This window comes from Pleuronectes platessa, chromosome 15 (assembly GCF_947347685.1).
Source record: "Pleuronectes platessa chromosome 15, fPlePla1.1, whole genome shotgun sequence".
Classification (NCBI taxonomy): domain Eukaryota; kingdom Metazoa; phylum Chordata; class Actinopteri; order Pleuronectiformes; family Pleuronectidae; genus Pleuronectes; species Pleuronectes platessa.
This window is the reverse complement of record NC_070640.1, coordinates 19,636,940-19,709,028: the sequence shown is the minus strand read 5'-3', so window position 1 is coordinate 19,709,028 and position 72,089 is coordinate 19,636,940. Positions and strand designations below refer to the sequence as shown.

At 41.4% G+C, this 72,089-nt stretch overlaps 1 protein-coding gene and 1 pseudogene across 4 annotated transcripts in view; both read right to left on the bottom strand.

Moving 5' to 3' along the window:
• Positions 1-1,836, bottom strand: part of rps6kb1a (ribosomal protein S6 kinase b, polypeptide 1a) — a 12,813-nt gene extending 10,977 nt beyond the window's left edge. The window contains exons 1-2 of one of the 4 annotated variants that reach the window (XM_053441049.1): positions 1,602-1,836; positions 675-718 (exon numbers count right to left, since the gene is read on the bottom strand). Coding sequence is in view for 2 of the 4 variants with exons in the window: in XM_053441046.1 (XP_053297021.1) it covers positions 675-718; positions 1,602-1,673 (116 nt within the window). In the remaining 2 variants the exon portion in view is untranslated. The remainder of the gene's footprint in view (positions 1-674; positions 719-1,601) is intronic. The other 3 variants (XM_053441047.1, XM_053441046.1, XM_053441050.1) reach the window with 3 other exon arrangements.
• Positions 1,837-17,799: 15,963 nt separating this feature from the next.
• LOC128456645 (vacuole membrane protein 1-like) lies at positions 17,800-70,565 on the bottom strand (annotated as a pseudogene).
• Positions 70,566-72,089: the final 1,524 nt, after the last annotated feature.

Sequence of the window (72,089 nt, the reverse complement as noted above, 5' to 3'; positions counted from 1 at the left end):
ATTATATTATTTACACTCATAATATATGATGTAAAAATATGAATATAAAAAAAACACCAATTCTATCAAATAAGTCTGGAGCAAACTATTATATTCATTATCTGACAAGATTTTGATGTCAGAAAATAGCAAAATAATTAACATCAAAGTCTCAAGTCTTTGAACAGATGATTGTGTAAGAAAAAAGTGACATTTATTGTACATCAATTATGGGGAGCTTCCCCTATCTTTCTCCAAGAGTGTGGTCTTTCAGTTTGAACTTTACTGTTTTCTATTTGAACCCTTTCACTCGGTACCCTGCGCTCGCACTCTTATAGCCCTTAAAATCCAAGAGCAGAAAACGCGAGAGCAGACGTTTCATGCACACACAGAAGCGAAGTGAGCGCGAGGAGAAGAGCTGAAGCTGGAGTGCAGGAACTCTGTCCAAGCAGCTAAATATCTGAGTGCAAGCTCACAGTCTGAGCACAAGCAGAGCAGACAGCCAGCAGTGGCTATTGGAGTGCGAGCACTGGGTTTCAGTGAAGGACGCAACATAATCTAAACATGAAATCCTGCTCTCAAGCTGAAAGACTACACATTGAATTGAGGTAGGAAAAATCAAAGTCAACTACTTGATTAATCGCTTGACATCATTCCCTGAGTTGATACTGTGATATTAACAGTATGATACTCACAATTCAAAGCCAGTGCACTGGTCCATGTATTCACTGAACTGAACCTGAAAACCACAGGAGGAGGAGGAATGTTAGTAACAAGCGAGACATAGTATTTATATTTGTTTAACATGTACACAGCTATTTAAACTTATTTTTTTGTATCTATTTAAGAATATTCCCTTGAGAACATGTTTATAATTAATAGCCAAAGTTGTATGCAAATCACATTCTAGTCTTAATAAGTATCTTGACGTCAAAGCTAATGGGACAGTGTGCTGCTGCTGCTTCCAGTCACTGTCCTGTTAGCGTCGCTCCGGTCACAGCGTGTTGTCGATCTGTTTCACTGTCTCTTCATTTAAAGTCCACTTACTAACAAAGTCTGAAGAGTTGTGAAACCATGTGACGTTCGCGTACTGAGCTGCACATCCCCGCGACAGACGAGTGCCGACGAAGGGCATGAAACCGATAAACATGACTCCATTATCGGACACACAGCAATGGACGCGAATGTATTTATCCTTTGTGTTCAGCGTTTATCATCGCGTTTTCACACGGTATTTCTCCATTATCCACCACCTCAGTGGGGTTTGAGAAGACAAGTAACGTTACCAAGGCCGAGCGGGGTCCATGCTAACTTCGGCAGGTGTAACTCACACATCAACCGGTCTGCCCTCCACACTTTGGACTCCGAGGATGGATTTGTCCGGTGTACCGACATGGCATTTGTGCAACAGGTCGTAGTTTTAAAGCAGTGGAAAAGCAATGATAATTTATTAAAGCTTACAACAGTACCTGTTTAAAAAGGTAGAAACAAATTTCCGCGGGAAAGTGGACGTGTCCGATAATGGATGCGCCACCGGTGAAGCCACAGTGCAGGCCTCAGAGTTTCTCGGCGCTAGCTAGCTAACAGAGGCGGCATTAGCATGAACGTTAGCGCGGACTCACCCCGTCCTCCAGGTCGTCGTCGGAGACGTTCTCGTCCGGTTGATCCAAATCGATGTCGAAAACCCCGGCCATGTCCACGGCGCTTCGGTCGCTGTTTAACCACAAAAGTCAGTCTCGCTCACCGGTCTCATGGAGGAGACATCACAGCTACAGCCGGCTACAGAGAAGCAAGCGTGGACTAGCATCCAGCTAACCACAACAACACGGGAGCAGAGCGGCAGCGAGACAGCGCCTCTAGTGGCCGGCACTGCTACACGCACTTTACAGTAACACATGATCATTGCACGTCCTTTTAAATAAAAAATATATTAACTGATTAGAAAGCAATTTTTTGTAATGTGTGTGTGCAATTAATTATTCAAACAAACAATTAAAACCATCAAGATATGCATTCAGGACATGTCAGACATAGGGAAAATACTTTTCCCCTATTTGTTTTGACTTTTACAGACAGACAATCAATTATCACGCTGATGTTACCAAACAAGTAAATACCTAGATAGATAGATATGTACTTTATTGATCCCAAACTGGGAAATGATTGTTTTACAGTAGTATGTCAAGGGCATTGCACATAGAGCCAAGTAGCAATAAAACAGATACGAAGAATTTAAATAACTAGAAATTGAATCAAATAAACATAAAATATGCTAAAAAAACTGTACATACACTCTCAGTAGATAACACACAATAAAGTACTAGATTACACGGTAAAGAACTAAATATGTAGAGCTGCTGACGTGACTTCAAGGCCTCCCAGAAATAAGTTGTATCTTTTTCAATGTCCTAATTATTGCACTAATGGGCAGCAGGATGTAAAAATGTTCCTCTTTAGTTTCCTCCACCTATGATGTGGATGGTCCTATTAATACACTGCCAAGTCATAATCAGATCATCTAATTGGGAGAATGTGTGGTTATGGGTTTGGTGGTCTCAGTTTATTTTTGTCAGTCCTGATGTTGCGGATCTAGTCATGTAGTTAAAGCCAGGCAGATCAACAGGGAAAGAAAAATGACCACATATACTTAAATATCTGTGTTATCTCATATCTTATCTAGACAAAACAATTCATCAAGAAAATAATAGGTAAATATATTGATCTTTATAGTGTAACCAATGCTAATGATCAAGTCCTTGTAAATAAATACACACATACTTGTCTGATTACTACATGTTTGGGACATTTTGTTGTATAAATGACATGGACTCAAATGGTGATCACTGATATCTAAATAAGAACCACAGCAGCAATCTATTTTAATTATAGGATATGTATCTATGATGTCAATACATTAGGACACATTTATCATATATTTGAATCTATCAACAATGCCAGACAAGTATGGCGATCAGAGGATGAATAAGGTCACAGTGGGAAAAGGTAAAAATGGTGAATAAATGCAATTCACCAGAATTGATCTGCTTCAACTTCATTGTCAGGGTCTTGTTCCTGACTATTCTTGACTCGGTCACATGGTTTACTGCGACAATTTAACACCATCATGTATGTTATCAGGATCATGTGCTTCACATAATACAACAATGCAAATCATCAGCTCTGAGAAAGGCCTTTTCGTGTCTGTACTCTGTAAGAGGTTAAATCTGTGGCCGCAGTGAGTTCCACCCAGTGGCAGGCTCTGTCTACAACAGCCTTCTACCAATAGGTGGCAGTAAGGAAATGGAAATCCTTCTCATGTGTGACACCCATTTTTTTTCATTCATCTTAAAATCTACGTCTAGTTACAGTGAGTCAATGATTTAAGACCAAGATCCAGAAAGAAGGCCAATATTTTATTAACCATAATTGTATTTTAGTTTATGAATTCATTGCTAGTTGCTCTTCCTTTTGCTTCAGAACTTCAGCTGTTTAGTTTCAAGAAAGGTTGATTAGAGTACAATTTAACTGAGATCTGAAAAGAGGCTTTTTCAGTTCATAGGTGACCTCTTTAGTTCTTCTTCAGTTCTGAAGAAGATTGGAACTGAACATTTGAAATGGAAACTCTTCAAGTATATGCACAACCAAGTCCTTGATTCAATCATTTTCTTGGATAACTGTGGGCACTTGGATGACTGAGAATCTTCACAAAGACATAGATGTTCTTGAATTAAAAAAAATCAAAAAAAATCAAATAGCGTAATAAGCAGAAAAGAAAATTACAGCTGTAGCAACTTTTTTTTCTGGTTTAATTTTTGGAGGGCATAAAGTAAAAAAATATGTTTTTTGAAAATGTTTCCCCACCAAACCCCTACCCATAACCAGTGCAAAAAACAAACAAACAAATACATATATGTATGTATGGATGTCTGATGTATGTACGAGGCATCTTTTAACAGTTGGAGAGCAATTTGAGTCTGGTAAAATAAAATCTCTGGCTTGATATGCGGCCAGCAAATGGATACTCCTCTGGTTTAAGGACCATCATCAGAGCTGATGATGAAGGGGGTGAAGGGGAAGATTAAGTATTTGTTCATAAACAGGGAGGTTCTGGTCTCATTGTTTTCTTGTTTTAATGGCCGCCTCCACACTTTATTTTGATCTTTGTGGCACTGGAGCCTGTTGCTGTTTTCCTCTCTCTGTATTTACAAGATGTTCGTGATTCCTCATCCAACCCTCTGCTCCGAATTCTTTTGCGTTGTTGGGAAATATCAAGTTGCATTTTTGAAACATTTGAATATGTCTGAGATCAGGTTGGTTCATGTCCTCATGCCTCTGAGAGTGTTTCAATACACGAAGACGTTTGTGATATTCTTTGTCAGGAAAGAAGGATGTAAACACAGCAGTGAGGGTTTCATTTGGTCCGGTCATTTAGATAATCTTGACATTTCTCTGAGTTTATAACATGTAAAAATGTGAAAGGATTGTAGAGAGCATAAATAATTCGATTTTTACAAAGCCACTTTTGAAATGCATTTCATAACATAATCTATTTGTACAGCTGGGAACAGTTAAGCAGAATCTAAATCTAAACCAAATTTCTTAATATCAAACACTTTTTGTTAGTTTTTCTGTCGAGTCCAAGCAGTATGAAAATGGGTTTAAAATTGAAATTAATAATAAATTAATGAAATAGAAAACAGTTTAGGCTGTTTAATCAATGCAGCAATCCAAAAGTTAAACTGCTGAGCACAAGACATCTCCTTCTTCACTGAAAGCTGTGTGTTTGTGTGTTCAAAGTCTTAAATGTCCACATCACTCGTGTGTAAGTTGCATAATGGCCTCGTGTTTGGCATCAATTCAATTTTATTTGTATATTTGAAAAATCACAACATGCAATATGTCAAGGCACTTTAGGTCAAAACCTGATAATATCATAGAGGAACATAACCGTTCCCACAACGAGCAAACACCACAAGTGTGGAGGGAAAAAAACACAACAGGAAGAAACCTCGTGCAGAACCAAACTCGATGTGGGCGGCCATCTGCCTCGACCGGATGGGGTGAGAGGAGGAAAATGAAAGAAGAGAGGTGGGTGGAAAAGAGGAGAGAGAGAAGAGAGACCAGGAACAGTTGTGTAATCATCATATTCAAGTTCTGTCAGACTGGTTGTTATAATGAAAATAAGTGATATTCATAGTAATGTAATGATGTTATTAATGGTAGTAGCATCAGATACAAAATATATAAATATATTGTAATAATGATCATAATGATAATAATAACAAGCATAGTCATAATACATTTTGGAGTAATGCCAGATCTGGATCCAATAAAAAATCAAACATGTGATCTTTGACAAAACCTAGGAGGCAAATATTAGCTATACAAATAAAATTTGATTGATGACTGACTGACAGACTGATTGATAGTATGGCTGTGGCTCAGGAGATTAAGTGGGCCGTCCACTGACCAGCTGACTGGTTCGATCCTGTCTCCCCCATTCCTCGAGCCAAGTGTCCTTGGGCAAGATCCTGAACCCCAAATGGCCCCTGACGACTGGGCCGATGATTCATGATGGCAATAGTGCTGATAGATAGATGCACTGTATGAAAGTGTGTGAATGGGGGAATGGCAAACTGTATTGTAAAGAGCTTTCAGTGGTTATCAAGAATGGAAAAGTGCTAAATAAGTACATACCATTTAAAAGTGCTTTGATTGATTGATTGATTGATTAATTGATGATTGATTGATTGATTGATTGATTGATTGGTTAATTGATGATTGATTGATAGCCCAAGAATCATGGAAAAAGGCTTCCATTGGATTATTTTGATATGGAGGAAACGGCTTCTTGGATTATTTCAAGGATGTGAGAGTATGATATGATTAATGAACAGAAGGAGATCATATGAAGTGCATATGAAATGAAATAAACTAATTCTACAGCCTTCCCCCGTCACTCCAGCAGACATGAAAGCAAACAGCAGGACGTCACAGCTGCCGCGTGCATATCAAAGATGCTTTATATTTTTATTTTGAAAGCATATATGACCTCCATAATATAAAAGTGGACAAAACTCCCGGTAAGTCCTCTGTCTCGGAGCTGGAGGGTCGGTCTTTACCATGGCTTCGTCTGAAACCTCTGCTCTCTCAGGAGGCTCAGGAGACGGCCCCCTGCTGGGCGGCGTCACTTTGAGCTCAGCCTCGATTCCCTCTGATAGTTTGTTTTACTTTGATTGCCCGGTGATCAGGACCAGCTGCAGTGGGTTGCAAAATATGTTTTCTGTGTGTGTTCCCTGTTTTGTTTAGCTGTGTTTATGTTTACAAAGGAACAGATGAGACGCTGGTAGAAAGTCACAGAGCTCTGTTGTGGGTCTCGGCGCTGACTTGAGGTCGGCACTGTGTTCGGTCAGAATCACTTTGCATCGCGATGGACGGCGCTGTGCTCCCATGATTGGACCCTGGTCAATATGGAGGGTCATTTCTTTAAAGTGGAGGGAGAAAGCTGTCAGCGCCTTTTCGTTTTTTTTGGACTCGCATGCGTGTTTATTGCTATGTGAATGTTTTTATGTGAACAATAAATACCAACAACGTGAGAAAACAGGCCCATATCTGTTTTCATGATGCTCAATCAGCCTGTAAATGCTACCTCACTGTTTAAATGGCAGGTGTTCCTCTTTAACTCTACGGCAGCCTGGCTGAAATTTCCACAATATGAGTAAAGCTATCTGATCAGAGCTGAGTCCCAACAGCAACATCCAGTGCAAGGATGATAACACACAGGAGGAGGTGTGGGAGTTTCTTTTCCAAAAGAGAGAATGGGCCGCACAGTGAGTTTTCAGAGCCAAATATTTAAGCATCTGGTAAAGTAATCCCTGTGACCCCGGCATATTAAGTTTATTTTGTGCAAAGGGGCACTAGTCTCGCGGGTCAGCCATAACATATACGTCAGGTCAGTTCCGCTGGGTTTTGGCTCAGATGGGTATCGGAGCAATTAAACGCTAAACCGTGTTTGAAATGTCTCAAATGAAACGAGCCCTCCTTAAAGTTGTGCTCAGAGAAGGACCATTTATATATCTTGATATAAAATCGACAGGAGTATGGCAGAACAGAATTTGCCCTAAAAAAGGTGGTTTCCGGAAGAATGTTTTAAGTGCTCTCTGATTTTCACAGAACTTTTATGGAAGCCCTTTTTTGCCAGAAAACAAAGACAAGAAGTGACTTGAAACTAAGATGAGATGATGAGATGGCACCAACAGCTATGTGACTATCAGAATCAGAATCAGAATTCTTTTATTTGCCATGTATATTTTCACATACCGGAAATTGTCTTGGTGTGTTTGGTGCACTGTACATAAAACAACAATATGAAAAACAACAATACAGAGCAACAATATATACAGTAAGAGAGTTATATATCAACATGTTATAAACAAAATGTCTATACTTTGTTGACAGTAAAGCATTTTTTCCGAACAATTAAATAAACCAAAATATCCCTCTGCTCCATATTTCACTTTCTGGTGATACTGCTCACTAGCAACACGACCATGAACCCACCTATGTATCAGTGAAGGGAAAAGAACAGGAAGGAAACAAAACTGGTTGATATTTGGACAAACTTACATTTTGTACATTCTGTACATTTTGGAACCTAAGATTAAGATGTAAAATAAAATTGCTTCTAAATACACATAACAAGCGTATATATTATTATCTCGCAACAATGGGATGAAAAAAACAGCAGGTAAAATAACAAAATTGTACGTCAAAATGTTAACAACATGTTAAGTATAGATTTGGACTTTTCTCCATACATGATATTTAATATTATTTTTGATATGTATTTCTTTTACTTGGCAGAGATGGGCCTCCATACATATCTGTTGGAACAGGCAGGGAGGGGAATGAATTTAAAGGTTCAATTTCCCTCTATAAGTTCTGTTTGGATAGACGATAAAGTTAAGCACTGATGTACTTTGATAATTCAGGAATCTCTGCAGGCTTTTAATGAAATCCTGTTAGCATATGGAACTCATATAGAAACCCCTTAACTCTAGGACTCTTTCCCTTTTTGGTATGGAGAGGATGGAGGCTCTGTAGACCGCAGGATGTGGAGGTAAAGCAGAAACGTGATGATTCGGATACATGATGCTCAACAGTTGGTAGCAATCAAAGAACAACAAAAGAAGGCGTATAAACAATTTGGCAGCTCAGGTGAGGCTGTTAAAGAGCAGTAAAAGTCTTTTTGGGGGAACATCACAGCAGAAGAGCCAGTCCAGAGGAGCTGGGAGCGCAGTGTGTTTGCTGTGTGCTCTGGAATGAACGTGTCTGGTTTTGTTTGCTCTCTGTGGTCTTAGGCGGCACGTTGATGGGCACGCTGCATCCAACCACGCTGCATGCGGTAAACAGGCCTCATGCAGAGTATGTGGACAAGAGTAAAATTAGCTCTGATTGCAGTGGCACAAAGGCAGAGAGCTTCAGTCGGTAACGGATACAGTGGTGTCTCTGATAGATTTCTGTCTGCGTGTTGCCCGACATCAAAGCAAAAATGTCCAATCTCAACAGAAGCTTATTTTTCCTCTTTGACTGAGCAGCTCTAAAGTTTGACCAAATTAAACAAAGTTATTATTGTATTTCTCAAAGTTTGCAAATCAAATATCATCCATTCATAAAAGAATTCAAAAAATGTTGCAAAGCGATGCCTGTGTGCCCCTTATCATGTGACACTGTCCAAACTGACTTACGTCTTGACTGAGTCACGTTTGATTTTCATGACAATGTCCACTCAAAATAATTTTAATTTATTTGTCAGAAGTTTATTTTCAAAGGTTGAATATTGTGATTTGCAATTGGACAGATGACAAAATCATATCTCTCCCTAAACAGAAAACTGTAGCCTGTGTTAAATTACCCTAGTGTGGGGGGGGGGGGGGGGGGGGGTGTTGCCTTATTTTCAGGTTAAAGCAATGGCCCCTCAAAATGTACAGGTCCAATATGACTGGTGCTGATTTCAGGAGCACACCAGGCTTCACAGCATTTCATGTTATACAACACATCACACTTCAGGCCTGCAATTCTTTACAAGGTTCCATGGTCCCAGGAGGAAGACTTTCCTCTCATGCTGCCCTGAGCTTGACATGTTCAGGTTGTGGTGAGTTGTTAAGGATGGGAACGAAATGAGGTGAAGATATCCATGGTCCCCAGAGGAATCCCACAGACTGATGATCTCCTGACTTCCTCTCGCTTCACCAGCGGGATGTCATATCCAGTTCTATTGAACAATAGTGACTATTTACATTCAGGGTTTTCAATAAGAGCTTCCTGAAAACTCGAACCTTTGTCTGCAAACGCATTCACTGGGAGGTTTTTCGGGTTCACTCTGGCGTTGCCTAATTTGCTTCGTCGACGGAAAGGGCAGACCACGCATTCCCGGCGCTGGCATGCTTGGTGTGAGACATTCAGGAGTAATATTTCTGAGGTGGCATCATGTCATGACACAGAAACCTGCAGTAACAGGTAAAAGCTGTGGCTTAAGCTGCACTCAGTGATTGGGGATAAAAAAATCTGCGGAGGAGGAGGAGAATCCATAATGTCAGGTTTCAAGCATCCCGCAGGTTGAACCAGTGAAGTCTCCCCACATCAAAGTGGGAGTGTTGTTTTTGACAGTGTTTGAGTGAAGGAGCATTAAGTACACAATTTTAAACAGACCGTGCTGTGAGGAAGGCTGCTGCTTTATTGTGTTTCCAAAAAAAAAATCCTACTCCAGCAGTCACATCTCGTGTGTTTCTATGACACACCTGGATGATGCAGTTTCCTCGGCCGAGCTCCTGGGAAGCAAAAGGCAGGAGAACTAAAGATGTGTGACAAGCCAATATGCAAGTCCACAACGACCCCCCCCCCCCCCCCCCCCCCCCCCCTCTGTGTCTTGTTATGAAGCATAGCCACGTAAAGAGAGGAATACCACCATGAAATCACTCACACACTCCATTTGTGTATTTACTTCAGAACCAAGAAGACATTTATTTTTATTTTCTTGAAAAAAAAGTTAAGAAATCCTCTACTCCCACAAAGTAACAGAACTGAACTGAAATTACTTTGAAATATTTGGAAAACTACAGCAACAGAAACCCAACCAGACATGGATCAGAGCTTTGACGCCTCCAGAAACAGGCAGGCGGAAGAGCTACAGATGTGTGTGTGTGTGTGTTCCGGGACAGTGCCCCGTCATTGCCACCTGGCAGCAGCCATTAGGCAGTCTGCCATGTTGGCATGGTGCAGGGAGGAGCAGCAGATGCTCCTGCCTAACTATGCTCTGTTAAAATACCCACACATAATTTATTTAACACAGCGCAGGAGGACGTGTTTTGTTGTGTCAAATTGAATCTGAGAGACAGTGCATCAACAGATTGTAATGATTTGAATAATACTTGAATAATTGTAAATCATGGAACAACAGAGGGCGTCCAAGTGCCTGTTGATAAGTTCAGTTAGGGCGCTCAATCACCGTGAATTGATCTGGTGGTCTAAGGATCCCCCCCCCCCCCCCCCCTCCCATGGATTGAGTTATGAGGGGTCTGAAGCTGTTGATAAGGTTGATGTTGATGTGCCAAAGCCACAACAAAGGAAACAAAGGCTTTTGGGACCGGAGCTTTGCAGTAACCACAGTTATGAAGTGTGTGTGCGTGTGCGTGTGTGTACACATATAAACATGTGTGTGTGTGACAGAGAAAGAGATATCCACACACAGCTGCGCTGGCCAGTCCCAAATAAACTGTGTGACACAAATATAACCTGTGTCTAGTTTTGCACGGAGCTTTATGCTCACATTTGAAAACCATTCATTTTTTTTCAACTTTGAAAATTAAAAAGTTGCTGAATCTTCTAAATTCAAAAGGCACTTCCGGAGCTTTCAGAACTTCTGTATCGGATGAAGTACAGTGACCATCATCTGAGAAAACCACTACCAATCAATGACAACTATTTATCTATTCTTAGATATGTGTATTCATAATTTACAATTATGATATATGAATGGATCTATCCCTTCCCCTAAAAACAATGCAGATGCAAATATTTTTTAGGCTAAAAAGTTGAACAATAACACGCAACCTGTCTCCTATGGTCAGGCGTCTTTAGCTCAGATTTGAGGACAGGGATTTTTGATGACACTTACAAATATTTGATGCTCAGCATTTCAGAATTTAATTCTACATACTAAGATACATTTCAGAGAAGAGTTTTTTATCATTTTCTCTCTAAAACTTAAACTACAGCCCCCCCTCCCCCCACATCAAGTTGATTCTGTCTCATTCTAAAAATGGTGTGCTCTCAAAGAAAACAGTGAGTAATCCGGGTCTGACATACCCATTCATTGTAATATTCCTTTACTTAAACGCCTTTGACTGTGTGGTTAGGTCGGTCTGCTCCCTCCAGTGTGGTCTGATAGGACCCTCTGACTGCCACTTGCAAAAAACAAGGGACCTTAATGTGATTTTTTTAAAGCAGAGGGAAAAAATTCACATGGTCAGCATAATTTAATGAGACAGAGTGTGAAAGGAACTAAGTGGATAACCAAATGCAGAGTGGGCTTGTGGGTGGCTGTTGGATGAAGTCAGTGATATTTCAGCATCCCTCGGTGGTTAGCCCGCTGACAGGGAGGGGGAAGAAAACTGGAGGAGTGAGAGACAGTGAGGGAGGTGGTGTGTGCGGGAGGTGAGTGGGTGGGTGGGTCGCCGTGCCAGAAATGAAACCAGCACCGTCGGATTCCGCTGAAGTACATATACAGAATATGGAGAGATCAGAGGGGGAAAGAGAGGAAAGATAAAAGCGGTGTCATTATCTGAATATCCGCCGCCCAGCCTGTTTGGACAGGCAGGATTTGCATGTTGGGTTTTCAGCCGGAGCCCCGGGGCAGGGTGGGGTGGAGAGCGCGGTGAGGCGGGTGGAAATAGTCGTCTTCATGGTGTTCTGGGTGTGGCTGCTCTGGGAACAGGACTTCTCCCGACAGGAGTCTCACAGCGGACGTCACACAATCTTACCTCAGGACACAAAACCATGCTGCGTTCACACACATGCACCAATGTCAGGTTACTTCTTCTTTTTATTTGTTTTACTTCAGACCCCAAAGAACTGATCCGAGGCCAAAAATACCTGCATTATCCAAAATAAAACACTTTTTTAAAAATAATATTGTATTATCGTGTATTATTGAGGTGTTTCATGGATTTTATTTGCCAAAGTATGTGAAACAAAACATGATGTAATATAATTACAGATACATTATGATTACAGAGCAACTAACCTAAATTTTGATTATTAAAATATCGTATCAGGTATTGTTTTATAAAATCATCTTTCTTATTCTTTTGGTTTACTAACACAAATACGTGTGTGTATATTTAAGGGTAACGAATTTAAATATAGGTCTAATTAGTTACAAGAGCCCAAGTGTAGCTGCGTGTCGCAACTTACAGCGAAGGCTTAATGTGGAATCCGAAATGGAGCTGATGTCAGTATGGAGAGAGCAAATCTGTAACCTGATAACCATTTGGATGTGTAACACTAGACAGGGAAAATCAGAGTTGTGACGGAGTCAGTATCCTCCTTGTCCCTCGCTCCAGGCTGACATGTGAGATTCTTTGGAGGCCTGTGGGTCAACACTGGCCCGGTGTGATCAAGACTTATCACATAATGAACAGAACACCAATCCTTTTTCTGACCAACTTTATTTATAGTGAAAGCAGAGAAAGAATACAGTGCATACATCCACATTTAAAATGACCCGGTTATAGACTGATACACGAGAGATACAGGCACTTGCACATAGAAATAGAAACACATTTTCTAGACAAATGTAAGCACACACACTCACACACACGCACACACACGCACACAGACAGGCAGGCCAAAAGGGGGCTCCCTCATGGAACAGGACATCCTGAATCTGCCAAGAAAAACACTGGCTAAGCCAGCAAGCCATTCCAGTGTTATCCAATGATTTTGTTTTTATGACCAGGAAAAAGTTTTACACTTTTGCACTGGTGGAGAAAAAAAGATTAATCTAAAATAAAACTGAGGCACTGCAGTAAAAAGCATCCACCGGTCAAGCAATGATTTGTAGCTTCGTATAATTACCATTGTGTGGCCCTGAAAAAAAGAAACTCTCTCCCAGGAGAGTCGTTATAATAAACTGCAGCCTCCTACAAAAAAGTGCGTATTGAGCAAGAGAAGAAAGTTCTGAGTTGAAGAGAAGAGGGAAGTGTGAAAGGGAAGAGGAGAGCTGCTTGAGCCCTGTGTGTACCATACCTAGGACTGGGTGTCACAATGTGAAGTGTTGCAACAAGGTGTGTACCGTCTGGATTCTCAGGAAATTCGTGTGGACACAGCCAACTTTCACGCACACACACACGAACATGCACAAATACAGAAGTACACAATTGACATCAGCATTTGCAAAACATGTGAAGACACAGTTCCCCACATGAAACCACATTAAATCCCTCACAGGCGTCAGCAAGGAGGAAATATACGATGGCCCCGTGTCTCTGACGTTTCACAAGCGGTTTGGATAAAGGGAAGTGACATCGGCAGAGCATGCCTCTAAATGGGAACTGATGCTAACTGAGACAATGACAGTAACAGAGGGAGGACAAAACAGGATGCTGGTCAAGATGAAAGAGCCCGGAATGTCAGACAGCCTACAGACTGTTGTCGCCTTGCAAACTAAACAGCCAACACCAGTCTGATAAGCTATCTGACAGGCCGAGAGAGTGACGGACATGCCTGAGACATGTACACACGGACACATGTACAGAAACAAAAGAAATGAAAAAAAAAGCGAAACAAAAGAATCCTAATCCCACTTACCGTGACAGGAGAAAAGGAGACGTGAGCATTTGGACTAGAGCTGGTGCAGAGCGGAGGCTTCAGCCTGCTCAACAGTGCCCCTCTGTTTTGAATCTACTCGAGTGATTCGTCTCCTGGCTCCATGACTGGGGCAGGGCAACGAGTTCATTCGAAGGTTCAGCTGAGGTAACGGCACAGACGCTTTTCACTGTGCGCTTGAGGCTTTCCCCCCCCCCCCTCCCGCTTGTGCCTGCTCTAGCGCCCACTGCGCCCAGTCCAGCTCAGCACAGCAGCGGTACACAGACGGAGAAGAAAATAGCACAATTCACGGGCAATTACAGAAAAAAGAGGGTAGTGCATATGTTGAGAGCCGGCTGACGTCGTCCCACGAGCAAAAAAAGGTAAAAAAAAACTAAACAATGAGCATATAAAATTCTGCTGTGTTAGGAGCTGCTCATGGGATTTAAAAAATGAGCTCTCTGTCCTCATCGTAGGTGAAAAGGATAAAAAAAAATAGGAAGCTCGGTGGAGAAATGGAGACAAAGAAAAACACTTACCATGACACAGACTATCTGAGTTAGAGCAGGCACCTACGATCTGCCTCACTACCACTTCCCAGCAGACTCTCAGTCTATTAGGGGTGCACAATCTGCTCTAATCCATAAAAGATAAAAGAGAGCTACAAATGTGGCAGCCACGCAAACACAACCTACTATCTCTGTCTTGCTCTTTGTCTCTCACACACTCACACACACACATACACACAGTCGTAGATCTGATTCAATATATGGCTGCATCTGGTAAAGTAGCTCCAGGCTGACTCATGTGCTCTCTTCCTGGAAGCAGAACAATAAGGGCAGACAAAGGGACAAGCAGGGTGATTCATGGCCGATTTCTAATTTCTCAACCAAAACTACCGAAATGTGCTTTACTGCACACACACAAAGGACCACAGACACTGTGAAACATTCATTAACATGTACAGCTGACTTAGGTGGCTTCGAAGAGCAAATGACGTGATGTACAGTTCATTTACTTCTCTTAACTAACCACAACCAATACTGTTCAACTCTTGACAGTAATCTTATCTTAAATTAACTAAATATAAAAATCATAAATAAATAGGTTACTGAACAGTCCACTGGATTTACAGAACACTCACCACATCATCAAAAGTAACAAGTATCCGAGCTTAAACCAGAAAAAGTGAATTCAAGTGACTCTGTGGAGATATGAGACTTGGGAGGATGTTCTAGTAAAACCAGCAGTGGCTCATCTAGGCCTCATTGATGAGAATTACCGCCGGCAGCTTCTTCTCACGTGCTCATGAGTTGCTAGAAGCACCAACTGCATGGGACCAACACAGCAGCCTCCACACACACTCACACCCAACAAGCACCTACCTTACAGGAAACAATCGCAGAAATGACTACCAAATATAAAAGCCTCAAAAAGTGGCCGAGGGGAAGTCCAAGTTCAACATCAACATGTTGCTACAATAACAAGAGAGAAACCCGATGGGGGCCGATATGCTGCTTCAGATATTGGAGGGGTATCGGCCGTGAGGGAGAGGAGAGAGCTGGGAGCTTCGGAAGTCGATGGTCTGCCGTGATTTACGGCCTGCCTTCACTCCGCCTTGTCCTCTGACTGTTTCTCCCGCTGCCTGCGCTTGGCGTAGCCCTGGGCCATGGAGTTGACAATGGAGCAGACAAAGAAGCATACCATGATGACCAGAACCTTCTCAAAGAGCCACGACAGCCAGTTCTCCTCCTGCCAGGAACCACAGAGAGAACAGAGAGAGAGAGAGAGAGAGGAGCTTGGTCAGTAAAGTGAAGGCCGGCCACCGCTGCCCCCCCCCCCCTACCATCGCCACCCTCCTTCACCCGACACCCTGCTCTCCCCTCTGCTCCTGATGCTGTAGGCTAGGTGGGGATCCAGCTCCATGTGCTGGACAGATAGAGATCAGGGGTAATAAAACACGCGGCAGCCCCCGCAGTCCTCCCTCCTAACGCCCCCGCTGACCCCAGCCTGCAGCCTGCCTCCACCAAGTTAAACTGGCTTGCTTCTCTCCTGTAACTGCAGGAGGCTCAAGTTACAAGAAAAAGGGAACATTGTTCTAGAAATGCCTTAATCTGTCCTTGTGCAACTCAAAGTCTATCCTTTGTATCCGCGTGTAAAAAAGAAAGAAAAAACGTTTTCAATGAATCACTTAGAGCAAGAAAGAGGGAACGAGAACCAGAGAGGTGCAAAAAAAAGCTTTCAAAGAGAACGCTACAACTGGCTCTTTTTGTTCTAGACAGGGGGTTTTGATGGATTGTCACTGGCGGAGGGGAGGGGGGGTTTGGCCCCCGCCCCGGTCTACAGTCATTGCTGGGTTCAGGCGGAGCACTGAGTGCAAGTGTGTGTATGTGTGTGTGACACATAGGGGAGTGACCATATTCTCACACACACACTCACACAATCCCAATTGGTAAGATGGAGCATGAGTCAGCACGCCTCGCGCTACAGTAGTACAGTTCAATACAGCGAGTGGAGCCAGACCCTACACTGGCCCCTCTTCTCCTCCCTCCCCTCCAGCCCGCCCGGTGCAGCGCTAACCCACACCGTCACTCTGGCCCCAAACAAGCCGCTGTAATCTGCTGTAACACTACAGGTTATAGAAAAAGGTACATCAACACTTCCCTTAGAAATATTCAATCAAGTTAAAGAAATATGTATTAAGGTAAATTTAATTCAACGGCAAAAGGTACAGGTGAAAAAAACTGAATTAGGTGTGTTCATGAGAGAAAAATGGTTCAGAGATTATAAAGGAAGGCTTACATAAAGAGAAGAAAAGGACACAAAAAAAGTGGAGGGAGAAGGAGTGAAAGAGGCAAAAGTAAGGGGGTTACATTCTTCTCTTGGCGCGCGCACATGTGAATGAATAGAGGCTGTGAGCTGGGGGCTGAGGCCCCTGTACTTACAGTTGGGATCCCCTCTCCGGCGCGATGGTGCAGCTTGGCCTTCTGGGCCTCCAAGTGCTCCCTGAAGGGCTTCTGCAGTGCCGCACCCAGCAGTGGAACAGATCTGCCTCCACCAACAGAGAGAGAGAGAGAGAGAGGGAGAAGGGGTGGTGGTGGGAGGAAAAGAGGGAGGGAATGAAGAAGAGAGAAAGAGGGAGGAGGAGGAGGATGAGGAGGGGAATGGAGGAAGAGAGGGGGGGAGGGGAGGGTGGTGGGGGAGTGCAAATCACGTCACATCATTGTTACTCACCAGCCCAAGGGCAGCAACAAAGGGAGGCATGCTGTCCTATCTCCTGTACTGTGTCGCTCTCCCCTGCTTCCTCTCTCCGAGAAGAGAGGAAGACGGAGAGAGCAACGAGTGCAATCCCTTCACTGCTCATCCCATCACAGACACACAGACACAGCGACGGACACACACACAAACAGAGAAAAAGTATAGACTGTACCACGGCCACAGGAAATAGTTGTGCTGAAAACCGAAAGAGTCAAAAGAAAAAGGAAATAAAACAAAAGAAGAAAAGCATAAATAAAAGTTGGCTGGTCCTCACACGGCAGCCTCGGCATCAGTAGTCACTCTCCCGCTCTCCTCTCCTCTCCTCTCCTCTCACACACATACTCGGCTTCCTCTCTCTCTCCCCTCTCTCTCACCCTCACACATACACACACACATCGGTGAACTCGTTCAACTCCCCTGCAGTGCCTCCTCTGCCGCTGCAGCGAGGAGAAATGAATGACTTCTCAGAACTCCCACATTTATCACAGGCGGTTCCTGTAAGAACTGGTTTCAGCCAATTAATGAGGAAGTGAGTCGTACCCAAACTGTGTCATCACTGGCTGGGACCTGGGGGGGATGGCCCACAGGGGGAGGGCGCTCCTGTAAGACGGCCCATATTAGGAAACCCTTTACAAGATTTAGCCACCAACTACAAGCACACTACTGAACTCCCCCCCCACCCACCTCTTACACACACACACACTCAAAGAAAAAAAAAATGACGCGAGAGACTGCGGAGAATGCCCTAGAAAAGCGAATCAGTGGCCCATCCCTGGACTGGAGTTAGTGATTAATCACTAAACAAATACATTCTAAAGACCTTCACTTATTCTCTTTTTTGTGTGGCTATACACTGATAATTACGTCCCCTGAGCTGTTGTTTCAAAGCCACCTTTATGCTCCACTTTTATGTCTTTTGTTCGTGTCCGGGGGCCATCATCAAAGCCCTGGGACACATCAGAGATCTGAGCGCAGGTTTGCGTGGGCAGTCATGTCATATACGGTTGAGTTTAGGGCTGGTAACTTTCTCTGATGGAGAAAAGTAATTTCCGTCCTCACCAACACACACACACACACACACACACACACACACACACACACACACACACACACACACACACACACACACACACACACACACACACACACACACACACACACACACACACACACACACACACACACACACACACACACACCCCTATCTTGTGGCAAGATTGTGTTAAATGAGATTACAACAAGGAAACCTTTAAGTAATGATTAACTGTATACCAGGTAATGGTATCTGACATGGGACCGTACTTAAAGCAGACAGGAAGTCTAACAGATGGGCCATGCTTTAAATGACACAATAGAATATGTTCAGGACTCGCGTATCAAAAATCAAGCTACAGTTTGTTTTTTTGGGAGGGAAACAAAGCCTCCACTTTTCCCATCCCCCTCTTCAGAAAAATTCCTCACATCTCCACACCTCAGAAACTCACCAAACTTATTCAAAAATACACAACCTGGATGAAAATCCACATGTGGGTTTGAGCATGTAAATACTCAAACCCACAATAATAATAATTTTAGATAACACTTGAGAAACACAGGGGTTCAGCAGATAAAAGCAAACAGGCAAGAACAAAGAGCGAGAGAAACTGTTTTGAGAAATGGCGGGCAAAACCATCTCCTACACGATGAGCAATACTGAGTCATGAGCCTGGGCAAATCCAGCAACAAAGAAGCTCAGAGCTGCTAGTCAAACACGTTTTAATGCCTCACAGTCAGGACCTTCTGACCATTAAAGATCTCATGGTTTTATGCTTTTTTGGGGAATATATTTTCACTTTCTGCTGAACATATGAAAGTGTTGGACTTGAAAAGTGTGTTTAGAATTGATCCGTGAGTACCTGTGCCCAGCATCTTTCTCTGTGTGTGTGAGTGTGTGTGTGTGTGTGTGAGAACAGTTCAGAAGATTATCTTCCTCATAGCTGGAGTCGAATGAGAAATGTGTGTAACCTGTGCATGCATAAAATATGTGTAATAAATAGTATCATGTTGAACAGAAACAGTTGTAAAAGGTGATCTTCATTCTCAGTCAAATTTGAGAGAGTTTAAATACTGTTTTCTGAGTTGAGGACAGAAGCAGATACAAGTAAAAGTATATAAACATATGATGGTAATTTCACAAATAATAAGCCTGAACTATTTACTCAGCAGTTACCGTTGTTTGCTAGAATCTTTTGCCCCAAGTAAGAGTGACAGAAAACTAACTTGTATCTTTCATCCTGGGTGAGACTTTGGAACTATGTGGCCTTGAGAAACAAGGAAGTAAATTGGTTTTAAAGAAACTGTTTACAGAACTTTTAAAAATGCTTTTAAGTCAGATTTTTACACTGTTAAAGCTTTTGACTAATTTCTTAAAAGACTAAACTGATCATGCCTAGATTTATGGTGAGCATAATTTGGTAAAAATCTCTGAAGGAGTCTTTTTGAACAGCACACATACTGTTAAGTTCCAATCATTTTGTTGTTTAATGTATTAAATGTATATAATTCAGCTACGAGTCATGATTAAAATTAAGCTCAGAGATTCATGTCTTAAATTCTCTTTTATCAGCGGAATCAACACAAATGTACTTAAAATAACTCAATTAAGAGTTCTCTTTAGTTTTTATTTTCATTTAATGTGGTGGCAAAGCAGAAAAACCAACAATATTTGTTGTACATGAATTAATGATAATTTGAATGTGTATTTTGTATGTGTATTTTATATGATAATGTTCTTTTATTTGTGGGTCTGTGATAAAACACATAAATTATATAAATTTAGTGTCCAACATGCTCCTGCAGTTAATCTGAGCGGATCTATAAACTGTGAAATTCTTTCTCTAAAGAGCAAAATATGAAATAGTTAAATAATAACAATTACAACAATAAAAAGTCTTAACAATGTAGGTGGTTTTACAGCCATAAAACTCTGCATGTGTGGATCCTCGTCTAAAACTTTACAACTGTTGTTCTCCAATTGATTAAATTACTTCCAGAAGCTGTGCACAAAGCACAAGAAGCTTCATTAACACACGTTATAAAATGATTCGCAATTATATATATATGCACCATATGTATCATACTAATAATCCATGCTGTTAGTATAATTTACATAACTGCATATATTTGTAAACCTAAGCAGTGAGTGATAATTTATTGTTTAACCAACATCAAATTGGTAACGTAGGCTTCTAAATATCAGGAGAAAATGATCGTTATCACTTTTCATTTACTCACTAAAATAAATCAATAAATGAAGTAAAAAAAATCAGGATATGTAGCTACCAAAAGTAAATATTTTTAACACTTCTTAATTATTATATTCTGATGTCATGAACAAATGAAGTTAAGGGGAATTACATAAAAAGAAGCTTCAACATTAGTGACTGTATGTGACTTGGGGCGAGAAGCAGAGCAGCCTAAACTGTTAAGTTTATTTTTCCCCTACAACAGGTAGAAACCCGTCTGACCCATTTGAATATATGAGTTCAAACAAAACAGAGAACAAACTGAAAAAGGACATGGGTCATCCATACACACTTTCTTTTTTCAGAGGGAACACTGCTTCACCTCAGAAATAAAACACAATTTGACCAATATTTTTTAACATGTGAAGCTCTCGTCCAGAGATAGAGAAGAAACCAGAACACCACCACTGTCCGACATATGCCAGCAAATCAATTTTTCCTTTTTCCAAATCCTGCTCAGTTTGGAGATTCAGCACATTTGTGTATGAACAGGACAAAAGTGGTTGACAATTTGCATCAGACTGTTGAGTAATATTCAACAATGCCACCCTCAAGTTATTTTAGAGTCAAAGACATTCTTTGACAAGTGCCTTAAACAATCAAGGCACACATTTCACTATGAGACCAGCAATTCTGACGCATCTCCACATTTTTCTGAGAATTAAAAAGGTGGCACATTCTGGATTTGCACCTTTTACAGTGTAAATATCAGATTAAATCTACCTAATAGCAACTTCCTTTTCAGATATGCAACTTTGAAAATAATACTAGGTACCGTATTGCTCCGTATTTGGTCTGATCATGAAGAATGGAAATCTACCAGTGATCAATCCAGCCTTGAGTATGAAAATATAATCTTGTCACATAACTTTCCCTCTTCGATACAATTGCAATAACCAGCGTTTAAAAGTAAACCTGGTCTGAGAGTTAACCTGTCCAAGGAATTAACTAAATAAATAGTTATAAATGAGGAGATAAGCTCTCAAAAAACAAGGAGATGAAGAGGGAAAACCCCAGATCTCTTAGCTTCCTGTTGCCTGATTTTAGCTGTGAAGGGTTTATTTTGTGTACGACACGTCAGCCTCTCATTTTTCAGTCTAAAACTATGATTTCCTGAGCTGTTCATGTACTGTGTCTCGGCGTCATGGGGTCGTTTGGTGAAAACTAAATTCCACAGGCCATGAGTCAGGGCGACCTTTGAACTGTCTGTCTGTTCTGACACCTCAAAGGGCACGTGATCATATATACGTACAGACTCATAAAATCACTATTTATGATGATGAATTTGAAAGCCACTAATACGCACGCACGCACACACACACAGGCCCTGACGGATGATAGAGGACAAGGCCTCACATGACAGACAAATCCTGGCCAGGTCCAACTGGTTACGACATCATCACAACAACTAGCTTAGGCAATCGCTAGTGTTACCCAATGCTCCGCAGGGCCACAGTTCACACCTAACATAACAGCAGAGACACTGCAAGACGCACACTGTGGCTTGGCAGAGTTCTGACCTGAGGTACTGAAACTCTGACCTCTACGCCATCACGAAACACTGATGATCTGACTAATTTTGTGTTATCAGCTGAAGGTCTGATAAAATATTAGTGCTCCATTTTGATTTGACTAAGTGTTGGAATAATGAAATAATGAAATTATGGGAGGAGGAGTGTGTCTACTTTAGCGTCAGGAAAATGTTGATTAATGTGCACATGTTGTAAGGTAATCTCTGTGTGTGTGAGCGCGTGTCGGTTCCTCCTCCGGTACAACTGGGCTTTTTCCAAGTGACTTCACCACTAAAGCATGGAGCCCACTCCTCGATGGAGATCCCCCTGCCCAGGGTGTTTATCACATCCCAACTGCAGAGCCAGCACAACAGACACACGTACGCACAACCACACACACACAGACTATCCTCTCAGGTGCCCGCAGTGCTGCCAGGAAATCAGGAGCTCCAATTATAGCAGTCTATTATTCCTCTCACTTCCCAGACAGGCACATAAAACAGCCCCCCAACCCCTGCGACCCCTGCCAAGGTTCAGGTCGGCATGTCCACACAGACCCTCTTGGCGTGGGTGTGAAGGTGTTCAGAGTTGCGAGGTCACTGGGTGACCAGGCCTGGAACCTTCCAACGGTGAGAAAGATTTGTACAATGAGTCAGATGTAAGTGGAGACACATCCAGACGAGTCACACTGCCACTTGTAGAGTGGCAGCGACAGGCAGGCTAGAAATAGAGGAGGAGGTAGAGGAGAAGAAGAAGAAGAGGTGTAGAGCACCGCAGGTTACGCAGAGTCTCCAACCGTCCTATGATGTCATGTTTGAAGATCAATGGCGACATTGTTTCTGTGGAAGAACGTCTGGCCCTCTGTTCAAATTAACACCTGATTACTTGGTGATAACCACACCTATCGAACTTCTATTTTAATTTAAACTGTATTACCCCAAATGGGACATTTTGCAGCCGTCAGACAACCGGAACATAAAAGACTAATTAAATGAACCCATGAGGACATGTTGAATAAAAGTGAATGGCAGAAACAGACCACAGGAACATTGTCACTAGCTGGAAAAGTAATGGCACATGGAATAAATGAGAACTTGATGCTGTTTGAGGCCTCACTGTCCCATAAACACAATGTATGTCACTAATTTAACACAGCAGGGTGACAAGTGAGCACAGATGAGATGTGTGGAACTTTACACTATACAATATATACTGTGGGACTGTATAGAGTCTATGTGGTTCATATGCAGAGCAACATGCTGCTCAGACGACTGCAAAGGTTACTACGAACCTCTCAAAAGCCACAACGTGCTGTACATCCTCTGCTTTAAAAAAACATGCTCTACTCTGCCTGCTGTGTAAAGAGGAACGCAGCATAAAGACAGACAGCAAGGTCAATTAAACCTGCTTTTTGTAATGAGGTTTGTACATGACAGAAGTCAAATAAATAGTAGCATTGTGTGATTATAAGTGATTATAATTGATTGTTTGTACATATAGGCTTGCATACGTGTTTACATATTGCAGAGGTTGTGGTTAGAAGCCAGCGAGGGCAGAAAAGTGAAAGTTCCTTGTGTCTGCACGACAGTTACATACTACAGCATGTCTCACTGCGCTGGTACAGCACTGAACTAATGTGGAAAAAGTGCTATCTAGAGGAATATTACATACATTAGTTATGTTATGTGATTGTGATTTAAGATCCCATAGCAGTCTCATAATAAACTGTGTCCCCAGTGTTGAATCTTTGAAATTTGACACAAAAGATTTATGGCATCTAGGATGAAACAAATAAAACAAAGCTTCCTCATGATTAATATTCACGTTGCTTTTTGTCATCAGGATAAGACCAGACACAGATTATTCTAAAGCTGCACAACACTGAGGATATTTACAGTCGGAATTATCTCATGTCCTTACTGTCTCTCCCTCTTGGTGAGTTGTTGCTGTTGTGAACGGGGCTGATGCTGGACAAAGAATCTGTTTTGACTGAGGTGTGAGGGGCAGGGCGGGGAGGCCGAGTGGTCCAGATGGCTGCCCGGCCGGCCTGTGAGTCAGGGCCTGTCTGGGATGACTCCTCTCACAGAACTCAGATACAGACAAACACATACACTCAACAACTGCAGCGCACATTACGACGTTCATGGGATTTACAAAACAATACACTTCAGTGGATGATGCTGATTAAGAGCTCAAGGTCACGTTGTGTTTCCCTGATAAATGAGCTGCTCTAAAAATGAATCAATGGCTTAACTGTTTCCAAAAACAACATGCAAGTCAGTTGCCATCCTGATGAATAAATACATTAGTAATTTCATAGTCTTGGCCTGAGTCTGTGTAGGAGTGACTTGATGAGCAAGCAGAGTGTGTGGTGAGGAGAGTGTGACACTGAAGACCAATACAATGAATCACTGATGAATAAAGTCCTGGAACACACACTGTGCCTGAGAGGAACAAATGACACCCATCCTAGAACACACCTGTCCCTCTCTTTGTGTCTAGCACACACACACACTCATACACAAAAACGTTCTCATCAAAGCTAGAGTTACATTCAGATCTCGGTGCATCTCTTCCCTGAGGGTATTTGTGTGTTATTGACCACAAAACTAGGCCCACAGTGCACAATCTGAACAATAAGTCTTGAGCGACTGAATGTCATTCTAAATGGCTGTGGTAAGACCCTTCGGCTCAGAGTCAAACCTCACTCTGACTGTTACTGCCTCGGTATTTCTGTCAGAGCTCGAGGGCCAAGGTAATCAGAATGGAAGTGGGTGAAATGAGAAAATAGACACCCCACAGAGCCTTACATTAAATTTAACGATGCTGTATAAAACGAGAGTGGGCTGCGACCTGCCGCACCATCCCTCGCCCCTACCAGGGGTGTCGTAATTGATAATTGGAATTGACTACCCAGAGCACCAATGAGTGTAGAACCCATAGAAAAATCACGGATTAAATACTTTACTTTATTTGCAGTTTTTAAATCTATGTAATTATTGTTACGGACATATTAACATTTACTTACTATTTTGGTCCTTAAGGTCTGACAAAACATGCAAAATGGTTTATTCTGCACATCCGCACCTGCGCTGCTGTAAACGCAGCTAATCGCACAGTACGACTGCTGATGCTGGAGGCTTGAGAACCTGTAGTGAGTTAGGGTCAGTCAACATCAGGGTACTGATAAAAGGAAAGAAAGGAAAGCACAGTGAGCACAACTGACACAGTTTAATAATGGTTTAGCTACAGTACACTTGTTTATGTGTTACAGTAACTGGTTGTCTCTGGTCGGATGTTATCATCTATAGAAAAACAAGACTAGATCTTTAAAGGGTGCTGTAGAAATATAATCGATGTCATTGTAAAAAAGGATATGCCTGTATCCACAACCTATGATAATGGTTTAATCCAATATCTGTATGTTACTAAATAGAAAGCCGATCAGGGCATTTTTAGAGAATATATTTGAGAGTTTGTTTATAGTACAATATTGATCAGCATCAAAGCAACATCTTATCTTTAAATATTACCTAGCAAAGCTTAACATCATGGACCATGTTATTAGTAATGTATCTGAGGATATAAGACAAGGTGAACAAGTATACTGGATACTAAAGATACTATCTTTGTCATCATTTGCAGCAGCTTCCGTAGTTTATATTATAGTTGTATGACCCCTCAGGTCTGTCATTGTGGCAGATAGTGAGATTTGATAGTGGATGGATCAAAGTTATTCTGATGTAGTTTTGACGATGTTTTGTTGAACAGGATACTCAAAGCAAACCAAATTTAATCAATGTAAAAATATCATAGTAGCTGTAAGTAACAGAATGTTTGGGAAAAAGGGTTGAAATATGGAAGGTCCATACGTTTGTGCTACATCCCTTTTCCTGCTGTTGTGAATGTGTCCGACCTGGAGAAACTCCTGCCGTGTTGTTTATGTATTATGTCTGAAAAAAGCTTATGATGTATAATTTGCGCTAGAACCAATAAATACCTGTGAGTAGCACAGTTATTTCATCCGGGTGGATGCTGATAGTGGGTTTCTTGTCTGGTGTGAAAGGGGCTTTGGTGTGGGCCTGAGGAAGGGAGGGCAGGGTCCAAAAGGACTGATCAATACCATCTTTGTCAGTGTACGTCTCAGGGGACCAGAACACCTGGTTACCACTAGGAATGGTTAACAGGAAGCTCCCATAATGCAAAGAGGATTGTCTATATGTAGTATATATGTAGTACCAGCGACCAAGGTAAAGAACACGATTGACATTTTTGACTTTTCATCAACTTTACATTATTCAACACAAAGCAATCTGCTGAGGTGCAATAAATCACCATAACTAATATAACTTCAGCTAATGACCTCAAGCACTTCATTCCATTTGTATTGTGTTTTGTTCGATTCGATTGAGAAGATTCTTTGTCCAAAATTGGTGCAAGCTACTTCATACAGATGAATATGATGAAAGAGAAAAAAACCTTCCTTGTGAGTTGACAACTGTCACAGCTTCACACCACGCACATTCAACCCAGCCAAATTTAGCGTGAAACCCACAGAGTTTCTATATGAGGGTGTGTGTGGGGGGGGGGGGGGGGGGTCTTTTCAAGGTACCATTTAGTGGAAATGAGCAGTAACAGATTTTCTCCAGTAGCTGCAGTTCTTTGGTAATTGTACAGAAATAACTGAACTACTGTGAAAAACATCTCACATCTCTCACATTTCCACCAACCCAGGTTCAATTGAGTCACTTTAGAATGAATGTCTACATGAATCTTTGGTCACGTCTAAGCAACTAGAAAATAGGAACATAAGGAAATGGATAAAATGCATTCAAATGATATTAAGATGAATCCAAAATCACGTCAGGTTCTTGGAAGGATTTGTAACATGAAAGTTGCTGTAGCTATCTCTCACACACACACACACACACACACACACACACACACACACACACACACACACACACACACACACACACACACACACACACACACACACACACACACACACACACACACACACACACACACACACACACACACACACACAGGTTGAGGTTACCTGACATTCACATTACAGTAAAATGTTGATTCTGATTCCTGTGAGCATCTCATCCAACCCCCCCGGCTGCCCTGCCCTGACCTGAGACTTTGCCCCGGCCTCCCTCTGAGCAGAGCCGCCTGCTGTGATCCTCTAATGGCAACACCCTTGTGTGGCAGGAACGGCCATCTGCAAGTCCATTGTGCAGGAGTCCGATGGAAATGTGTGCATTCTCATGGAGATGTGCGAGGTTACCCCCAAGGCCCCGACACACCGGTTTCTACCGGATTACCTTAAAATCTCGACTCTTACTCTCTGCATCTCAATCGCTTTCTCCATGTGAGCCTGACAGTGATAATCCCTCCCTTGACACATGAGTCTGACGGATTTGCTAAAGTCAGTACAAGACATGGAGAGTAGCTGACTCAATCAAGATGATGGATTATTGAGACCAGTCATTTAAAACACCATTGTATAGGTGATGAAACTGTAATAATGTCTCTATCTTCTCACTTCCCCTCTTTTCCTCCTAAACTGCCTCACACTTTGACCTCTCCCAGATCTCTTCAGAAACTAAACCAAGGACACACTAATACGTTTTAGTTCTGAAACCCACCGTCTTTGCTGCATTTGCGTCTGGTGGTCTGCATTTTTCAAGCCCCTAAAAAATTTAGACTTTTGCAAACCGCCGTTGGTCTTGTATAGTTGCTCTAGGTTTGCATATTAGTCAGGCAAAAACTTTTAGAAGCAATGACAAAGACAATTGGACCTTATTAGTTATTATTGACGATTTCAAGAGTTGCTTATATTTATAAACAAAATGGTGATTGCCTCCTTTCCCATTGACAGTACAGAACCCTCGCCCCCCATCGATTGTAAATAAATACATTCTGCAACCATCTTCAAAACAGATAATCTGCTTTCAGCTTGCACTGGGCATGACCAGTATGGGAATAGTCATGTCATATGCATTTTCAGCTGTGTTAGTATGGACAGAGATTATTTCTGATACAAAACTAAAGTGCTCTCTGGATGTAGCTAGTTTTGGATGTGATACGATTTTTTTAAATTAAAATGTATAAGTATTTGACTTTTAGTCACCAATGATAAGTTGGAAACACACTGGGGTCCTGCAGAATTACCAGCACTGCAATGCCAACAGGCCCTCATCCCTACAGCTCTTCCCATAATAACGGAAGACGGCTTTCTTCCTGTTAACATACTATCACATAGCAATGGTTGCGGAAAAAGTGGCATGAATCAAGAGTTAGCAATTCAGCCTAAACACAGTGACTAACCACAGATCAAAGGAGGAGACAGGAGGCCCAGTCTGCGAAACCAAAAACAGGAAAACATGCCATTCCCTTACTGCATGCACTTGTTGATCTTGAGCTCTAAATCACCTCACTGGCTTAAAACCCCCCAGTTGAGATAAGACAAAGGGGGACGGGGAGATTAGGTACAGATGAATCTGCTGCCCTATCATTATGTAGAACACAGCAGCAGTGGCCTCACCATTCTCTGATACTTGTACTTGTAGGGGTATTGACCTAACCTATACAATAAATCCAAGGGAAATCAAGATAATAATTTTAGGCTTATTCTCAGGGTGTTCAGCGAGAGACCCAATGAAAAAAGCTTTATTGACATATGTGTGATTTCATGTTGAGTTTATTTTTTAATTAATGTTAAATCTCAAAATACCAGTTTTAAAAGATGGTAAGTCTTTAAAAGAGGAGGTAAAGGGTAAAATACAATAATTTAGGTTTAAAAAATCTGAATTAAACCTCCTGACAAATTACTACAAATCTTGATCAAAGCCTTACTCAGTGTGAGTTAGAATAATTTAACTATGGTGATACACGCATGGTTTATCTAGAAGAGGAGGCATCTGTATATTAGTCATAGGACGTAGGAAACCTAACAAGTCTGATCAGATACACAGTTCCAGCTTCTCCGACAGTTCTTGTTATCACCCCAAAAGGCATCTGAAGAGGGTTTCATTGTGACTTTTCCAGCTCCAAGCAAAACTATCTTTATTATTGTTCTACTAGCGCTGACAGAGGGTTACAGGTTTAATCTTACAATGTTTTGCATGCCGAGAAAACAAGAGAGAAAATCATCTGCCAGAGATTCTGTAGAAGAATCTGTCTCCACAATACACATGAAGAACTACAACATAAATTTGTTGAAAAAGGAAGAACACTTCACTTGAACTGTCAGGACAGAACTTATTTTCCACTAAACCTTTTTTTTGTTGCATCTCTAAAAAGGAATATCAGAAACTCATAAATGTATAATGGAAATGTTAAGTCACTTAAGTGCAAGATGTTCTAAAATGGTCCTTTGCATCTTGTCTACATTTTATTTCCAGCTAATAAAAAACTCTGGGGTTGGTCATTTTTCTTAACAGAGGTGATGAAAATGGCTGTTGACAGTTATAGAGCCGTGTGACATTTAAACCTCAGACCCAAACATCTCCCGTGAAACTGGAATTCAGTAACACACTGTTTTCCATTTGTCATCCATAGAAATAATCCTATAAAAGGCCCTGTTTGGAATTAAGATCATTACAAAATTTAACTGAGTCAGACACAGTGACTATATCATGATGCACAGCTCTGATTGCCACATAAATTCTGTGTTGCAAAACTAAAAAAAATATTTTCAAGGAAATTGTGGCCACTCCTTTTTGTCTTGAATAAGAACATCATCCAGTGTCATGAATGCAGGACTATCAACCAAGTTAAAAGTTGATCAAATGATACAGCAGTGCTGTGCTGAATATTGTACTTGATGGTCACACTACAGCATCCAGTCTGTGTTAAAATATATAGATCTGAGGTCATCATCTATAAGCTACATTAATAGACATTAGAACATGCAATTAACTAGATTCACCAGGTAAAATGACTTTTCCACAAAAAGCATCTTGATAAGGAAATATTTTGTGAGTTTACAGATTTAATAAGTTGAAATATGACGAAATAGCTACAAACTTGAATAAAGAAGTTAATAACATAAATGTAAATAAAAAAACACCCTCCAGATATTTGATAATTTGAACTTTATAATAATTTTTAATTTTAAATCCTTATTACAAACAGGTTCTGCAATTTGTCACTGATTTCTGTTGCCGTGTGTGCGTGTGTGCCAAGCAGCTCACCTGGTCAAAAAGCAGGAAATGAATTGTGCACTATTGTATTATGTCATACAAGACTGAAATCCCCACGGCCAAAGTCCAACGGGAACTTCAGTCACACACACAAACACACTAGACGAAAAACAGAGGCACACAAACAAACATAGAAATGTTTAAACATTTCAAGACCGATGGAAGACAGCAAGGATATTATGAAAGGATGAGACTGAACAATTATTACTTTAAAATCTTTCAGAAAACAAACAAATTCCCATAAACAAGAAATTAACAGAAAATGTTTTCCATTCACTCCAATCAAATAAATATAATATAAAAGGCCAGGTACTAAATTCTTCACTGAAAATGTCAGATTTATTTAAAATATGAGTTGGTGGGAGCTAACATGTCGGAAAAGTACAGCGGTTCAAAGGGTTAAAAAAACAAGATATGTGGAACTTTATCTTTTAGAAAAAGAGCATACAAATAAACTGTTTGTGTGTGGGTGTGTGTGAGGGTGTGTGTGTGTGTGTGTGTGTGTGTGTGTGTGTGTGTGTGTGTGTGAGTGTGGGTGTGTGTGTGAGTGTGGGTGTGTTTGCGTGCGCAGACATGGAACTGTGCATGTACACAGCGGAGGGGACAACTGCAGGTGCCTGCGGTCTGTCTGTGCCTGAAGGGGTTAAAACCGAAAGGCTGTCACCCATTCATAAGGTGATGTGTGAGTGAGAGTGAGAGTAAGCGAGGCACAGAAAATGGTAGGTGAAGGCGGAAAGGCCTCAGTGAGGAAGGAAGCTGACGGTTGAGAAGTTGTGACAAGGGAAACTTCCTTTAGCGAAAAAGCGGGTAGTGAGTCAGACTGAAACCTGTCAATAACCAATGATCTGCTGCTCTGACTCTGCAGCTCAATGAACTGTGACTGCAAGAGACCTGGGACAGGTCTCACACAAACACACACAATATATATATATATATGTCGATATATATATATATATGAATACACAGACACACACATTTACAATGGTTTGTATTTATATATAAACATTCATATACAGTATATGAACACACACAAAATGTATGTGTATATATATATGTATGAATAGAAACACAAACACACACACACAGATCTGTCTTTGTGAGGGCACTTATTGGCACGATGCATTCCCTCGCCCCCCACCTTAACCTTAACCATCACAACTTGATGCTGTAGGTTCTAGGCTCAAAGTGTTCCTCACACACACTATGGATGTGTATACATATATTAAAACACACACACACACAAGATATACAACAATTTACTTTGTATCAGTAAAAGAGGATTATATGCTGTTTATAAAAAATCATCTGCAGAATACGTTTGCCTCAAAAACAATTTTAGAAATGAGGCAAATGCCCAAACGGACAACATGGCAAGAAAGAGAGCTGATGCAATCTCATCGCCTGATTTCACCAAGTGTGTGTGAGAGAGACCAAGTTTGCACGACTGTGAATGTCAATCTGTGTGTGTGTGTGTGTGTGTGTGTGTGTGTGTGTGTGTGTGTGTGTGTGTGTGTGTGTGTGTGTGTGTGCGTGCGTGTGCGTGTGTGCGTGTGTGTGTGCGTAATAAATGGCACTCCCACTTGCAGGTGTGTTGAGGGCAGTTTCCAGCTGCAGCCCCTGGCATCTCTACAAGTACACCCATCATAGCACCCATCAGTACCTAAACCCAACACCAAGACTCTTTCAACTTTTATTACATCCAGCCTTATTTTGAAAAGACCAGCGGCTGTGCGAGTGTAGGAGTCATTCTTATAAATTTATGGAAATGGTTTTGTGTTTTTTTTAACATTTTTTAAACCAATCTCTCAGTCCTACAACTTCATGGAGCTGGTACAGAATATTCAACACAGCAAAATAAGGTTAACTGACACCGTTTCCAGATGGGCCTCCAAAAACACTGATATCTTCTTGTGAAATCTCTTCCAACCAGCAACTCAAACCGGATTTCTCTTTCCAAGACGTTTCAGCTTAGTAAGCACTAGCACGTCTACCTGAGAGACATTATTTTGTCAAAAAGATAACATGTCTCATCTAGACAACCAGAGGTAGCCCTCTGGGATCAGGTATGAAGGTAATAACCATCTATGGTTGTGCTTCATCACAGATAAAGCAGAGAGGAGGTTTATGTGATAGACAAGAGTTCATCCTGTCCTGTGAAGCAGCCAGAACATGTTCACACCCAGAGTCATCCAGTGGAAAAATCCCTGCTATTAATCATTATGCAGACTATAACAGCGGAGTGATGAGCCAAAATGGAGAACATGGGACAAAACCTTTGTTTAAAGATATACACAAAGTATTTAAAACAGCACAAAGGAACAAGACATCTTCCAAAAAGTACTTCAAAGCCAACCCCTGATTATGTGATCTTCATCAGTGTCAAGAGGAAGAGGAGGCAGGTTTTAAACAAACAAATAGAAATACCCTGTATGCCGACACCGCACCCCTCAATCATAAGATTCTACATTACCTATTTCATGTGTGATCACTGCACATCCCACAGGGTTGTTTTGGACAGCAAACACACACATGCACACAAGTATACACACAAACACACACACACACACGTTGAGTCTTACTCACCCGATGAGGGAGACCATCTGCTCCACTATGTGTTTGCTAAAGGTGATGATCACAAACAGTTTCTGTATGACAAAGACACACAAAGAGCGAGACAGTTACTGAACCTTGAGGTCAAAGCAGTGCATGCATCATAATTGATCAGTAATTCCTTGAACCCCCCACCACCACCAGCTCTCTCTCACACACGCACGCACACACTCTGCCATTATTTCCAAAAAACCCATGCCACGCACCAACCAAGGCTGACCCCCCTTTTGGTCATGGAGGGCAAGAAATGAAAGGCCTGGGCTTAATGACACATCACCAACACAGTACACTAGGTCAGCATATCACAGTGGCTGTCATCAAATGTGTGTCTGTGCGTGTGTAAAGTAACTGATGATAGAGAAGTGGGGGAATAAAAAGAGATGTGTCATTTTTTCACAGGGGGTCTGGATGCTGGCTCCTGTCTGGTCTGATTCCTGCTTAGTCACCGCGCCAGCAGGGACAGACAGGCGACTGGGAGCCATTCTGGCTCACGTCAGCCTTGTGTCCTCCTGCGGGGGAGCAGGAACACGTGCCCACTAACTGACCAGCTTTTTCAAGGTCCTTTATTTGCCCTATGAGTTGGTGTAGGTTACTGTATTCTTCTAAACAAACATGCGTTTTGGCAACTAAAAATGTGGCTTGATCCAGTAACATCTAGGTTGACTTCAACATGCCATTAGAAAGGCTTAACTCAACAGAGCTTTGGCGGGTCCATCATTACAAACTCATGTTGTGCAGAAAAGGATTGTTCAAACCCACAGAACCTTATTTTAAATTCTAGTCCTGATCCCAAGGTTTTTAAAGACACTAAATATATACTACCCAATTACAGGGAAAGTGTATAAAATGATACACAAGACATCATCTCGAATCTTTCAATTTATGTAATGATGGAGCCATAAAAATGTCAACCTAGATTTAAATATTTCCCTCATTATGAATATGTAGCTCCAATTAGGCACTGGGATCACCTACAGAGTATATTGTTTATAATTTGGAACGGTCTTAAGAAAACCTTGGCTCATATTATATTGATCTGACATCACTTCATAGAGGCCCACAACAATCCATATCTTTCAACATGCTTTTCCAAAGTCAAACTGGTACAAATCAATTAAAAAACTAATGTCTGATTACAACTTGACTTGGTCCACGAAGAGGAATGATATATTGATTTGCTTGCAATTTATGAAGTTGAAATGCCTATTAAACTATAATAAATTTTGTTCTAATATAATTTATAAAGAATGAATGTGTAGAATTTGAAAAACTATACAGAGTAAAACAAATGACACTGTAAGTGGACAAAATTAGATGCCACAGCTTTGTGAGCAGAAAATCACTTTTAAATAATGCAGGTAAGTATGCACACACTCACACTCTGTAAACACCAGGATAAACTTTAATGTCTTTACAATTGGGCCCTTTGATAAGTTCTTTGTCACAGTATTCATTGCAACATTGTGTAACATGTAATTCAGGTCATCCATTTGCTCTATTGTCTTTTGATTTGGGTCGTGCTATTGACTTTCACCAAAATAACAACTTTAGCATTTGCCATGATAAAAAAAGAGAGTGATATTTGCTATGGTACTTTGAGCCTCACACCTAAACACAGATTCTATACACCCACTTCTTTTGTGTCCTTCACAGACAATCAAAATGATCAATCATCTCACAAAAATTAGGAAGGGACAAGATGTTAACACAGGAAAGGTGACTATGATGTATTTTATGTGTCTGCATGGAAACTGATGGTGACATGGTTTTGAACATCTGATTTCAATTAACTGATAAAGGTTATAAGAGCTACATGCAGCCAGTCTTAAAAACACACGACAAGCACAAACAACACCCTGCTTTCAAAGTTGTACTTTTAACCGATCTGACACTAAATAATTTCAGATTCAGGTGACAAGTGGTGCAGAACCATGATTCTCTTCTTTCACTGTTACAACATGGAAGTCTGTTCACTTTCCCACAACTCACGGCTGCTTTGAACTCGGCAAAATCAACCATCTCAAGGGCCTGAAATGTGTATTTCCAGGACAACACTCATGTTCCAACAATGGCCTGCTGCGTCACAAAGCAGCTGACGTTCATCCATTCAGCAGCTTAAATTAAGACTTGAAGCTTAATGAGCGTAAAAAAGGCCGAGGCCGCACAGGATATAAAAGTGTGCCTTTCCTTAGAGACTGGTGAGAAAGCACCTGAAGCTGCAGGTACAGCTCTCACTCTCACACACCCACACACAGAGCTTCGAAATCCCCTTTTGTTCCCTTCGCCCCATGAGGGACAACGTCACCTGCTGTCAGCATGCTTTTTTCTCGTACTTCTTGTTTTCTGCTCACACTCTGTAAACCACTCAGTGAATTTGCATTAAAAGCAAACTTTTCCCTGAAAGTGTTTTTGACCGAGCGGCTTCAGGAGAGACTGGGGCCTCTCAGAAATGCCGGAGAGTCGGGTGAAGTTTTTCTGTGGGGCAGGGAGGGACGCACCTCTGTCAGAGGGGGCCCCTGGGACCCCTGGGTATTATCTGGTCCTGTGTGTGTGACTGTGTCAACTGTGCCTGCTGCAACTCCCACATCCCCCACTTCCCTCCAACTCCCCCCATCTCTCCTTCTCTCTTTCTACATCACCTCCCACAGACAATGTTTATCTGCTTTAGCTTGCGCTCACTAGGATCACTGTCAACCCTTCCACCTTTTTTTTCCTAGTGTGGTGGAGGACAATGTTTTTTGCGCATGGTAAGGAACGAGGCTGAGTGGAAAGGAATCTTTGCGTTAACCCTTCCTCTGTGTCTCACCATGAGCAAACTCCAGCCTTGCTTGAAAAACAGAAAGTTGAGCCTCTAACGGTAATCACAGACATACTGCAAATTCCTGGACGCAAATTGAGGATTTTCCAGGATTAGAAGAAACGTTTGTGATGCCAAGTCTCTTAACAGCAGTTTCTTATTCAAGGGTTAGGATGGATATCTTTCTTTCCCATAAATTTTGAGTCTGACCCGTCTACTGTACAGTGAACTGGGGCTGCTGCAGCTGCAGTCACAAAATGGTTGACTCCCCCTACAATGCCGGCACAAAATGGCCTCCTTATTACCAGCTGAGTACAGTAACAGAGAGTGTGTGCATGAGTGTGATTCACTATTTAACACACCCGTCTCCCTAGACAACAATAAACATGTACTCAAACCTTAAACCCACACACAAATTCATTTTATAGTATGGGATAGGAAAGATAGAAGACAAGTAATGCCTATCGAGAAGTGTCACACTCTGCTTTACCATCTCTAATAATCAGCAGTATATTTCTGAACAGCCTAGGCATTATTCATATGCATTTATATAATTTGACTGCAGCTCACCTGAATGTACATTCTGTTAACCGCTTTCCCGATGAGTGTTGCAACAAAAAATGTCCGGAACGGAACAATAAAGTGTCCACATGTTAATCCTGCCAAGACAAACAAGGCAGTTGGAATCTGTATGAAACGACAAAATATAAATGATGAGACTTAATATAATATAAATGAAAAGACAAAATAAAGCAGAGAAAATATATGAAAGAACACAAGCGTGATACAATGTAATGCTATACTGAAATCCATGGAGTATTTTCAATTTTTTTAGCTGTAATTTTCAATATATGGTCTATGTGGTTAGGAAAATTATTAAACCTGCTAAACAATTGAAGAATATTTATCAGAAAAAAGTAAGGTCAGTTTTTACTTACAGAGGCACAGGCCAGAATCCCCAGGAATCCAACTTGATGGATTGAGTTTCTGAACTGCTGCTTTTCCTCTGCTGGCAAAGTCCTGAAAGAAAGAAAAAGTGAGAGAAATATGTGATGCGATGTTCGCCGGAGACTTGATGTTTAGTCACACACACATAATTATTACAAAGAATGTGTCATAGACTTCAGGACAGAACTCAGGCGTCTTTTTTACAAAATGAGAATGAGAAAATAATGGTTCTTTTAAAATTATTATTTTTCACACACATACTCTCTTTATAAATGCTTTACTGAGTTTGACAGTTTAAAAGATTATTAATAATCTATATTTTATATCATTAATTTACAGAAAATTTCAGACTAAAAAGTAAAAATGAGGAATGAAAAGGTGAAGATCTTTTTATAAGCATGCATGTGGACATGTAAGGGAATATCACGGAGGTGTGTGAAATAAGAGAGTGTATCAAGCTCCGGTGTTGTTTTTGAAGGGAAGTTTAATCATTGCTTTGAAACCCATTAAAACCTCCTGCTAAAATAAATTTAGATTTTAGAATAATATCTTGACTTGTGGTAACATTGAAATGTCAAAGATCTGCTTTTAAGAATCCTCCCTCATTTCTGAATGTTAGAGTTTTCTGTGTATTTAAGATGTAATGTGTGTGCAGTGATATTGAATCTTTCTATTTTGTATCTTAAAACATGTTGTTGTTCAGATGAAACGAAAAATGAAGGAATAATCTATTTTTTTCATTTTTGCTTGTTTCTAAATTAATTCAAAGGAGCAGCAGCGGCAACAAGAGGGTTTTCTTTCTCCTGCTTTCAGCAAGAAGTTTGTATCAATTAATTAAAATCCAAGCAACAGAAAATGCAAATAATTACACCTTTAGAAAACTAGATATACTGCTGTGCAAACTGTTTAGAGCTTGAAACTTTATATTTTTAATACATTATGCCTCAGTGATATTTCTTAAGTAAATCGTACAGTTTGAGTTTCTAAACCTTTCCAAGTTCAGGTGCTTGATTTAAAATGATAAATATATCTAAAAATCGGAATTTAGACATGCTCTTTAAAGTATTTATAAAGTTTTTATTCTAATTCGTATGCTTCGTGTTAAATAAATGTGAAAAGTGTGTGTGATGAGAAAATCTCAGTAGGGGAAAGTTTGCAAATTAGATTTTACATGTAACTAAAGGAATATGAACTAATCTAATAAACTACTTCTTAGAGGGAAAATGTATGTATTTGGAATGTCTGAATGTAAAATGTAGGTTTGTTTTCTTTCTGATCTTATGAATCAAATATCTCCAAGTTCCCAGTAGATATTCACAGATTAACCTGACAAATTTTCTACAAGAAATACAAGACTTATCTCTTAAAAATGCATCTTCGTTCCAAGCTATAAATTACGAACTACATTTTAAATGTTTGTACCAGAGCAAGTTATTAATTCCATTGTCTCTGGGAACGTGAGAACGAGACAACAGACTTTGGTCATTCCAGTGACTCACAAATTCGAACTTTCTTTGGCTGGTTTTGCCTATCCGTCTTGACAGCTCAACAAAAGCCTCTTTTCAAAGCAATGACACAGATTTTTCCCTAATATACATTTTCTGGAAGAAGGAGGATTTACTTCAACTAGTTCTGGGAATTAAGCAGGAAAGCAGAGGTGCCCCCTGATCTAGGACTCTTTGCATTTTCCAAGGACACAATATCTTTGTAAATTATACAATGATTACTTCCACTATGCTAAATTTGCCATTGTAAAATTAATCCATCTTTGATTTGGAAATAATTTCCTACTCTCAACCCTTAAATCTAAAATAAAATAAACTGAGATTATCTTATTCTCTTAAAAAATAACTACAAGGTTTTAAACTTCTTGTTTATATGTTAATAAATAGATCTTTTAGCCGCAGGGGGAAAAAAAATTTAGTGCCAAAGCTGGACAATGATATTCATTCACAATTTTTCCTAGATTTATCCTAGCTTTTCTTTGAGTTCTTACCCTTTTAATCATGAAAAAACTAAGATCATTCTTTGTTAGAAACATTCATTAATTGAATGATTGTTGTACTTTCTTCTCAATATATTTGGCGATAAATACATATATGCATTTGAATTTTTTTATTATGTCACATTGGTTTGTTAGTTTTTCAAAGTAAATCTCTGTCTGCTTTATGTATTCTTACATAAAGCAGACAGAGATTTACAGCAGACAGAAAAATGTATAGATTACAATATTTTTGAGCACAACACAAAATGTCAGTTTCTTAATCTAGATGTTTCTGCAGCTGTATTGAATATTTATAATAGTGTGCATTTGCTACATGAATTAAACTTCATATTCACTGCTTATTTGCAACCAAAATATCTTTATGTAAAAGAAATAACATAATTCATGAATTACTGCAACTGTACATCTTTATTATGACATGAAGGCTTTTGTTCTAAAGTGATTCACACTATAGAAAGAAAATACATATGTGGACATTATTATATTGGAAATCATTACCTAAAGGCTTTTTCTTTCTTTAATTAGTTCATTAATGATTTTATACTGTTTCTTGATGTTTTTCATGTTGCAAAATGTTACGAAATGCATCTATTACATTTAAGAATGAAACCCCTAAAATAACAAGAATTCAATGGGCAGTGTTTAACTGTTTTAAATCAAAATATCCTAAATGAATATGTAAAATATAGGAAAACATAACTTTCTTAACAAAACCAAGTGACAAAAGACTAGAAAATGTTTTAAAGTTTCATTAGAAAAGACCAGAAGAAATGTGTTTTGTTTTGAAAAGTGAGGCCTCTGTTTTTAAAACACATTAATTCAACACGAAAAGAAGAATCAGGAGGGGGCTGGCAAAGCATGATCATACCTAATATGGTCATCAGCACCAGTACAGTCCTGATGACATTCTTTATGGGGTGCAACCCAGTGGACAGGAAATTTGAGACACATGGGAGGACTCCTAATATGGTGATGGTGGGGGGGGTGGGGCGGGGGGGGCGAAGGGACACAGAATCTGATTGGTTCATGATTTGAATTTTTGCCTCCCCTGATGTCCAATCATAATAGTTTCTACTTTGAGGAGCCTGTAGTTTTAATTCTAGCCCGACCCCATGTGTACAATCATGTACACGTGTATGTACGTACGTACGTGTGTGTGTGTGTGTGTGTGTGTGTGTGTGTGTGTGTGTGTGTGTGTGTGTGTGTGTGTGTGTGTGTGTGTGTGTGTGTGTTGTTCAGATGGTAGGAAACAGGGAGGGAAGGACTGTGTATTGCTAGTTTAGAGCTGAACCACTGACTGGACCAGGGACACCTGACGACGGCTGGTGTTGTAGCACAAACAGAACCCTGCAGAAGGGATGATCTCCGTGGAGACCACATGAGAATCCCATTCATTTTCTGACATCATGACACGTACATTGTTTACATTGGTTTATTGTAGCTGAGCTTCTGGCTCATGCAGTGAGGGCGAACATGAAAATATCACTGCAGTGTGAACAAAGGTTTCCTTAGGAGATGAGGGGAGGGAGGGAGATGTGACGCACATGTGAACTTGTGACACTGATTTACTATGGTTGAACTATGTACTTGGGACACTCTTCTGCGTTTCTGGACTGGGGAAGTGCCTATCTTGGATGGCTCGGGTTCAGACATCCAGTCTCTTGTTGGCGGCTTATGGAAAATCACCATCTTTGCCAGGCAGCTTGCCAAGGGCTGCCTGCCACCTCCCCAACCCCCACCCCTCCTCCACCCCCACCAGTGGTGGCCTGTAGGGCTGGGTTTAGCTGCAATTACATTTGATAAGATCTAGCCAAGGGAGCGTCATTAAAAAATAGGTTTTGGTTCCAGGTTTGGCTGCTCAGCACAGATGCTTTACTCAGCAGTCTGCACAGTCACCCCACGTGGAGCCAACATCTGAATACCACTATCATTTGATCTGATATAGGACTGGTTTTTTTTTCTCTATCCCTAATGGTTAGATTATTTGATCCTCAATTGAAGAAGGAAATGATACTGCTTATCAAAAATCACATTTTACTGGGTTTTTACCCATTTTACTGGAGGTGCGTTATAATGTAATGGTTTCTTTCCTGGCACATTCTTCATCCCTCTAATACGTTGGTGCAAATCTTAGTACTATTTTGAATGATTCCACTGTCAGACAAATTACTTATAACCTCCTTGGCCCGAATTTTAGGATATTTGAAATGAGATTAGAACTGTGTCACCAGGACAATGAATTTAATGATATAAAATTGCCCAACAATGGCTTTTGGTCCATATGTACAAGAGAATGGCCTGTATTGAAGTTTGTGAGGGATTAACAGTCATTTCCATGATAGTTTGAATATTTGTGGTTGCAGTTGCCATGTGATGACAGTTATGAGAAACATCTACAAAGGAAACCCTAAGAGAACGTTTTTTTTTACCCAAAGTATTCACCGTCTATCTAAAGCATTACTGTTTTTATTATAGTATATCCTACTAAATCATAAAACAGGATAGATTGCAATTATTCGCTTTAAAAAAAAATAGTTAGATTTTCTCAAGTGGATCATTGTTAGATGTGATATGTTTATTTTGGATTTGAAAGTTTCTTCATTAAAAGTGGACTTTTCATTGTGAAAACGTTGGCAAAGCAAACACTTTGTTTCCAGTAGACGTCGGTACTGATGGGGTACAGAGTTCGAACATAGAACATAGCAGGCAGGGACACGGCACCCGTCTCCATGTGGAAAAAAGTGTCAGACAAGGAAAAATCTATGCATAGCCTATACACAAGTCAACACCCACGCACATTTTTTCTCTCCCTCTCTCTGTTTTCTTTTTTTCTCAATGAAAGTCTTTCACAGAGAAGACACACATCTCCGGACTGGCCGTGAGCCCCCCAACACGAAGACGGTTAAAGTTCATCTCATTAACTCCTGACAAGCCCGCGCCTGCGCCCGCTCTCTCTGCCACATGAAGTGGAGTGATTAAGGAGTCCTGACGCATTCAGAGCTACAGTCCTCTTTCAAGAAAAAGAAAAGATAGGGGCTACGAAACACAAAAAAACACACACACACACACACATACAAACACGCACAGACAAAAAAAATGCACCCCTGAGTCCACGTTGACAAATTCTTTAACAAGCTGTGGTTAAAGGGAAGCTGGTTTTACTCTGACTCACCCCCTCCTTTCAAACAGTTTACTGGAAATAAAGAGGGAGGAGGAGGGAGGGGGCACTTTCAGAGAAGTCACGTGACGGGGCCGGGCAAACCACAGCACAGAGAGCCTTTGAGTGCAGTAGGCCAGGGGGAAAGGCAGGCATACGCCCAGCGCAGATGGCCCTGATTTGAGTTACAGGAGATACGATCCTGGGAGTTGGCAATCAAGAATTCACAGCCTGTTAACCCTTTCCGTTACAAGTGGAGGTTACAGGCGGAGGTTACAAGCAGTCATGGACTTGATCCATGCAGGATGTTTCGAGACTGTCTGCGTCGATACCGAAGAATTTCTCTACAGCACACAGAGTCCTCGTGTACTGAGCAAAAGATTTAAGAGGGGGGAAAAAAAGCTGATGTTCATGACATCAGCGTCTGGAGCCGTTAGAAAAGGCATGACTTCATTATTCTTGAATAGCTCTGTTGAATGAATGAGAAAAAAAACCCGGAGTGCTCTGGTGCTGCGCATCACGTGCATTTGTGGCAGGAAGTTGGCACACGCAGGCTGAGAGAAATACCACAGGGTTTAAGTCAAACTGCTGGCACCTACAAACCTCTGTGACTTGAGCCTAGGGGACGTAGTCAGCATATTAATCCAGCTCTGTTGCTACAGGGTGAAGAGAGTCCATGTGTGTTTGTGTGTGTTTTAGCCGTAGGGGTGGGGGTGTTAAATTGGGGGTCACATCCTTGATGACAAAATTAAACCATTTCCTGCCAAGCACAACAATATCCACTGATAGCCCAGTTTCTCCAATCCCAATGGAGTAGGTTTCCTCTTTGATCTACTACAATTCATTTTCAGCTTTCAATCAAAATCTCCGGTGGATGAATGCCTCCATGTTCGGCTTAAAAGTTGTAAAAAGGTTAGAAGGTGAAAACGTGAAAATCAGAGGTGTTGCGGGATCTCCTTCAGTGAACCCTTAGAACCTCCGACTGACGGTAAAAAGCTCTGGCGAGAGAAAAAAACTGTTTCCGTACGCGGCAGGTCCTCGATGGTGCAAGCTACCTGCCTCCAGATGCTGACCAATCGCACGAGCACATTACATACATACACATGGCTGCCAGACATCAACAGAGAGAGCGAGCGAGAGAGAGAGAGCAATGCACAGCAGGAGGCGAACAGTGCGTGAGAAAGAATAAGAGCATAGGAAGAGAGGACAGAAAAAGAAACAATGTCAGAGAGAGAGCAAGACTCAGGCTGTGTACTGAGACAGCAGCATGCCGCGTCACTTCCAATCTGCACTCGCATGGATGCGAGACAAATAGCCGATGCTCCTCCTGCATAGCGCTGTTAATTTGTTTGGAAAAGGACACGTGGGAACTCTTCAATGCTGAGAAGATAATTTAGACTATCTCTCCTCTTCCCTTGGCTGCCCGTTTGTCTTTTCACTTCCACTGTCTCTGCTCTTTTCTCACAGTTTCGGTGGGAAGTACCACTTTATCAGTACATGACGTCAGAGCCGCAGTCTCGCACATGTGATGTGAACACCAAAGTTACTGTTGGTGCCAGGGGAAATATATTACAACTGGCAAATGGCCAAGTTCATACTCGAAACAAACGGGGGCAGCAAATAACAATGAAAGTTGGGGTGTCAAACCCTATTGTATAAGAAACAGGCATATGCCCTCTTTAGTCTCTCCTGCCGACTCCACTTACCCTGTACCGCGGTCGGACCGACCATCAGGCAAACCGTCCGCTGCATGGGTAGGCTGTCGAAAAAAAATCGAGAATATTTCTCCTGGCCCTCTCTGTGATACTAGGAGTGTGTATCAAAAGTGGGCTCACTGGCCACTCACAAACAAGTTCTAAACCTCTCCCTCATGTAGAGCCACCTTTATCTTGTTGACATGCTGCATGTATAAAGTAGTTTAACAAAGTGGACCGGGGCTAGATGGTTAGCATTCTAATGTCAGAAGATGTTTTTGCAACTACATAGAGGCGTCAATATACATACACTTAATGTGTCAAATTCTGCTGATAAGCTGTTATCAGTTATTTTTGAATATTTTTAAATTAAAATACATTGCCCATATAACTATGCTTTTAATGGAAAAACTGATTGATGCATTATTTCAGAATAATGCTAAATTTATACTGATAAAGCACAGCTGAGTCGCTGCTTCTGGTTTATCATGAAAAATGACTTTTCCTTATCATTCTAAGATCATTTTGTACCCTACAAATCTTATTAAGGATGGTGTAATAAGGTGTTTCAGACGTTCTTTATATAGATACAGAAAAGACATTGAACAGTGCAAAGGTGTGTGAGTTTGTGACATCAGACCTATTTACCTATTGTGGAGAAGACAGACAAAAAAATGTATGAATGTGGCCATGCCAAAGGCAAAATTCTTGCATTGACATCAGTAATAGTTAGTCAAAGTTTTATCCCAAAAATAATTTTCTGCCACTAGAATGGAATACAGTTACTCATTTGTGATATCTACTTTTGTCCAGGAGTTCCGATAGAGGTTGATGTGGGAAACAAGGCAGTGAAATAAACAGATGACTGGTTAAACAATGAAAAGTTCGAAAAATTCAATTGGGATATGAAAAAGCCAAATCAGTTCTTGTGAACTACACAGTAACTATTTCATATTTTAGGTATCCTTCCCTGGAGAGATGCCAACAGGCTTCCGTAGTGCTTGAGGAACACTGATTAGGTGGGGAAATACAGTGAATCTTCTTGTACTTCATGGATTTAAACACATAACATCATTGGTATTGATCTGATTTGCTCTGATTCAAGAACACTTGCTTCTATAAAATTGTTACTTTGAACAACACTGGCAACAAGGGAAATGCTGCCTGCCAATTTATACACTTAGTCAGAACAAATGCCTTCCATTTGTAATAACTGTTCATTGACATTTTTAATTAAACAAGATGTTGAAAAATAATGTAAAACAAACAGCAAATAACATGATTGTAACCTTTTTATATTGTAATACCATTTTATAATGACATCATCATGGCATGTTACAATTATGATGATGACTGATTGGTAATCTGAATAATCTGTAGATTGTGTCACTAATCTTATTGGTTGTAAAAGTGAATCTAATACTTCACTATATGACGTCATGTTCTGACTTCATGGTGACATTATGAGATCATTCTTACCAAATGATCACAAATTAGTTTAAATAAGTCTGTGTCTACAGACATGCAAATATACATGCATATTCTATACTTGAAGTCAGTTTTTGACTTTGTGACATAAATTATTATATGATATCATATGTTGGGGAATAATTTCTTGATTAAAATCAATTAAGAATAACTGGACCATGTTTTTATTTACCATGCCTCATCAGTTCAAAAAGTGAATCATCTGGAGAAACCTTCCCAATAAATATGACCACCAAGTTTTGTGAAAACCCATCCTTGTGTTGTTGAGTTATTTTGTACCCACACATATACACACACAAACACACACAAAATAATCCAATAGCCTGCTTCTGCACAGGGTGGGGATATTTGTTAATGGGACTCAGAAAGTTGTGTTTTGTTATTTCACATACACAGAAACAATAACCAGAGGCATTCGTCTCAGGCATTTTCTCCTTTTGTAGTTGGATTTTCAAAGAAAGCCTGATAGTAATGAATGATTCATATCACAGCATGGTTGAGCTGTTACTAATCCTGTGTTCAGGCTGAAAAGTGAAATGCACATTGTAAACAAACAGAAACATTCCTCTGAATCACTCAGTAATCCCTCGAATTTCTGGGATACCCTCAACCAGGGGATTTATTTGCTAACTCGCTGGGACTGTCTGCTATAGTTTATTTGCAATTGCAGGAGTCAGTGCGCCTGTTGTAAAGTTCAAAACCATTTATGGAGGCAGTTGTCTCAGTGCACTTGACCGGTCTGACTGTTTGACCCACACTGCTGGAGAGAGAAGAGCATTCTTGTGTCAGGACAGGCAGTTCTGACGCAAAGCCTTTTACAAAACCACACACGTATTCCCCCCCCCCAATTCTCTTCCTCCATTCATAATCACAAGAGGTAGGAAAATAAATATTTACAATGGGCTGCTAGGCATTGTTGAAACATTTGCAGGGATGTTTGATATGAAAACATATTTTTTAACAAGCATAGCTGTTCTCTGAGTCAAGACGTGTGTTGCACCGCTGGGACATGGTCAGTGGTCAAGATACACTCTCACACACACACAAACTTGCACTTCTGTCTTTGAAAGGACACTGGCATGATGCATTCACTCGCCCCTTACCCTAAACTAACTTTAACCATCACAACTAAATGCCCAACCCACACCATTTCCCAAAGCCTAACTCTTAATTCTAATTCTAACCATGAGCCTAAAACTCTTCACCATAAAAGCCCTTTAAAGTTGTGGTGAGGACTGACCAAAATGTGTTCCCTTTCCCAAAATATCCTAATCATGCACGGTCTGTTACTGTATAATTCTCACAAAGACAGAGGCGCACACAGACAGAAACACGCACACACACAGTCGCACAGTTCAAGGGGGAATTGGGGGAATTAAGGGGGCAATAATTGATTTAGTTCAAGGAACAAGCACAGAATTGCAGAGCAGGGAGGTGAGAATGAAGTGAAGCAGGTAGAAGGAAAAGTTGGATGAGTGTTGTGGGGTAGCGGGTGAGAAGGGTCAGATAGAAGAGGCTAATGAGGATGAAGGCTGAGCTGGGGAAGATGTGTCACCTGTGCAGAGTGGGTCTGGTCCAGAATCGTCTGGTTATCCTCATCGTCACGGTCAACGCTGGAGAGCCGCGCAGCCATGACCATGAAGTAGGGAGGAAGCGCTCCTATTGTGGTACCTGCACCCTGCTTTCACACACACACACGCACGCACGCGCGCGCACGCGCACGCACACGCACGCACACGCACACGCACACAAACACGCAAACACACACACAAACCACAGAGATGGTTAATTATTGCAGCTCAGCTATTGGTGTTTCTAATACTCGCTGACGTGATGTGCTTTCAAGTATTGTTTTGGCAACACAGACTTTTGTCCGGTCATGCCAATAAATCTGAATCCAACGTAGTTTTGAAAAAGAGATGTTAATTGTTCTAAGTTGTTTATTTGTATCTACTTTAATTAAATTGTATTCAGATGCGGTGGTAGATATTGCTTGTATCTTTTAATAAACTCAAGTAAATACGGAGCAAAATATAAATATCAACTGACCAAAGGAGCTTGCACCGATTGATGTCCGGGGTTCTGTGATCGATGTGCTGATTGGGATAAAGACAGAAATGATTTAAGAGAACGAAAATCCCACAGATGATTAAAAATGACACGGACACATAAAATACAGTCCAAGGGAAGGTGAAAAGTCCAGTGTCACCTCGATGTAACACATCAACACACTGCACTCTTCTAAATTACTTTGGACATGTAGAAATACAGGGTTTCTTAACAATCTAAGAAGTGCTAACAAGGCCAGATGAGCAACCACAATACCAATATCTAACAGCCAAAAGCAGCTTGTACATATAAAGCTCTGGAGCCTGTGTGATTGAGGTAGGCTTAACAGGAAAAAAGCGGAAGTGATTTGAGGGGAATAAATCCTCAGCACTTGGTCGGGTTCAACAAGTTCATACTGCCAAAACATGGGGATGAAGAGGAGGGTGGGGGAGTGGGGGTAAGGGCTACAGACTTAATTAACACAATGAAAACCGCCGCCAAGAAATGCAGTGTTTTTGGAGTTGCTCACAGCTCATTACTTTAATGTTTCCAGGCACAGGGGGGGAGCAGGGTCGCAACAGGGGGATAATAAAAGCTGCTGTGGATTTAGTTAGTGTAAGTTAAAATCACAGGTGACATGTCTATGATTTCAAGCCCCGATACTTTCCGAAGGTCCTGCAGTTTACAGACAGGAACTGGGAAAAAAAGCCCCGCCTCTGAAATCTCCCTCTCTCTCTCTCAGAAGAACATAACTGACTAATCACAGCCACATTACCTCCATGTAGCTGGATGGTTGAGCCAGGAGATGATTAGTGGGTAGTTAGCAACCATGGCAGCGACAACAAGCCCAAACAATCATTCTCAGGAGGCGGCACTAACCCCAAACCTGGCAGACTGCATCTTTAATCTGGACACCCTATTCTCTTGTTAACACTGCACTCTTTGATGAAATCTGCCAGTTTTCTTTCTCATAATGGAGACGTGCCTTAATCTCCCTGGCAGCTGCTCCATTCAATAGCTCTGCCTCCGTTTGTGAGACTACATGTGCCTCTGTGTGTGTGTGTGTGTGTGTGTGTGTGTGTCTGTTTTGTGCACGGTGCAGTGAAATACATCCACCTGCACTGTGGCGTTGTTTGAAGTGGAGCACTTCAGGGAGCGGCAGTAGTGGAGAGAGAGGTTTCAAGAGGTAACAGAAGAACACACAGACAGTGGAGGAAAGAGAAAGGAGAGGAGGAGAGGAGACAGGGGTGGTGGTTATGGCTGGGAGGGGGAATGTCATGTCTCATCACCAGTGGGAGGCCGACAGAAGGAGGGGGAATGTTGGCAGGGGTGCTTTGAAAATCGTGGGCGCAACAGGTGTCTCCAACATTAGAGCTGACAAGCCGAGGCCGAGGCCATGCCAGGCTGGGGTTACAGGGGTGTAGTGGTGACGAGTCCAAAGGGATTAGGTGGCACACACACCCACAAACACAGACTCCTATATCATACATCAGAGCACGGTGCTGCTGCTGGGGCTGACGCTGGGCTCAGAGGAAATGTGACTCCAGTAAAAAAAAAATTACATGCAGGCTCACACATACACACACACACACGCACACGCACACGGACACGGACACGGACAAGCACACGCACACGCACAGCAGATGGGGTGTAGATATATAAGACAGGGTGTGTCTTTATAACAGCATGTGCATCATTATTTTAAGGGGTAAACGGTGTGGATCATAATATCAGGGTATTCTTTATTACAGTATTATTTTTTATTTTAGCCTACCATTTAAATGTATTTAATTATGCAAAGAAAATGTTTAATGTCAGGGTTAGAGGATAGATACAATCAATGAAAGGCTCTGAGTAATTATTATTTCTAAATATCTGTTTGTGTACTTGCATGATTATTCAATAAATCTAAAATATTTGTATCAAAATATGTACGTGTGTCTGTTTCTTACTTTGCATTTGTGAGTATGTATAAATATGTGGGCAACATATATTTGTATGAATGTCAGTACCTAACATGTAATTACACCCGCTGCAATACCTACTAATTATTAAAATACTCCATTAGTGTGCAGAAGTCATAACTATATAATGGCATGACTGCTCCATCCATTGCAGCAACAATTTTACAAGATCATAGTACCATTATTTTATTTTATTCTATTATAATTTTATAATTTTACAAATTTCTACATTATTTGAAAACCAAAATGTCACTCAACTAAAAAATGTATACGCACTTTTTTATTTCCTTTTCCTCCTTTTAATCGTTTCCCTTTCGCTGGAAATTGCTTCAAACTGTGCTTTCAGATTGTATTTGATTTCTTTAAATTTTGTCTCTGTTTTTTTTTTTTTATTCCCTGTACAGCACCTCTGTGCCTTGCCTTGCTTTCCTCAGTGCTCAGAGGTTAACCCCATCTTTGAACTCTGCCTTCATTTTGATTACTTTGAAAACAATACCACCTGCACTGATGTGGATGGTAAAAATCGAATCTCAAATCCTAAATTAAATCCCCTTTAGTTTGGAAAGTCTATACAACTCTATTGCAGAAGTTTACATAAATGTGTTGCACTTGTAAGGTTGCTTTGCTTTCACCTTGTGTCCAGTCCAACCAGTCTGTCTTCCCACTTAACTTGCCTTTTTCTCAACATTAAGATATTTATGTATTGCAAGTACTATCTAATTGATGGATCAGAGGATGTTTTTTTAGTTCAATAAAAACTGGAAACATGGGGGTGTTTTAAAACCTTTGACCGGTTGTCTATGTGTGTATAGTTAATTTATTAGAAAAGTAAGGAAGCCTAAAGGCCAATCATAGTACACAACGGGTTGTGCAAAGCCTGTCTGGTTCCTGTAACACCCCCAGTAATGAAGAAGTAGCTGAGGAACTGTGTTTCCCTTTCACCTCAGCACCTTCCACATTCTGCAGAACAGGGAAACAGATAATAGAACAATTTCAAACTCAAACCATGTGTCGTGACCAGGTTCTCTTTTTCAGTGCTCAGTAGTTCTGCCTTTCTCATTATGAAAGAAAAAGTTAATGGAGAATAACAATGCACATAAAAAGATAATGCACTAACAAATATGTTGATACTTGAATGTGACTTCCACTTCACTTTTGTTGTGTCTTTGTGTGTACTGCATGTGTGTAACAGTAGAACAACCCATTGTCAGGGTTTTCACAGAAACTCTGTGTGAGTCATTGATAAATCAACAGAGCTTTGAGTTTTCTTTTAAGTTATAATACATACATTACAATGCGTTACCTTTTTATTCTACTATAAAGTGGTAAAAAGATGTCGGTTATAAGACTGTAGATCAAATTATTTCATCTTTCTCTTCAGCCACAGGGCTGGTTAGAGGTGTGAAACCACTGACACTGCATAAGGGAAATTATGGTAAGTAGCAGGGGTTTTCCGAGCATCAATGAATATATTTTCACACACAGCGAAAATGCCAATTTGCATATATCCACTAGCAAAGGTTTAAGCTTTTTACTGGTGGAGATACATGCGTCAAACTCCCAGAAAACAAAAACAAAAACTTTACCTCGACATCTTGAGAAATTTGTTAGAAATGGCCCAAAATAGATTCCGTGACATTGCGTAGATGCGTAGATGCGTAGATGTGTGTGTGTGTGTGTGTGTGTGTGTGTGTGTGTGTGTGTGTGTGTGTGTGTGTGTGTGTGTGTGTGTGTGTGTGTGTGTGTGTGTGTGTGTGTGTGTGTGTGTGTGTGTGTGTGTGTGTGTGTGTGTGTGGACACTTGTCCACGGTGGGGGTTATCAGAGGTAGACACAGAGCCAGATCAGTGCCTGTATACATATCTGAGCCAGCATGGTGGGACAGGACAACAATGCTAGGTTCTATGGAATCTGCGTCCAGTACTCTATCTAAATTCACACTAAGTCGGCAATATTCAAACTTGTTTGGAAGGAGATCTTTAAATCTTTGTATCGACATGTTAACAGACAGAAAATATACAGGAGAAGTTTTCACCTTTTCCACTGTTCTCTTACCACACTATAAATTGCTGGTTCAGTCAGAGTAAAAAGTTTGATTTGTACACCTAATTTGGAGTCCTTGGCATATAAATGCCCTGCCCTTGGAAAAATGGGTCTCTAAAAGCCTTAAACTCTAGTAATTGTCATGTTTCTACCAGCCTCTGTCTAATGACAAAAACCCACTGGACATATTCAAAAATGCATGGTGGTTATTCTATAAACAAGACTATATATCTCAGCTCCAAAGAAAATTGCATTTGGGAGATATGAGGGTTTCACCTGACAGCAACAATATTTCAAAGCACTCAGTCTGAACACTGCTCAGAGCTGTGGTGAATGTGCAAGGTCGTGGCAAACTGTGACCAACACTGAGCCATGAGAAAGCTTAGCTCTGTGCAGTTCGCTGTGCCGGTCAACAGAATGCACATTCAGTTTGTAACAGGCACTCACCCACATGGAGGCTCTGAGGCGGACTTTGGACATGATGATCCAGAGAGAGACAATTCCCTGGATGGCTGCTGACCCCACACCCGCAGAGGCCCCACCCACCGCCTCAGCATCGGAGCTGAGTTCTGGTGCTGCGTGCTGGGGACAGATGATTTGGTGTGGATATGGTGGCTCGGGGAAATCCACCGAACCACTTGCATATGCTGACAGGGTCACAGATGCTATGTGTGGTTCCTGAGAAAAAGAAAGAGAGAAAGGTGGAGGAAAGACAGATAAATAGAAAAAGATAAAGAAGGGAAAAATAAATTGGGGGTGAGTACAACTGTTGGAAGAAGTTTTGAGTCAGAGGAAGAACCCTTCTTTATCTGTATGGGTAGAAAGTGAGAGCAATGAGTCAAATAGTGAATGACAACACTAAGACAGTTTTATATGGCTCAGTATCATCTGTAGTTACTCCAGCAGTGAAGGAAGTCCCTATAAATTAGCATTAAGAGTGAATCTTCATTCTGCTTTCCATGCTGCATCAGTCAAATAGGCCATAAGGAAATGCAGAGAAACACATATAATTAAGAAGAAGCCTTATATACAAGAGATTAACATACTATTTTAAAACTGTTTAAGTAGAATCAAAGTTTTAACAGTCAGAGAGAGAAGAGCCCTTGGTGGGATCAAAAGTAAGCGCAGAAGCATTTTTGGTTTAAAAACACCCACGATGATGAGAAAAATAAATTCATCAAGAGGGAAAATCTCAGCACAATTTCAACACTCTCCTGGTATTTTGAAATCTTTTTTCTCTAATTGTGAAGCAATTCAAATTTCCATTGTTACCTCACAATAGGGTTTATGGTTAGTTAGTTAGTTAGTTAGTTAGTTACGGTCAGTGTTGCAGCCAAATCCAATACAATTGAAGTAACTCCTTTAATGACAATGAGAGCTTTTGGATGAGCTCTCCCTTTAAATAATCTTTATAAACAGATTCTACATGTGAATATGCAGGATATGCAGGTGTGGGACAATATTTTGGGGCTAGAAACCTACTGGTTTCTGTTTCTAGTTTGATCATCGCGCAGGCTTCGGTTTGCCGGAGGTAACCAGTACGCATGGAGAGCAAAAGAGGTTGAAAACATTGACTGAAAAGGCATCAGCTATCTCTATTGATAATAGAAACTCGGACAATAAACAGTGTACGACGAACAGAGGATGGGAGTCACTGCAAGCCCCAAAATATTGGCTGTTTTCCCCAGAAGCCAATGGGCTCCAAGATTGAGGGTTAAAAGTTGATTTAACACATCTGATTTGAAGAGTAATTTTATTTCTTGTTCAGGTCAAACCGAAGGCAGTATACAAAAAATACAACAGTCCATAAGGGTCTGTAATTTGAACTGCTATTCCTGCAGGATAGTGTCAGTTATTAAAGTTGTAATAAGAGGAACAAGGAAACGAAGTACAAAGTGCTGTTGGTGATCTGCCCAGGCTCGGTATGAAAGTGAAGTTGATAACACGGCTAACATTGTTTAATACATTTTTCGGAAGTTTGGAATAAGAGGTCATGTATCTTGCAGTTCCCCTGTTACACACTGAGCAAAAATCTGGATTGATCTGAAATGACAGCCATGTGTACTCAGTGTGTATTCCATGTGTTTACACTCATGCGTATGTGTGTAGGAAGGGTGCTCCCAGTGACGCACGGGGGCAGTTTGGCGTTATGCAATGTAGTGCCAAAGCAATCTGGCAGGAGTGGGGTGGGGCTGAGACTTCCGGAGCTGTGTTGGACAAGGCAGGACAGGACGGGACAAGACGGGGGAGGGCAGTACAGACAGTAGCGTGTGAGGCAACAGGAAACAGCTACGCCTTCTCAGTGCACTCCCTTTAGATGACACAGATTTGTTTCTACACACACGGTATTAGTAAGCAGCCATTGTAGTATTTACACTGATAATAAAACACTCCCAGCCCTTGAAAATGACTGATGCTTCTTACAAATGCAAAATACAAATAGGAAAATCATCAGTGACCCAGAGAGAGACTCCCAGTACTGACCCAGTCAGGCTGGAGACTCCCGGCCTCATATCCTCCCCACTGACTGTGCAATGAGATCATGCTGCCCTCAAGTCCACACACACAACACACAGACAAATTAAAAAAAAACACTTCATGCACCTAGACGTACTCCTCCAGCAGAATGTTTGAGTGGCCAAGAAAGACTACTCCTCTTGCTCAGAGTTTCCAGCTCTATCTCAGGTAATGTGTATTTACCAAACACACACAGGCCGCCTGCCAACTGTTGTGAGTGTTGCGTGACTTGGGGTATCTGCTCCCTCCCTCTCCTGCGTGCTGTGTCATTGCTTCTCAACTTACACACAAAAGCCCAGTCCTCTCAAGTTGTACAGGTGAGTCACCATTAATCTGCAGCCCAGCCCACAGCATCCAGGTAACTGCCCAATGTGTCTTTTTGTTGGCTTGATGACACACACACCTTATCTCTGAGGAAAAACTAATCAGATGATGAGAAAAAGAAAAAATGCAAAACATTGAGCGGAGGCAGTACTGTATTTTTCCTATCACACAGCATTTTTCCATCTCATACACTGGATACTAAAAAAAGTCATGGTGAGGGTTATACTGAAATATCTACTCCATCTCCTGCCTCATCTGCTTTGAGATCTACCTTATATTTAAATTCACATCAGCACCGACACAAATTTACTCTCTCCAACCCCATGGGCTCTGCAATGGAGGCAGCATTGTTGGCATTCCTGTGGCGACCTGCAAAAAACAGTGCTTGGCCTTGCAAAACCAGTGGGAACCCCACTCAAGAATTTCCGCACACACACACTTTGAGGAGACACACAGGTTGGATCTGGTAATAAAGTGCATCTATAAGTGTGTTTCCATGTGTGTTGTCAGTGTATCATCACTATAGAGCAAATGCCAGCAAGAGTACATGGTCGAAACACTGCCAAACAGCCATAGTAAGACATCCAGTGTGAGATCCTTAAAATCATACTGGAGCATTACAGTACCTGTCCTGGTCAGTTATTTTCATCTGAACCTGAGCACTGATGTGGGAGATTTTTCACGCCAAACCCACCAATAATCACAGACTACTGTATTTAATCAAGCTAATACTTCCTCCTGTTAATTCAAACACATGTGAAGCTACATCCTTGCTAATCTGACATGTTTACACCAACATATTTTCTAACAATACAACCACTGAAAAAACTAAAGCCAACATGAGAGCAAGAGTGAATCTAAGCCACAGGTAAAATACTGTGGAAAGGTCTTCTGGTTGCTAAATGTTTGTGTGTATATTAAACCATCCTCAAGAATACCACAAAAGTCTAAATAGACAGAGGTGGAGTTACATTTGCTAATAGTGGGGGCCCCTCAAAATTATAGGGAGTTTGACATAATGATGCTAAACTGATCAATTTCTCTGACCATGTCGTACTTTGTTCTCTAAGCTCGATCTTGGACAAAGGATTGACCACAGACATCGCAGTTGCTGAGGCACATGAGCGTGGAGGAGCTTCCTCTCAGTGCCACAGTGAGAACAAAGAGTGCATCAGTGTGTCCACTGGAGGAGGATGTGAAAGCTGGCAGGCCAATAGCTGCCGCTGTGAAGAGCCACTGACACACACTGTCAACCACCTTCTCTGGTACACACGATCCAGCGTCACGGTTAAAGTATTCTTGAAGTGTTTAACACTTGACATATGAACAATACTTTCTTGTGAGCGCGACCTTGTGTGTCACTTTGTAATTTGTGTTAGTTCAGCAGAAACACACTCACAGCATAATTTAAGGGTGTGAGCTTGATGACCCAAGCTGTAGCGCAGCTTGAGTGAGAGAGAGCGTGAGTGGCCTTATTACATTATAAATGGTACAGTGGCTACAGGTTAATTCTGTGAGCGGAAACAGATGCCAGGGAGTGACTGCACTCATGATGAAATTTGATCACGTATCACAAGATCATGTGTCAAAAAAAAGCAGTACATTATAATTAGGAAGCAATGGCACACAAGTCAGATTTAAACTGTAGCGGTCTGTAGTCATAAATAAGTAAATAAAGATTTTGTCCCTGAATGCCTTCCAAAACTAAATGTTGCACACTAGGCTGCAATTCAATTAAATTTAAGTGATTTTAATTTGAAGGGGAAATTATAAAATTCCTGTATTAGGCTTATTTTATGAATGTGAGACCCAAGCTGAAGCAGCCCATACACCAGTCATGCTCTGGACATCTCTTCTTAATATATGTCGGCAAAGGTAGTAGTTTTCAAATCCCCAAACCAGACATTAATGGGTAACCATAAACTGACCAGTCCTCAGTGACCACGACCACAGTTCGGTCCAGTCATTAACAGGTCGCTGTGGTTGTCAAGGGCCATTTAAACACATTAGACACGGTCCGGCTAGCATAACCTGTTGACCACTTCTTACAGTGGGAGACTGCTGGAGGCTAAATAGGACAAACATTAGAGGTTAGTTTGTTATGAAGAAGCCCCGGTCAGGATCTCCGAGGGAGGTAAGAGAAAGATGGACGGGGGCCAGTGATGGAGGGGTGGGGTGTTGAGAGGTGGGTGGTAAGCATGTGCTAAAACACACACACACACACACACACACACACACACACACACACACACACACACACACACACACACACACACACACACACACACACACACACACACACACACACACACACACACACACACACACACACACACACACACACACACACACACACACACACAGGAGGTTAGAGGGGATGGTCCCAGTGATTTATCCATGTGGTTGTGCCATCTTACCATATGTTCCCTGTCTAGCAGACAACACAGTCACTCTGACCCCCCACTGAGCGATAGATCATACACTTCAGATGAACACTTTCATTTCCATCCAACCCTTTTGAAGCTGATATTAAACCTCAAACTGATAAAAAGGGAAATTGAATTCATATTTAATTAACTTTACTGAGTGAGGCGGTTTAACATTTGAGTATTTCACAAATTCTCTGATAAATTATGTATTTCTATGAAAGCTGGATAACTTTTTCACTGTAAGGCTTTGTTTGCTTCACCAGTTATCAAAATTATATGTATTTCTTCATAAGCTGCCTTTTTTCCCTGATAACCTCAAATTACTAGAAAATTGTATTGTACGTTGCAAAAATAATAATTAACTAAAATGTATTTAAAACCAAAATGTGCACCAACTTTAATATAGTAAGTCAATAATGTGAAAACAAGCTAGATGCATTGTGTATTTAAAATAATGTTTAACAGATTCAAATGGGAAACCATAATTCATCCATAATTTTAATTTATTAATTAAAATTTCCCTTTTTCAATTTTCTTGCATATCAGAGTTAGAGCTGACACAGTTTGATAAATGATTGTTTAACCAAAAGTTAACTAACGCTCAAATATTTAATAATCCTTAAATTATTCTAAAATATTTAAGAATCTGATAATTAATTGTCAAATATCTGTAGATGTATTTAAGGTCAAATATTTTTTTTTTTAATCTTTTTCTAGTACAAATGTAAAATGTTTCTGGTTTCAGATTTTCAGTGGTGGGGATTTGTTATATATATTAAAGAAAACAATTGGCAGATTAAACAAAAATAGAAATATGTTTGAAAAATAAAATAATGAGTAATGGAAATAATAGTCCTAATCTACCTTAAAAAAAGAATCTAAAACCATTTGTGAAGATGATGAATCTTATTTTCTGATGACACTATGGGTGAATTAAATAAAAGCACAATATGTGTTAATTCCTTCTGGGAGTGTGTTTCACTTTGCCAACTAAAACTACAATAGGGAAACATTCTGTTGCTCCAATAGAAAGTCCACCTGGAGATAAAGGACACTGATACAGGGAAACATCCACCTGAGGATGCGTGGTGGTGGTAGGGATCATTTTAAAGCACTAGGTGACCCCTATAGAACATTTAATAATAAAACCAGGCTTTAAAAAGAAAAACTAACACCTGCAGTGTGACAGCAGTGCTCTGGTTTGGTCTGGTCAGGTTTGGCTTTTTCTGGCAGGGTTGTACGCTTCATTCAAGGCTGGCAACACGCTAGGCTGTCTTTGGTGCTGGATTTGTTTCCTGTGGGCTCTCAGTGTGTATTTGTCTGAGTGAGTGTGTGTGTGTGAATGGTAATTGTAGTTGGTATTAACAGGACTCCCGGGGCCTCAAAGACACACACAGAAAGATGGATGCCTTGGATGGCTGAGGTGTGACAGCTAAGACTGAGAAGCCCTTATAAACATCACACACAAACACACAAACGCACAAAGCTTCCATTTACACAGCTCTCTGGTATTCGTCTTTGAAGGAGCTTGATGAAGATGAATAAGTCACAAGACGTAGCGGCAGATCCTTGTCTCCATCCTTATGAGGAAAAAAATGAATTACTTAAAAATCATGAATGAAAGCGATTGTATGGCTTGTTTTTTGTCCTTTTTGCCAAAGGAAGTGAAAGCGCTTTTGTTAAATTTCACATTTGAACCAAAATTTGGACAATTCCCCTCATGATCAGCTGCAGCTCCATAACTGAGCAGTGTAAAAATTCTCAAACAAAATACACTATCGTTATAGTACGAGAGTTCAGTAGTAGCAGGATAAAATCCAAGTGATGCAGATCTGACACACTATCTAGATGTAGTTAAAAATTAATGGTTTCAAATTGAATCCCAGACGTGTTGAAGTTAAAGTGAGAGATCCGTTACTGCCGGCCAGTAGTGAGTCAAGAGTTGCTTTTCAGCTTTTCAAAGAACTACTGAACTTGATCCTGATGAGTCACTCATGTTCCAGGTAACATATATTCAAAGTATCACTTTGTCCAACAAAAGAAAAGAACATTATGCTATGTCGAGTCATGTTAGACACATGAACAGCGAAAATAAAAAATTCTGAATGAACATCTACACTCGGAAAACAATTTCAAAACTTCCCACAGAACCTTATCAACTCTGACTTCATGAGCAAATCTAAACAAACACACAAAATAAATAACACTCATGTGTGCTGGAAATACAGCTCATACAGACCAGCAGCGAGATGTGAGTCACAACTCAATCAAAGCAACCAAGTTTCTGTGAACATGAATGTGAAGGTGTCCAGTTGTTCAGCTGGGATTGTAGAAGTGATTGTCATTGTTTAAGCCACACAAAGGCCAGGTGATCATGTGAGCAAATTTCCCTTACGCATATGTTCTTGTTAAACAGTGTGTGTGTGTGTGTGTGTGTGTGTGTGTGTGTGTGTGTGTGTGTGTGTGTGTGTGTGTTTGTGTGTGGGCAGACAGCTCTCAACTGTATAATGGCATCTAAGCAGTACGTCTTGAAGGACCTGAGCAGCATTGTGTGTGTGTGTGTGTGTGGAAGCCACACTCTCAGACCTGCTCAGCCCTTACTGCAATAGTTGGCACTAATTAAAGCTGTGCTCCTGGTAATTGCCAACAGCCAAAACTTAATTTCAGGGGGTTTGCTGGAGAAAATCTGTATATTCTACACAAACGTCTGCTGCAACCTATAATTTTGTCAATCCTAAAAGAAACTGGATATAGAAAACTACAGAATGTTCCTTTATTTAGATGAGCCACTGGTTTACTTTTCGAAAGACAAGGAAACTGTAAATCATGGGTCATAAACACGTTAGGAACATTTGTTTGGTATCCCATAGGATTGCCATTGTTGGCTCCCCGCTGGTTGCTGACATTTATGCTCTCAGAGGGACGCAACATGTTGCACTCATAAAACAACTCAAAACCAAGAGGGAGAGAAAAAAGACTACCCCAGTTGCTATTATGTAAACAGCAACGTGCGCGGCTTCAATTATAATGACTTTAATTCTTTGTTGCTGTTGATTTAACGTTGAGCACAACAATTTTCATGCTGCCCATAATGACTTAATGGCAACAGCCATTACTGAAAGTGATTTAATGGTAGATGACTCAGATGAGCTCTCCTCTAAAATATTTACAGCATTCCCAAGCTTTCAAGAGTCAAGCACAGTGCGAACCTCTTCTCATGTAAAAGAGGATTTATGGAGGTCTGCGACACGAGTTGTCACTGCAAAATAAACGCTTAAATACTTAAGTGGGGATGAAAGCCAGTCCCACTCACAATTTGGATCTTCACTCATTATGGCGGATGCATGTGCAGGTGCAGGACTCTCAGCATGCGTACGTGACGTGTGCATGTTTGTCCGATCCTCGCCTCTCGCCACAGCCTCCGCCGTAATGAGATCTCTCCAGTGTTCCTGCGTGATTTCATTGTGTTCATGGTCTGTATTGTGCGCACCCACCCACTACCTCCTCCCTCAGAGCAGCTGGATAAAATATACTTGATGCTGTGCCAAAAAGTGTGCTTTTTTTCTTCTCTACGCTTGAGTTGCAGGGTTTTATTTTTCTCCATTAACCGGTCCTGTCTTTGTACAATGATCTCCCGCAGTCTCAGCAGGATGCAAACACAGAGGACACACACAGGACAGCAATTGCCCATGACAGGGAACAGGAGCGCTGCCACTTCTGCTCTGGTTTCTTGTCTGTGTGCATGTTCCTGGCTCAGCACTCCCCTCTACTGGTGTCTTTGGCATACTTTCATAATCTAGTTGATCGCACTGACTACTAAAGATATATGCTGGTAATACGTGGTAAGGTAATTTATTTTTACCAGAACACCCATAAGCCGTGAACGATTGTCATCAATTTCGTAGAGGATAAATGGAAAAACTTGAATTTAACAGTTGGCCAAATTCAGTGAGGTCAAAAATGGAAAAGCAGAGCAAGCAGACATTTACTGTAACAAGACACATTGAAATAATACGTTGTAGTTTCGTTCAAGAAGTCAACTGCTAGAAATGAGTCGGAAAAAGGGAAGACACGTAATGACAGCTGGGAAGCTACATCATAGAGTCACATGTTGTTTCATGTGAAAATAGCACAAGGTGCACCTTTAAGGCTATAAGAGCCCTGCTAGTGTTCATGTTCCCCTAATCTTACAAAGAAGTGGGAATAACCAAGGAACTGCTTATGTTATGTATTTGTTTTAGTTGATGTGAAGAACTTTACATCTTGCGGCATCTTTCAGTTTCTCAATATTGTAACTGGAGAAAGACACTCAAATATTTGGAACATCAAACAGTGGTTATGTAAAAGGTACATATCAGCTTTCAAGTTTATTTGTGTTTACCAGAGCTTCATTTCCTAGACAGACAATATATTATGTAATTAAAACGAGAATTGTTCCCAATACAATGATCCAACACTGCTTGTCAAACATTGCAATGTTTCTTCCGGTTTATCCGACATTATTGGATCACTGGTACCCTCTAGTGACTGTCAACAGTGATGAGTTGGGTCAGCGATAACCTTAATAATAATTTATTAATCTATTGTTATTGACTTAAGTTTCAGTTTAAAGAATGGCTGACAGCAAATTAAAGATTTAATTGTAATGTACAACAGTGGGATATTTTTGGGACTGCCTAGTGTACTTGTTATGAATGAATCTATTATTTATTGTTGGCTTTTGCCATTACAAGTTCCAAGAAGTGATGATGTCTTAAATGTTGTCCAACTAGCAGTGCAGAAGTCAAGGAGATTAAAGGCATGATGATATAAATACAGAGAAAATCCCAGATCCTCAAATTTGAAAAGCTGAATCCTGTTTGAAATTATGTGGTGAAAAAATATCTTTATAAAATGTCTATCTTCTAAGGTAAGGCTATAACTAAGGAGTCCAACACACAAAGAAAGTCAGTTCAATGAAATAGACCAGTGAGAAAAATAGGAAATATTCCACTTTAGGAACCAGAGGCTTGTTGCCAGTTCTGCTTAAAAATAACTCAAATGATTAATGAATCATCAAAACTACTGGTCAACTACATGATCAACGCAGCGAATGTTGTTTGATCTCAGTTACTCATCTCCTCACGGTCAAGTGAAAAAGCATTAAGGTGCTGTACCAAACTTCAGACTGAATGAGAAGCTGTGCAGTAAAAGTTCACTGAGTCTCTCCCCTGAGCTGCTGTATATCTCTAGTGGTGCACTTGTATACCACTTACAGAATAATTGTGGTAGTGTTCTTTCCAAATGTTGACATGGGCGTAAATCAAAGTCAAGAGCTGGTAAACACCCAGGCCCACTTCACTACGCATCTCTAGCATATTATTAAGTCTTATGGAAAGGATGAGAAACTGTGCCAGAATTCAAAGATAAGAGTGTTAAGACTTTTCAATTTGTGGGGACATCTTAGCAAGTGTTCTAAACTTGTTTGACACAGTTAAAATCACTGACCCAGTCCTAGTAGCTGAAAACAGGACAACATGTCTGCTGGCTCTCGACAGAGTTCACTTACCACAGAAATTCTGAAAACAGAAATATCTTGTAAGGACCCAGAAATCTACAGAATCATTTAGGAATCTCAATGGCTTCTTTAAACAGTGGCTCTACAGAAGAGAAGATATATCATTAGAATTCTCTGAGGTCAGTTTTGTGCTTCTTGCTTGTGGTTCAGCCTCACAGTTATAAAAAGGAAACAGATACTAGATCATGGTTCAACCTCATACAAAATAACCACAACATCTTATGGTTTGACTCTTAGCCAGAAGACCTTTGTTACATACCCCTCTATCTTCTCAGCTTTCCTGTCTGTTTCTACAATAACTATTGGAAAAAGGCAGAAATTGCTATGTGCAAATGTGTCATGATATATATTCCATTTCAGAGGCATTTCCATCATATAAGCAGTCAATTTAGTGTAAAAGTGTACTTTTATAATGTGCATATAAAATATAAAACCAAAAATTGTATCTAAACATCCAGCATACCCCAAAACATCAGCTATGGGTGGTCTACATAAAAAATATCTGCACCAGTATCGGCTCTGAATACAACAACATCAGTCAAACTCTATAAAAAATGCACCATGGCGGCTCCAGCTAGGAGCACCAGGTTCTGTCATGAACCCGTTGACACCACAAGCTGCTATTGCAGCTACGCTCACTAGATGGTGACATCCTACTTTAAACCTTCCAAAGAAGTGAGCTGAGCCATAGAGTTACAAAAAAAATCTCTCAAATTACATGTGGAGCAGCATAGTCTGGCTTTTAAAAACAGCAGAATGGGGGACACGCATTTCAAAGTTTCCAGTACAGCTCCACTGGGCAAGGGCACACAAGTGCGACAGTGGACTCCCTGATGACAGATGGACTCGGAGCAATGAAGACTAGCAGATGTTTGGAGACCATGATCTGATCAGCAGTGGAGACCCGACACCTCCAGACACTCAGAACTGAGCTCACACACGGAGAGACGAAGAGACTTGAAAACAGACAGAAACACACAAACAGAAGGAAAGAGGGAGGGAGAATTTAAGGGGGAGGAAGAAGGGGGTATGTACGCAAGGGAAAGACATAAAAAGGAGAACGGGTGAGGGGAGGGAATGTAAGAGAAAGTGAGAGTGAGCTACACAGTGGGGAGCAGGAGAGCGGGGTGAAAGGAAAGAGAAAGAACTCAGAAAGGGGGAGGGAGAGTGTTTTTATCCTCATGTGCACTCAGTCAGAGGGGTCAGTGAGTGCGATTGTTCCTGGACTGCCTGTCAAAACAGTGTGGCTACCAAAGCGTCCATTCATCTCCATCCCACTCTGAAATGCATGCACACATGCATGTGCAAGTGCATGAGCCTACGAAAGCTTTTAATAATGCTCTTATTAAAGCCTTAGCAACTATCCAGCAACGGAATCAACGGAGCCTTCAGAGCTGCGTCACAGCACACCCACCATCATACACTGTGTATGAATTTCAGCTCTGTCGTGAAATGAATAACTGCATCATGGAGGCGGGAAACAACTTGTTGTGGAGAAACACACAAAAAATTGTCTTACCAGGTAAAGAAGGAAGGTGTAGAGGCCAGTGCCAAGACCCACGGACCACAGGATGCCCAGGCTTACCCAGCAGGCGCACCACAGCGTCTTCCTCCCCATGCAACGCACATACTGCAGAGGCCAGAGAGAGGGACGGTCAACCACATGGCAGAGACACATGCACAGAGTGTGAGGAAAACAAGAAGTGTTCTGATGGGGGGGGGAACGACACAGAGAGAGGAGGGGAGGGACAAAAACAGAGTGAGAGAAGGTACGAGAGTGAAAATGTGCAATACAGAGGGCACTGTAGAGGGTGAGAGAGGGCAAGTGAGTTGTAGCAAAAGAGAGGGAGGGGAAGAGAGTGAGAGAGACATTCGGAGACAGAGGTTGTTGTTGAGTTTGGAGGACAGAGCCGTAGGGTAGGAATGCTCTTACACAACTAGTAAAGTAAGGCAAGCCAAGAGCTCTCCTCTCTCCCTCTCTGTTCCTCTTCCTACCCTTCATTCACCACTATCACTCCATCTATCACCCTATTTTTGCACACCCTTCCTCAAGCTGAGGCAGGTTGTTTTCAGGAGGAAGCACATAGCGTGTAGATTTGGGGAAGAAGGGAGGAGACTGATGGGGGAATGGGGCGAGCTCTGACCAAAGACTCCATTTCCCAGGAAACCTGGCAAAACAAAAACTGTGCAAACTGCACCTCGATTTACTGGCAGAACACAATTAAGTGCGAGGCCTGGCGTTGGCGATTGTTACGTGTAGTTACTGAGAACTGATTACACAACATCCGAGTCTCTGCGTAGAACGTAAAAAAAATGAATGAGGGAGAAACGTTTTATGGTTATGGGTTTCAAAAAACTACAGCTCATGACAGGAAAAACACAAGAAGGGGAAAAAACAGAGGTGACGGGCTCTAGTTAGATCTTTATCACAAGTGTGCTGTGGTTTGCACTCAAAGCTCTAGTAGTTTGCCATGTGGACTTAAGAACTCAGCAAATAAAAGTAAACGTTCTAGGAGGTTAATAATTAAGCAAATGTGATCTAGCGTGCTCACACACTTACAAGAGATGACGTTCAGTTCCTGCAGTATGAATCTCAAACTGCAGGCCGATATTGTGGGGCAACATTTGGGCTCTTACGTATACATCCGGAGAATGTCAGGAGATTCTCCAGAGTGCAGAGCGTGTCTGAAAGGGTCCATGATTTAGTGTCCGGCGAATGAGGGAGATTATATAATTTCCTGACATGCTACTACCGTACTCAGCCGGACAAGGTGGAGGACAGTTTAGGTGCCTTCACAGCACATGAGTCGGGTCATAATATGCTATGTAAAACATTTACAGTATTCAGTCACCTTCTCGTGTGTCCCTTCAATACAGTAGGCGATGGAGAGGAGAGGCAGCCGGATCAGAAGGCCAAACACAGTCTGTCTTTGCTGCCAGAGCCTGGATGAAGGAGAGGAGGAGATGATCAATTCCAGTGTTAGGGCGTAGAGGTGAACAGAAAACCTGGTAAAGAGAAAGAAGGTGAATAGTGACGATAAAGTGTGAGGGTAGACAGAAAATATAAGTAATCATTGAAACTCTGAGTAAGTATTGGTAAAAGTGAAGGGGGCTATGTTCACGTTTCCCTCTGGTGGAGAGAGACATCTGCTGGAAACTGAGCCTATACACCAACAGGAGCAGCACGATCACAGAGGAATGTCAGACATCTGATCAATAAACTGCATATATACATCATATAACCCTTCATACTTCATCACTAAGGACTTACTTTAACTCTATCTCGCTCTCTCTCACACACATATATATATATATATATATATATATATATATATATATATTATTTGACTATAATATATTATATATATTATATATATATATATTATAGTCAAATTTAATATTTACAAATATACAGCTTGCCCTAACTATAAGTGGAGCCATGATTTTGTGATTTAACACGTTCTGATGTTTGTTGTGAAACAAAGTAAAAAGAGCTCAACTGGCAGCCTGTGTTGGAATATCGGGATTTTATCCGCTTGTATCATGATGCAAGATTGTAACTTATGACGGTTTCAGTCTCAGTTTCTCTATTACACCTTCCAGAAGAATACAGAACAAATGCTAACTATTAGAAACACTGTAATATTACTTGAATTTGTTTTACTTAACAAAACTGTGCAATACCGTAGCTTGTAGGGTTTGCACTTTGAACATTATATCTAATATGAAATTCATTCACTAACTATGAGTGTCTATAAAACCCTGTACTCATCACTTCGTTGCTAGCTAATTAAGCTAATCATTAGCCTACTTCCAACTTCAGCCACACCTGTGAGACAGCAGCCCTCCTTCACGTCCCAGTCATTATGTCGTACTGGTAGTTTTCACCCAGTCATTATGTCGTACTGGTAGTTTCCACCTGCTCATCTGCTCCTTGTGTCTCTGCACCGTCTCTCAGCTGATTCTGTCTCCGCTGAAATCTCCTCCCACTGGAGAGCAGCTGACATTAGTTTCTTCACCACGGCTGTCTGTGGGTTAGCCAGCATGCTAGTTAGCTGAGGCTGGTCCACGTGACAGCCACTTAAAACACGATGGCGCTACGTGATTCAAACTTGAAAAGCTGCATCGTTGTTCTGAAGCAAACATGGAGAAGAGCACTCACAGTGATTCTCAATATACCATCGTCCGTCGGCATGTTGGCTCAATGATTCCCCTGAAGTCCACACTCAGGGTCAAACATACTATTTGCATTAGTGTCACATGACAGAGAAGGCAAAGGGTATCTTGTTTTTAATAACTTTGAGCCAAACATCAGCTTTTTACACTACTGCCATAATAATAATAAGCAAAAAAACAACAACAATGGTACAGATATGTACCATCAGCTGCATCCTCCAACAGCCCCGTAAACTGCGTCGGGCTCTCTATTGCGTCACTAGCTTGTCCCGCCGTTACAGCCATTGCCTAGCAACTAAGATAAGAACGAAAATATCCTTCAGTTGACTCAAATTCCTGAAAACATGATTTTGTACTGTTAGCTGGTCAGTTGATTGCTTGTGTTTAAAAATAAATATTCCTGATGTTTTTGATTTTGTTGGGCCGGGAAGAATTCGCCCGGATTCTCCTTTGCTCTGGGCTGGATGGACACATTTGTAGTAACTACGGTGGGAGGCCCTATTGTATTTCGAAGGATTTGCATTTCCCTTTTAGGCTTTTTCAGGGCCTAGACATGCTCAAATTCTGACCAAAGTTGGCCAAAACCCCAAAAAGTAATTGTATTCTGGAGTAATTTGAAATGGGATTAGCAAAATGGCTCAACAGCGCCATCTAAAGAAAGGCCCCTCAGTTAGCTTTCACCGATCTTCACAAAAATCATAGACTAGACAAAAAAAAGTCTTGAGGTGCAATGGGAACGACAACAGGAAGCCTGCCATTTTGGATTTAGTGGCCATTTTGGCCGTTTTCTAAATTTTTTCTTTGACGTACTTGTCCCAGGGTTTTCATCAGATCAACTTCATATGGACTTGAGTGTCATCACAAGATGGAAATATAAACTACCTTGAATTTCGAGTTTTCATCACATGGTGTGATCGTGGCATGGCGTAAAAGTTTGATCACAAATCATCAAAACACGATGTCCTGTATCTCAGACATATATTGTGCATCAGCTCCAAACTAGACATGTAAGACAAGAGTCCCGGTCTGATGACATCTACACAGAAATTAAGGATTAAAATCACAGTGTATAAACTACCTCGGTTTATATGATTTCATCACAGGGTGTGACCGTGGCGTGGGGTGACATTTTGACAATTCACCAGAAAAGAGGGATTTATTATAACTCCTCTGTGCATTATTGTTCTTTTAGCCTCAAACCTCATTCACACTCTCCCAGTCCCGCCCTGATCAGATCCATATCAATATTGACTCATCATTACGGCGCCACCTGCTGGCTACAGGAAGTGACATGTTTTAAACTTTGATGAACTGCTCTTGGCTGCTTTACAATATAGTCAAGACCAAGCTTCCACCTCTTGTTTTCCCTTCCCCCACTGTGCACTTTCCACAGGTGGCTTGAGCTGGGAGGGGCCTCCTGTGGGATACCTTCGCAGCTGAGACTCATCTCATCAACTCCACCTCCACTCCATAAAACCTCTAGCCTGGATGCCGAACTTAGCCCCGCCCACAACATTTTTGGTCGGGCAGTTCGGTCTGGAGTTAGCCTGGATGCCAGACGAACTTAGCCCCGCCCACAACATTTTTGGTCGGGCAGTTCGGTCTGGAGTCGCTCCATTGGGATAAAATTATGGCCCGACCGGGCCAATCAGATTGTCAGGGCAGGCTTTATACGATGATTGACAGACGGTAACGTAATCAACCATGTCATCACAGTTCCCTCGGGTTGAATTCGTTTTCAACAAACATGCCTGCCGCTGGCGAGCTGAGATGTGTAGATGCTGCCATTGAGTCTGTTTTAGAAGACATCGACAGCGCATTCATTTTGAAAGAGGAACACAGAACGTGGAGGCGACGCCAAAGCACCGCGCTAATCCCTATCGCCCCGGCGCTTGGCTGTTCACAACGGACACTGAAGCGACGCTGAACCGCCGGGCAGCGCTAATAATATCACTCGTTGATCCAGTAGATCGCTGCACGGCTTTGTGCCAGTCACAATGGAGGCTGAAGCACCACGCTGCGTCAAGGCTGCCTCGCGGTGCTTCAGCCTCCGGTGTGACCGGCACAAAGTTTTAACATGGGAGTGGATGGGAGCCAGCTGTTATTTAAGGCTTGGCGCTGCGCTGAAGCGTCCGGTGTGAACCCGGCGCTAGTAAATAACTCACAATGCGTTGCTTAGCATACGTCACATACTACGTTGCTCTGATTGGTTGTAGGTCTATCCAATTGAGCGAAGAAGAATTTTACTTCCTGGTCAGTTGAAACACGCCCCATAATCACAGCCCAATGGAGCGGTCTCAGACTCACATTCTGACTAGAATTGGGAATCTGACAACTCTCCTGTCTTTGCCAGATCGTCCATTCACCTGGGTGATTCAGCTGCGCACCTTCCTGGTTCAACTCCTCCTACAGAGTTCTGCCTGCTTGCCTGCCTGCCTGTTAGCCTGCCTTCCTGCCTGCCTTTTTGGACATTCCAAATAAACCCTTTTTCTGCCATCAATCTGCCGTGTTCCTGGTCTGCACTCTTTTTGGGTCCGCTTAAAATCAGAGCTTAACAAATATATAGCTCAAATGAGCTGTTTATATAAAAGAACACTTCAAAGGATTCATTAAGCAAATAATTCTTTGTTGTCAGTTTGCTTCAATGTCACAGTGTCATTGATGTTAGAATCCTTTGATGTCTTAGATGCAAAGATGAAAGATTTATATACGATCTGAAGAGAGAAAAGAGTGTTTTTGACCTAAACAGATCTATTAGTCTAGTATTGTGATAGTGATAGCGCCACATACTGCCAAAAGCAGGTAAGCCTCGTTTTAAAACTAAATTTGATTTAGATAAAGTTTTCACTATGGGGTCTAACTTGATGGGGTGGACCGTAATGCATGATTAGTGAGCGTGGTCCTTCCAGCAGTGCGCAAAACACATGCAAAAAATTGTCGTTTTTTGCATGTGAATACTGCCAAATCTGAAATAGGAGAAGTATTCTAAAAATTATTTGACCCTTTGCAAGAAAGAGAGGTTCCCGAACTCATTGTGAAGCGAACTTAACTGCAGCGTATTAGGACTAGTTGCAGAAACTTGGACTATGGGCAGAAAAGGTCTCTGGTTCGTCTCTGGTTCGACTCCACGGAGAAACAACAAAAAGACGAACCTGGATTGATCTGTCCAAAAATCCAAGAGGATTCTCCCTACCCTGTCTAGTGCCACTGAGCAAGGCACCTTACTCACCCAACATCTGCTCCCAGTGCGCCGTACATGGCTGCTCACTGCTCTGTGTGTCCTGCACCAGATGGGTTAAAGCAGAGGTTAAATTTTCCTACAATTGCATGAGTGTGCCTGTGCATGTCTGTGCATGTGTTTGGGATGAATAAATGTATCTTTATCTTTAATCTTTAGGGTTTAATGCAGTTACAAAATTTTGCCGGCAGTGACAGGACTTAGTCAGTGTGAATGAAGTGTGCAAGAGCAGGAATGTCTCCCCATACACAAGATTTAAAACGCTTGTACACAGTGACATTTTGAAATATATACTTGTCAGTGATGGGTTTAACCAGCATTGTGTGAACTTCCTGTGCGAGGACCTGATGTTCTTGACTAAAATGTATGTGAAAGTCCTGCTCTCCCATTTGAAGAAAAACAAGTGCAGAGCCACAGCCCTGAACAGTATGGTGCCCTGAGGACGCCTGTACACGTGCTATAAATTAAAAACCACTTCAAGATTCAGGATAAACGCCTTTGTGCGCTTGTAGCCGTAATGTGGCTGCATGCATCCCCCTGCAGCATTTACAACTGTGTTTTTAGTGTCGGGCAACAGCAGCTTCTCTCAGTCAAAACACTGCTCACGGTGCTTGCGGCTCACCACATCCTCTTGTAGTTTAGAAAATAAACACGTTGTCCTCACACTCTTAACCACAGAGGCCTCCCTGGGAGAACACGCTGACCTTCTTTCGGGCTCTTGCTGTCAACAAAGATTATTAGGTGTGCAAATGACGTGTGGCGCAGTCTGATGCTGTTAAGACACTGGGTGATGTTCAGTCATCACTGGGATGGAAAGTCACAATGGAAAAAGAGGAAAAGCCAATCCTGTGATTTATCTTCTGTGCAGGGTTACAGGCTTCATTTGGTTTCTAACTGAAGACTCAACAATGACGCAGGAGGCCTTAACGGAACAGAGAGAGGCCCCTCCCATCAGGGACAATGTGTGTGTGTTTTTGTGTGTCACTGGGGGAGAGAGAAGGGCGACAACCATCTTATTCTCTTGTTGACTGAAGAGCAACTGTTGTCAGCACTACAGCAGCCTCTGCACATGAATATACTAAAATCATTATTTATATGCCCCTCTATTGAGTGGCATGACTAAACACGTGAAAACCAAGTTTCATCTTTTGCTTTTTGCAGCTTGAATTCAGGCAAAAGACGTACACACTGAATATCTAGCAAGAACTTTTATTTCTAAAGATCCTCAATTGAATGAACTTTGTAAAATAGAGGAAACACCTCCAGTGTAGCTCAGCTCCCAACCTCTGGACTCACCTCTGTATCCACTCTCTGAGAGAGATGAGCAGTTCCAGGCTGAAGTAGTGGAGCGTCAGTAGAGGTCTCTTCCATAGCACCAGGGTTTCCTGCTCCTCCTCGTCCCTCTGCTCTCTCTCATCCACAGCAGCGTCTATAGCCACCGATTGTGGGTCTTGCATGGACACACAAATATACATGGGATTGACCCAAGAAAAACATCATGAAAATACAACAACAGCTGTCACGTCTTTTCAAAGATGCTACTGATGTGCTTGTACGTTGGACGCCTGTTCCTACCTGTCAGCCTTCCTTTTTGATGTTCCTTGACACCAACATGCCTCTGAGAGAGTTCGCTCTGCCATCTCACTCACCATGATGGAGTGCCTCTGAGAGTAGAGAGGGTAATCGTTTAGTACACTTGCCAAATCCAAGACTGACGCGTTCCCAGACTAACATTCAACAACACACAGCAACCCCAAACACACCGAAACATGTCTGTGTACACTCCCACGCGCCAGCTGACCAGCCAGTGTTTTCCTGCTGCTTCATCCTGCAGAGTACTGGGAACCCAATCAGGCATGTACATGGCCTAATGAGGCCTAATTCAAGTAAATGTTTCTGTGTGCGCTCAATTATAAGACTGCATCCCCTGGGGATTTAGAGACAATGGGTAAAAGAGCGTGCTGCAATTTCCAGATCACATTCACTCAAAGGAGACCCATCTCTGAACTCATCTTCATACACCAGCCCACTGCAGAGCCACGGGCCTCCTAGGAATCTGTCAGTGACCAGTGAGATGGGGACTCTGACAAGGAGGTATGCAGCTCACCATCTGGTGGAATTGTCAGTCACCCACACATACACACACACACACACACACACACACACACACACACACACACACACACACACACACACACACACTTACTGGTTTAATCCCTCTATCCTGTGCCCTAGGTCTGGGCCTCTGGCTCCTGTTTCCGTGCATTCACACTAACATATCACAGTGAGCCGTGACGTCGCTTAAAAGCATATATACATTTCTTCTGAGGTTCTGAGAAATGCTTTGATTTTGTTTTTTAAATCTTGCTATGATGACAAGGAACACCTTATCCTACCCCTTCCCTATATAGGTGCAGCATGTTTCAGTGCTCAGTGTTATCCTGAAGGACAAACACACATACACACTCTGAGCACTGAACAAGAAGGCTGTGAGTTCACTGCGGTCTGATTTGTGCAATTGAAGGTTGACAGAGATAAATACAAATCTCTAGCATTTGGAGAGCCACTCTTGGCCCTCTCTGGGAACCACAAACTAAAGAGTTTCATCAAAGGCTTTAAAGACTTGAGCACACTGTAAAGGCACTGTGTCATTTCCTTATGCACTATATTCTTTAATACACCCTATCATTACTCCACTTGTACTAAGGAGAACAGTCTGCAAACAAAAACAAACTTTAGAAAATTGGTGCCAAAAAGGTCACTTTGTTTGAAACCGGCACATACACAACTATGTGCTTTTTTCCACACAACAAAAACTTTTATTATAATTTCAATGCATTTTTCACTATTAATTCATGGTTAACAGTTCCATAAAAACACCCCTGCTTGTGAGACATGGTAGCACAGCACTGCTCGATTGTGCAATAGCTTCCACCAAAACAACCCAGACCTGTTGAGTAACTCTTGGGCAAGGGACAATG